This window comes from Saccopteryx bilineata, chromosome X (genome assembly GCF_036850765.1).
Source record: "Saccopteryx bilineata isolate mSacBil1 chromosome X, mSacBil1_pri_phased_curated, whole genome shotgun sequence".
Taxonomy (NCBI): domain Eukaryota; kingdom Metazoa; phylum Chordata; class Mammalia; order Chiroptera; family Emballonuridae; genus Saccopteryx; species Saccopteryx bilineata.
In genome coordinates this window covers 93602046-93674134 of record NC_089502.1, presented here as the reverse complement: position 1 = coordinate 93674134, position 72089 = coordinate 93602046, and positions in this window count along the sequence as shown.

Genomic DNA, 72089 nt, shown 5'->3' with positions numbered 1-72089 from the left:
GTGAGCTTTGCTCAAACCAGATGAGCCTGCGTTCAAGCTGTCAACCTTAAGGTCTCGAACCTGGGTCCTCCGCATCCTAGTCCGATGCTCTATCCACTGCGCCTCTGCCTGGTCTGGCGGGAAAAACTTAGTTTTGAGAAGATCTTTTTTTTTTTTAAATAAATTTTTATTTTAATGGGGTGACATCAATAAATCAGGGTACATACATTCAAAGAAAACATTTCCAGGTTATCTTGTCATTTAGTTCTGTTGCATACCCATCACCCGAAGAGAGATCGTCCTCCGCCACCCTCCATCCAGTTCTCTCTGTACCCCTCCCCCTCCCCCTCTCCCTCCTTCCCTCCCCCACCCCCCGTAACCACCACACTCCCATCCATGCCTCTTAGTCTCGCTTCTATGTCCCACCAATGTATGGAATCCTGCAGTTCCTGTTTTTTCTGATTCGCAGTTTTGAGAAGATCTTAATATTAGAATGATATTGAAAAGATCTTAGTATTAAAAGAGTGGGAAAGGATTAGTCTTAAAACTAAGCCTTAGGCCAGGGGTCGGGAACCTATGGCTCACGAGCCAGATGTGGCTTTTTTGATGGCTGCATCTGGCTTGCAGACAAATCTTTAATAAAAAAAAAAATACTAACGTTAAAAATATAAAATATTCTCATGTATTACAATCCATTCATTTCCTACCACTCCTGTTCATGTTTGCAGGTGGCTGGAGCCAATCACAATTGTCCAGGACAACACCCAATTTTTATTGGATAATGCATAACGTCCACGGGTCGTTGTATGGCTCTCATGGAATTACATTTTAAAATATGTGGCATTCATGGCTCTCTCAGCCAAAAAGGTTTCCAACCCCTGCCTTAGGCTATGAGGACCTTGCCAGATTACAGCCTGTCTCTCACACCCAATGCAAACTATAAGTGAGCAAACACATACATCATATTTACAAACTTATTGGACTAACAGGAAGAAAGTGGTTCTTGGTCATTTTTCTATTCCCAGTACCCAACACAGTACTTAGAACATAGCTAGTGGTTTTGACTAAATCAGTTTCTCTAAGCGGTGGATAATTTTATTTTTTTTAATTTTCTTTTGTTCATGTGTAGCCTGAAGCTATTTTTAATTGAAAGGAGAACATTAATGCTGATTTAAGATTACTGTAAAGAAGTGAGGAGGGATATGCCTCAGCTCAGAGTTTGCTTTGAAAGGCTCTGTTTTCTCAGGGCAGACTGCAGGGACAGAGCAATCAATTTCTTATACAGAGGGCTGTGACAGAGTGAAATATGCAATGCATTATCTTTCTAATGACATTTGGTAGCATGAGTTCCACCTCTGCCACTTAGTGATATGATTTTAGTTTTTAAGTTCTTTTAGCCTCAGGCTTCTCATTGTAAAATTATTCTTTCACTTAAGGTAAGGGCTATGAGAGATGAGGTTAGTAAAAGTTCTTGGAAAACTGGTCTATACACATTAAACACAATTATATTTAAGCTATTTAGATGGGATCATTGTCCTGGCTCATCAGTGGAGATCAGAAATTGGACCACCATGGGTTGGTTTATAAATAATTTCATTCAATAAAGAAAAGTCTGACCCTATGTGGTTGGCTAATTCCAACAGATTAATGTAGGTAAGCCACAAGGACTTATGTGACAAACATTGACACAAAGTGATTACTTGACCCAAAGATGCAGTGCTTTTGAAAACATTTCTTTACAGAAGACAAGCTAATTATCAAAAAACAACTTTGAGGTATTTTATTATAAAAAATGATAGTTATCACTGCAATCCAAAAACAAGATAAATTTTATATTAATCCTTTGGCATATAACAAAGTTCTATGAACTTAGCTACATAAAATAACAAATGTTTATTGTCTCAAAGTTTCTGTTAGTCAGGAGTCCAGGCACAGCTTAGCTGGGTTCTCTTCTTAGTGTCTCACAAAGCTGTAGTCAATGTGTCAATCAAGACTGGGTACTCATCAGAGGCCCAACTAGGAAAAGATCTGCTCCTGAGTTTCTTTAGGTTGTTGTCAGAATTTTTTTGTTTGAAGATATTGGATTTATGGCAATGTAGAGGAGAAAAAAATATTTCCTTTACTCTTAGGATACTTGGTTGAATCTGAAAATTAAACTGATAAAGGCAGTTTAACATGAGAAAAGCATACAAAATTATTTAATATAAATTCTTCATAACATGGGTACCTTCAGAAGAAAATGAAAACATAAACAAATGTTTAGACATGAATAGTATTATGCCAGGTTTGGTGTAGAGTGGAGCATCATAAAGAAATACAGTAGGTCACAGAGTATGAGGTAAATGTAGTCAACTGGCGACACTTAACAAGGCCTGTTTGTTAAGATTCTTCTCAGTGTTCTTTTGTCTTCAGAGATAAGGATGTTTCTCTCCTCTGTGTGTTACCAAACAATAACCAGTCCAGGTTCAGGTCGTCCGCCATCACAAAAGCCAAAAGCAGAGGCTGCGTAGGAAACAGGCAACTTTAATCAATCTCAATTGTGAAGGCTGATTATATACATTTTCATGTGAGGTTACTCCAGTGGGGGGAATGCAGTTAGTCATAAAGTAAGATAGCTTGTTCCTAGCATTGTAAGAATTTTTAAGCAGGATGGCTGGTTCCTGGGATCATAATTTCTTCTCCATGGCATTCTGATCTAATCATGGTATTTATTGCTTCTTGGGGTCATCCATCTCCTCAGGGGGATTGGAGTATATGGCTTTAGTAGTTCTCCTCATGGATGTGGGAGCATCTGGCTTCAGTAGTTCTCCTGCATTCCTAGGTGGAGATGCTCAAGAAACTCTAGGAAACAGGTTACATGTAGTGTACTAGCAATCATATATATATATATATATATATATATATATATATATTATATATATATATGTGTGTGTGTGTGTGTGTGTGTATGTGTGTGTGTAGTGTGTGTATGTGTGTGTGCATGCATGTGTGTACATACATATACATATACGTATACATATAGATATACATATACATATACATGTTATTGATTGTATACTATATTGATACCCTATCATTGCTAAAGGAAGTATACCTCTCTCACGAGGGTTTTATGACCTGTTTCAGGGAAAAATGGTGATGGAAGGTCAGAGTGACCTTCCTGCTTCTGCAGTTTTCTCAAATTTCTTCAGCTTAAAATATTCATCAATATGCCATATTTTAATTTTTCCACTGATTTGGTAGAGAGAGAAGAGAGAGACAGAAAGGGAAGGGAAAGAGAGAGAAAGAGAGAAGTAACTCACTGTTTTACGTAGTTGTGTATTCATTGATTGCTTCTTGTACATGCTCTGACTGGAGGTCATACCTGTGACCACTGGTGTGCCTGGTCAACACTCTATCCACTGAGCTGTTGCAGGAAGTGACCCAATGGAGGATAGATACTCAGATTACTTTATTGTAGGAAAAGAGAATTTATTAAAAGCCGGTGGAGCATGTAAGCTAGTGGCTCCAAAGACATGTGCTCTCCAAAGTTGATTTGGTTACAGGTTATATACCTTTTACAGAATACAGGTTTTCATGCAAGGGGCTCGTGATCCTTTTGCTTGGAGGTATACATCACTCTCATGACTCCAGGATGGGAGGGTGAGTTTAGGTGGGGTCAGAGAATAAATCTTGGAATTTTTAAATTGAAGTATGTAAACATGGTTTCTTAAAAGCTTTTAAGAAAAGAAAAGGGAAAGAGGATTTCAGACAAGTTCTATCTCCTTGCTCTGTGTAATAAGTGGCCCCAAGCACCCTTTGAATAAACTATAGGAAGTAGTTAATCCATAACTGGTTGACTCAGCTACTCCTGCAAGCTACCTTCCTTTGAATTTCTTTTGTTTCTTCCTCCTCAGGGAGGAGGGGTAGGGGGCCTGACTTCCCCTTCTTTAGAGCCACCCATTCATGGCTCCAAGGTACCATTTTTTAGAGTAGTATGTCCAGAAACCCTTTAGCAGCCTGATTCTTCAAAGCCAGTAATGGATAGAGAATTTGGAGAGCAGAAACTCTAGCAAAATGAGGACTATACATTTATGGAAAAATGTACACATGGTCCCTTATGCCCCTTTACTTATGCCACATTGGATTGGTTAAAAGCAAGCCACAGCTCTCTCCCACATTCAGTGGGAGACGATTACCCAAAGGTGTTTACAAAGGAGGAAAATAGTTTTTGATTTGTCTTTCTAAATTCTCTGCTGACACTTTTGTAACTGAAGACAAATTAACAAAAGAAAAACAAACAGAGGTTCATTAACATGTAAGCCTCCTGTGTACATTGGAGATATCCAGGGGAAAATGAATAACTCGGAGGTGGCTTAGAAATTAGGCTTAATATTATCTTCAACTAAAGACAAAAAAAAGAGAAGAGTCTGGAGGAGGTCAGTTTATAAGGAGGAGACCTGGAAAAGTAATATAAATAAGAGTAAAGTTTATTATGCAGATTTTATGCAGTGTCTTCTCTATTGATAAGATTCTTTTGTGATTTAAAGATATCTTTTTCTTTTTGGTACAGAGAGGGAAGCACCCTTACAAAATGATTTTCTTTGTAATTATAAATGTCCTTTATAAAGGAGTAATATCTACACTGTTTTCAGAGTTTCTCCAGTGTCTGCTGTTTTACAAAACAATCAGCTTGAAATAATCTTCATACCCAAAAGGCATACTTTGGGTATCATATTCTGCCACATTTCAGTGTAAAACAAAGAGGGAGAGTCATGGGAGCCACACTGAAGTCTGTTTACCACCTTGTACAACCTCTAAAGTATGTCACTTTTTTAATTTAACACCAGTATTTGTGTCTGTTTGTGTGTTTCAAGAGGAAAAGAGAATTAATTAAAAGCCATGTGAAAAGAGATTTTTGTTTCTTTTGTCTATGATTGTATTGTTAGCACCTAGAATAATACATGAGACATAGAAGATTCTCAACAATTTGTGGAAGAAATTAGTTAATGAACAGATGAATACCCATTATGTGTATAACGTTGAAAATTATTCTGGTCTTTGGCAATGCTTTATATATTTATTCTGCAGCATTTTGTACACCAAAATAGCATGATTATCCTCTTAGTGATAGTGAATTCTAGATTATTGGATATAAAGCATTTGACAAAAGTTATAGAATTATTTAAATTTATTGAAGAATATATCTATTAAATTTCTAAAGTCCAGTGATTTTTATGATGTAAGATTTATGACCAAGTCACCTTTCTAAAACTAATTATGAGAAAATCTTTCAAGTTGGAGAATTCTAACATAATTAAAGAGAAATAGTTGACCCTGCCTCTATTCCATCAAATCTCTTTTCTTTTTTGTGAGGGACAGATTTTCTTCTTAGCCTTTGAAGAGTTAGACTCTGCAGTAACTTGTAATGACTGCCATCTGTTAAGGAGAAATCCTTAACATGATAGAATATTAAAACTTTAGAGTTCCTTGATTCAGAATACAGTAAAATAACACCTCATGGCTTCAACAGATGTTTTGTTGTTTGTTTTTATTTACACTGAAATTTTAGTGTCAAAAGGCCAGTTCTTACTTCATCCTCACAAGTAGAAAACATTCCGCATTCCATAGTGAAGTATGAAGAAAAAAAAGAAAAACAACATTTTGGATGCTAAACTGTACATGAAATGTTTTGTATACCAGTACATGTGGGAAGATCAGTGACAGGATGCCTTCTCACAGCTGCTGGATCCCCTCTGATTAGAAGGCTTTATAGAAAAAAATAGGCAATCAACATTCTGCAAAGGATGACATTTTATATTAATCTGTGCCTACTTTTTATATAACACAGCTGCAACAGCTTTGTGTGGTTTTTCCTAATGATACCTCATCTTATAAGCATGCATAGTAGCAAAATAGTTTGTCAATGACTCCTTCTAAATTCACAATATTTTATTGAAATAACTTCCTACTTCACTGAAAAATCTTCACTCCCACCCTGGAGAGTCCAATTGCCTGTATTTATGGATGCCTGCAACAATACAGAACTTTAAAATGGGCCACTGAATATAAAGGACAGACTCTTGTCAGTGGCATTCCGGTAATATCTTCTTAATGTAGACAGTTTTTTCTTCAGAAAAGCTGGGATGTGGTTTGAACATTGAACATTTAGTACAGTGCCTTCTCTATCCATTCCATAAACACTTATTGAGTGAATGAATGAATGGTCAATTAACTTCTCTAGGTTTTTTTTTAATTAAAAAGAAAGGTAATTTTTTAGTTTTCATGTTTAGCAAGTTGCTATTAAGTGCAGTGATTGTAAATTAGTATGTCTTTTAAGTGCTCTCAGCTTTTGTTGATGCCCTTCCTGTACAATAAATTCTTACTGTTTTGTAGATGTATGTAATACCTTAAATTATACATATAGTTGATGAATTACATCATCTTTTGAAGAAATTGTTCATATTTTTCTTTCTTTTTTTTTTTTTTTCCAAAACTAGAAACGGGGAGACAATCAGACAGACTCCCGCATGCGCCCGACCGGGATCCACCCGGCACGTCCACCAGAGGGTGATGCTCTGTCCATCTTGGGGCCTCGCTCTGCCACAATCAGAGCCATTCTAGTGCCTGAGGCAGAGGCCACAGAGCCATCCTCAGTGCCCGGGCAAACTTTGCTCCAGTGGAGCCTCGGCTGCCGGAGGGGAAGAGAGAGGAAGGAGAGGGGGAGGGGTGGAGAAGCAGATGGGCGCTTCTCCTGTGTGCCCTGGCCGGGAATCAAACCTGGGACTCCTGCACGCCAGGCCGACGCTCTACCACTGAGCCAACTGGCCAGGGCCCAGATTTTTTTTGAATGAACACTTCTGGCTTTGGAATTTGATATCTCATATTAAAGTACTAGTTTTGAAAATTAAAGGTATACTTCAAACCTTCTACCTTTTATTGTGCTTTAATGTTTAAAAGATATTCTTTAATTATTTGGTTACATATTAGATAGATTTTTATTTTTTTTCCTCTTTTTTTTTTTTTGTATTTTTCTGAAGCTGGAAACAGGGAGAGACAGTCAGACAGACTCCCGCATGCCCCCGACCAGGATCCACCCCGCACGCTCAACAGGGGCGACGCTCTGCCCACCAGGGGGCGATGCTCTGCACCTCTGGGGCGTCGCTCTGCCGCAACCAGAGCCACTCTAGCGCCTGGGGCAGAGGCCAAGGAGCCATCCCCAGCGCCCAGGACATCTTTGCTCCAATGGAGCCTTGGCTGTGGGAGGGGAAGAGAGAGACAGAGAGGAAGGAACGGGGGAAGGGGGTGGAGAAGCAAATGGGAGCTTCTCCTATGTGCCCTGGCCGGAATCGAACCCGGGTCCCCCACACGCCAGGCTGACGCTCTACCGCTGAGCCAACCGGCCAGGGCCTAGATAGATTTTTAAAGCAATTTTATAAACTTAAGGCTCAGTTTTGCAAAATTTAAGTTAAAAGATAATATGTCTCTTGTAGTTTTCTGGTTTATATACTATTATTTTTCCCTGGTTTGTGCATTATTACTTGTGAAGCATTTTAATAACAAGGTAAAAACAAAAATATAACTTCTATAAAGTAATTTACAATTTAAAATATTTTAAAAAGTAGTAATACTTTGTCATTCACATTATGATAGCCTAAAAGTTTCTTTAGGAAACACTTCTTTACCTCTTTTTGATATTGGGGACCCCTGTTATATTCTCTCAACTCAACTTATATTTCTCTTCCATGGTACTGAGTTATCACAAATTTTGATTATTTATATGATTTACAGGTTAATTAAGAGGAATCTGCATTAGAACAAGGAACATATCTGTTTTGCTCATCTTTGAGTCCTAGCACCTAGCACAGATTTTGGCACAAATGGATCTTTAGTAAATATTTCTTAAATGAATTAACTAGTAGAGAATTGCTAGGAGAATTTAAGCTAATATATTTATTTTAATATTTGCATAGAGTTTAGTTGTATGGATAGGTATTTTATAATTTCTTGATCTCATCCTATAAGACACTTATTTTTGCCAACTTTTAACCATTTTAAATAATCTAATTGTTATTCATATTTTCCTATGAAATGTATCATAACATTTCAAACTAATATCAGAAGATTCTATAACGCATAATACAATAGAGCAAACACATGCTGGAAAACAGCAGAAAGAATGTTAGTTAATGTTAACTAATGTATTGGTCCCCAGGATATGTGACTGTATATATAAATTTCATAATTTAATATTTTGTTTTTCAAATAATTTGATACCAATGTCTCAAAATTAAAATATTCTTGATACTTTCATGCCTTTTTTACATTTTTATTTAAAATATTTAAATCAAGTCTGACCAGGCAGTGGTGCAGTAAATAGAGCCTCTGCCTGGGATGCTGAGAACCCAGGTTTGAAACCACAAGGTCCCTGGTTTGAGGCCAAGCTCATTTCGCTTGAGTTCAGGCTTACCAGCTTGAGCGCAAAGTCATTGTCTTGAATTTGAGACCATAAACATGACCTCATGGTTGCTAGCTTGAGCCCAAAGGCCATTGGTTTAAAACCCAAGGTTGCTGGCTTGAGCCCAAGGTTACTGGGTTCAACAAGGGGTCACTAGCTTGGCTGGAGCCCCCAACACATTCAGGCACATATGAGAAAGCAATCAATGAACAACTAAGGTACCACTACTATGAGTTGATGCTTCTCATCTCTCCCTTCTTGTCTGTCTGTCTCTATCTGTCTCTTTGTCTCTCTCACAAAAAATAATAAAATGTATAAATCAAGCATATAATTATTAAACATATAACTTCCACTACAATCATACAAATAAAAAAATAAAAATTTTTCTCTGCTTATTACAGTCTCACTTTTTTCTGGCTGCTGAGATATGCTAATATGGCAAACCCGACCTGAGAAGTAGCATTGTTTTTGGGTTCTGGTAAAAATAAAAATAATGCTACAGGTGCAATGTAATTTAGAGTCCAAATAGCATTGGCTTCCCTTTTAAAAATATTATATCACAAGCTAATTGGTGAGATTAAAATAATTTAACAACTGGCTCTCTGCCCTAATGACCATTTTAAATATAAAAAATAATATACTTAAAGATAGTTTATTATTTCATGCATTTAATACTTAAATAAGAATAAAAGAAGTACACAAAACTAGTTTGTTATAAAAAAGAGTTTTAAAATATTAACAAAAAATATTAAATAATTCCGACAAAAACAATAAATTTGCTATTTAAGGTATTTCCATATTGCTTCTTGATTGGCATCTTCACTTGCAATTCTTTTCACCTATAAACAGAATGAACATTACTACGAGTACTTAGAATATACTGTTTCATAGATGACCATTAAAAAAGAGTAAGGAATGTAAATTTGTAATTTCCACATTGGGCGGCTGCCCAGGTGCCCACCTTAGAAAAAAACCCTGATTACAAGTGTTATTTTAATAACTGATTCTCCAAACTCAACAAAAAATTATTTATCTCTTCTGCTGAACTGGTGTAAACCAACTGAATCCCACCACTACACAAGCTTGTGCGTAACTGACAAAATTACCCATTACTGTGTTGAGGAGTAAATTATACAGGATAAAACTAAACACAAAGTATATTAATATGTTCAAAATCAAATAGTATTTTACAAACAAGTAGTGTTTACTTCGGTTTTTGGTGCAGACTAGTCTTTTTTTAAATGGCAAAATACAATGACAGTGAAGAAAGAACTAGGGCAATTTATCATTAACCACAGGGTAAAATGGCAAATAAATGTCTAGTTATTTTCACAATATGCATCACAAATACACTAAAGCTTGTGCAACATGGAATAAAGTAGACTTGCATCATGAAGGATAAAGAAAGACCAGTATTGGTGATAAAGCACGTAGCCAGTATTGCCAACCTTGATTTAAACCTCGGAGAAGGCAACACTATAGGACTTTCCAGAGGTTGGTACACGCTATATTGGTGGGAAAGAGGGGGTATTAATAGATACAAAATAAAAAAATGGATGGAATCCAAAGGGGAAAGCAAAGAAAAGAAGGGTTTGCTGTGGTATAAACATGTAAAATTGAGTGTTACATGTTAAAAATAGGCATAATAAAACTTATTTTTGTTTTCTTCTGACTCAGTCACTGATCACATATACAAGTCACTGTTTCTGGTTACATACTGCCTCAATTCTGCTACCTTCGGTAGACCAGAAAATGGTGAAGACACTCATTGAGCAGTATTTTAAATTGAATTGGGATGGTAGTGATTTTAAGCAATCTCTTTTAGGGCCTCTTATAGTCCTATATCAAAGCTATAACCCTTTGATCAGTCTCTGAACAAGCATGACAGAGATTGCCCTGTATGATGAAAGGAGCAGATAAAAAACTTGTGAACAACTTACACAATAGTTTGCTATATTTAAAGTTCATAACAAACTCCTTATTTGTAATGAATCTGTCATAACATATATTCATAGAGATATTTTCTTTCTCCCTCTAACTCTTTTATTCTTTTTTCTGGGAGCTTTTTGTTTCCAGCTTCTATGGCTCTTTATGTCTTATTTGTGATATGTAAACACATTTTTCTTACTTTAGTTTAACAAACAATGAACATGAACATTAACATAGAAGTTAAAATGTGAAAATATTCAGTTACTAACACACACAGACTCATCTACATGCATTTGTACAAACTATAGAGAGAGGGTAAGTGTAGGTTCAGAATTGTTTGAGTTCACTTTATATGTTCTCATGAGCAGTGTAGAGTATTACATATGTTTCTATTTAAATAGCATATTTTATATAAACAATGATTGTAAAATGATCTTAAAAGCAAAAATAATGTGTTACTTCATTTGGTCTTAAAAATACAAACTTGTTCTTTTTAAATTGTTTTTTCTATTTAAAACTGAAGAATGAATAAAAAAGTAATAGTTATTTTTGATTATTATATGACTTTTACTGAAAGCAATTTTGTCATATGAGGAGCAGGAGCAGAAAAAACACACTGCAAATTTCAAATAAAGTAGGAATACCATTGATATAACGTTTTCCTAATTTGAAAAATGGGATAGCATTACTCTTCTCACAGGGCAGTATAGAAATCTAATGAGGTAAAACATACAAAAGCCTTATCTCAGTGCCTGGCACTGAGTAAAGTAGCAGTACTTATTTTGATGAAGATAATGATGTGGCACCTACTGAGAATAGAAAATGAGGTAAATAAATAAATATATGATATTTTAGATAGAAATATATACTGCAGAGAAAAAGTAAATTAGTGTGCAGTGTCAGGGTAGTGAGTTGAAATTTTAGAGAATGATTGTTGCATAAACTTCAAAAAGTCAGAGTTAATGAAAGAACTATATATGGGGGTTAGTATTGTGGGTGGTGGGAAGAAGAAAAGAGAAAGGAAAAAGGCCCTAATCAAGAAGTATGTTTGAAATATTTGAGGCATAATAAGGGATCAGAATGACTGGAACAGAGTAAGTGTAATAGAAAGCACTAGAACATATCTGGTAAAGTTCTACAAAAAAAGTAGTCTTTACATTTCTCAGAGGGACATGGGAAGCATGTGAAAGATTTTGATCAGGAAAATGATAGGAATTTACCACATTTTAAGTACTCTGGACCCTGAGTTTAAAATAGACTAAACAATTAGATTATGCTGGGAGAGTGGTTGAAAGGTATTTCTGTGAGCCAGGTAAAGTACAATGACAGGCTGCACCAGAAAAATGGCAGTAGTAGCAGTGAGAATTAGCTTCATTCTGGATACACATGTACTTCAAAGGTAGGAATACATAAATTAAAAATGTTATAGTTATCTTCTCCTCTGTTATTTTTCCTTAACATGTATTCTAGTTCTTTAAAATACCAGTTACATCGAAGAATTTGGATAAACAGTATGTTCAACTGGTGGTCTCAGAATCAATTAAATAACTTAATTGGTCTGTTTATTATGGGACAACAATTAACAATCAGTGACAATATTGTTCAAGTGACAAAATAACATTATGTGTCCTAGTGTCTTCATAATTCTATTTTTCTCCTACCTACACATTATGAGGTCTTTAAACTGGATAAAACTAACCTTCATTTTTCTCTTCATGAAAATATTTTTTCTTTCTTGTTTCTGTGACAAGTCTTATCTAATCTACACTATTCATTGATTTTTAATTTCTATTAACTTTTGATTTATCTGTATAAAGGGAAGATATTCATATTCATAATTTTATTATCTCTAAATTTTTTTAATTTTAATTTTTTAATGGGGTGACATCAATAAATCAGGGTATATATTCAAAGAAAAGATGTCCAGGTTATCTTGTCATTCAATTATGTTGCATACCCATAGAAAAGATTTTTTTTTAAAAAGTTAAAAATTTTAAAAAAAGAAAAAAAATTATTCCCCCCTTGTTTTTTTCTTGTCCTCTCCTCTCCCCTCTTTAGTGAGAAAATCTTGTGGTGAACTGTGAATTATATTATACTAAATAGAACAAACAATGCCTATAATGGAGGGCCTGAGTTGGGTATAAGGTAATAAAGAGGTAAAAGAAGGGGGTATGGACCCACAAAATGCAAATAAGGAAAAAATTTGGGTGAAGAATAAAGTGGTTTGCTTTTAGGTGTTGGTTGACTAAGAGATATTATGAGAGGAATAAGAAGGAAACAGAAAAATGAGAAGGAAAATTTAAAAATTACTATTGTATTTAGTGGAGCAAGAACTAGATAAAATGGAGAGCCAGTGTTGGGAGCACTGCTAGTGAGTTAAAAAAGTGAAGTAAACCCCCCCCCCAAAATGCCACAAGCATAAGTTTGAGTCCCAGATAAGAAAATTTGTTCATTATTGAGGATTGAATGAGAGGAGATGTAAAGGAGAAAGGAAAAAACTAATATAGAGGGAGAAAATAAAGAGAGAAAAAAAAGAAAAAAAAGAGTGGGAACCACTAAAAGAAGAAAAAAGAAAAAAAGGAGAGGAAGAGAGAGAGAGTTAAGGGTATTGTAGTGCAACCCTCATAGAGAGAAAGGAATGGGAAAGAAAAGATAATGGGTGATGCAACACTTATGGCTAGTGTAGTTCAAGGAGAGGAGAGAATAAGACCGGCAGAGAATTAAGTGACCAAATTGGAAGAGGAAAAAAAAATCAAAACATGAAGATAAGAGAAACAAATTAACAAATGTAATAAAATGGAACATGTTATAAAGTCTGTGGATTATTTTTGATTTTGAGAGGTTATCTTCTTGTCTTTTTATTCTGTTCTTGTTGTCTTTAGCTGTGCAAAAGCTTTTTAGTTTGATATAGTCCCATTTGTTTACCCTGTCTTTTATTTCACTTCCCCGTGGAGATAAATCAGCAAATATATTGCTCTGAGAGATGTCGGAGAGCTTACTTCCTATGTTTTCTTCTAAGATGCTTATGGTTTCACGGCCTACATTAAAGTCTTTTATCCATTTTGAGTTTATTTTTGTGAGTGGTGTAAGCTGGTGATCTAGTTTCATTTTTTTGCAGGTAGCTGTCCAATTTTCCCAACACCATTTGTTAAAGAGGCTGTCTTTACTCCATTGTATTTCCTTGCCTCCTTTGTCAAATATCAGTTGTCCATAGAACTGTGGCTTTATTTCTGGGTTCTCTGTTCTGTTCCATTGATCTATATGCCTGTTCTTATGCCAGTACCAGGCTGTTTTGAGTACAACGGCCTTGTAGTATAACTTGATATCAGGAAGTGTGATACCTCCCACTTTATTCTTCTTTTTTAAGATTGCTGAGGCTATTCGTGTCCTCTTTTGGTTCCATATAAATTTTTGGAATATGTGTTCTATATCTTTGAAGTATGTCATTGGTATTTTAATTGGTATTGCATTAAATTTATAGATTGCTTTGGGTAATATAGACATTTTAATGATGTTTATTCTTCCTAACCATGAGCACAGTATATGCTTCCACTTGTTTGTATCTTCCTTGATTTCTTTTATCAATGCTTTGTAATTTTCCGAGTACAAGTTTTAGTCTCCTTGGTTAAGTTTACTCCTAGGTACTTTATTTTTTTGGTCGTACTGCCTTTTGACCCAGCTATCCCACTTTTAGGAATATACCCCAAGGACACCATAGAACGGCTCGAAAAGGAGAAATGCACCCACATGTTTGTGGCAGCATTGTTCACAATAGCGAAGATCTGGAAACAGCCCAAGTGTCCGTCAGAGGACGAGTGGATTAAAAAGCTTTGGTACATATATACTATGGAATACTACTCAGCCATAAGAAATGATGACATCGGATCATTTACAATAACATGGATGGACCTTGACAACATTATACGGAGTGAAATAAGTAAATCAGAAAAAAAAAAACTAAGATGAATCCATACATAGAAGGGACATAAAAATGAGACTCAAAGACATGAACAAGAATGTGATGGCAACAGGGGCGGGAGGTTGGGGGAGGGGGGAGGGGGTGAAGAAGGAGAGAGGGGTTAGGGGAGGGGAGGGGCACAAAGAAAACCAGATAGAAGATGACAGAAGACAATTTATCTTTGGAGGAGGGGTATACAGCACAATCAAATGTCAAAATAATCTAGAGATATTTTCTCTCAACATATGTACCCTGATTTATCAATGTCACTGCATTAAATTTAATAAAAAAAACTGAAAAAAAAGAAGAAGCTGCTCAAAAAAAAAAAAAGTGAATACCAGATTCAAATATGTGTATGTGGAGTAGCAAGGAAAAAAAATCAAACTAAATATCATAGGAAATGATTGGTTTTCAATGGCTTTATGGTTTTGGTGGTTATTTTGCCTGTTTTCTTTGAAGTGATATTGATTATTTAAGCAATGTGAAAAGTAAATATTAAAACCCCATGAAACAAATGCTTGGACTTTGGCATATCATGGTCCCTAAGCACAATCCAGTTCAGTAGTAGGAACATTCTTATCTATAATAGCTGTGAATCATCATGGTTAGGAATTAATTTATCTGCTAGTTCCCGATTTGTCTCTGCTGTTTCTTATATAATCACACAATATATAAATCTTCACTAATCATGTGAAAACTTTATTCTATTATTAAATCTAAAATAATTCATTTAGAGTCTGCCATGCCAGAACTCAGCATATGTACTTGTTAATGTATCACCTATTTATACATTATTGAAGTGTTTTATGGTTACTTTCATAGGTGTTCTTTATTTATTTTTATATTAACATGTTTATAAATATTTTAAAGAAATGTTTCCTTTTTCAGCAGTATAAAAGCAACAACACTCACCCTTTCTCACTCACTAATGCAAGATATTACATCTAAGGAAATAATTTAAGTTGAACCTAAGAAGTGTGATCTCACAAATTAGAATATTTTCTAAATAATTTTTATTAAATTTTGAATAATTAAATTTTATTTTATTATTTATTTATTTATTTATTTATTTATTTATTTTTAGTGAGAAATAGATAAGAAGGGAGAGACATGAGAAGCATCAATATGTAGTTGCGACATTTTAGTTGTTCATTGATTGCTTCTCATGTGTGCCTTGGCCAGGGGTTTCCAGCTGACCAGTGACCCCTTGCTCAAACCAGCGACAATGAGATCATGTCGATAATCCCATGACAAACTGGCAACCTCAGGGTTTCAAACCCAAGACTTTAGCATTCCAGGTCAAGGCTCTATCCACTGTGACATCATGGGTCAGACTGGCATGATTAATTTTTAATTTTTGCCAATAATAGCCTATATATGTTTTCTATTAATTATATTTGGGGAATACATTTAAGTTTCCCATGGTTTATGCTTATTGGTTTACTATAGCTGATTTTAGTTTGTGATTTGATGTTCATACAATTAGCATGCATAATAAAGTATTTCTTAGGAGCAAGGGTGTTTTTGTTTAATTAGAGGAGGAATTAAATAACTAAATGCTAATGTAAGTCTAGCCCTCTGTCCCTCTTTTCCTTTATCCTACCAAACACCAACTCTGAAGACAGGAGAAGACTAAAGGATTCCTCTGTGGAGAAAACACTCAACCTGATATGATAGGCAGTTTGTTTTAATGGTAGATCTCTTCTTCAGGCATGCCATCGATAGATCATTTGCTTTTTCCCTTTCATCTCATTGTTTTCCTTTCTGTTTTATTCCTGCTGGGAGAAAGTCAGCATTGAGAATTGTAATTCTCTAAAAGAAATTAAGCATATTAACTGAATTTTTCAAGAAGGAATGGATTAGTTCTGATGGCAATTTTTATTAAACAAAAATGGACAATGTTGTTTTTTTAAGGAGAACAAAAATTTAATAGAGATTTTTAAATAAAGCTCTTAAACTCTAGCTTTAAAAAATACCGTATGACGTGTCAGAATATTCTAGCTGAAGCAGAAATGGCAAACATTATAAATAAATGAAAATGTCACATCCTCTATGAGAGCCAGCTTTCTCTTCTATATTATGGAGATAGGAGCTGCCTCCCAGGATTGGTATGAAGCAGTCTGTGTGAGTCAGTTACTTAATATAATTACAATTCAGTTTTCTTATTTTAAAAATGCAGATAGATATATAGTAAATATATAAACAGATAGATATATCTTACTAAATTTTAGTAGGTATCCATTGAATTTTAATTCCATTAAATAGACTTATACCACAATATGCAAGTAAAGAAAATCTTACTATTTTGTTAGTGAGTTATTAAATTGACTGTCAAATTCTCTTCTGACTAGAATTACATGTATGCTGTTATTGTACAGAGGGTCCTCAAATTATGACACAGTTTCTTTATGACAATAGTGATGTAACCTGAATTTTGGTGTAAGTGGAAACACACTCTAGGCCTAGTAACTTACCTACTCTAACACAATTATAAATTCATAATCTCTAACATAAAAACACAAATAAGCCACATTAAAAGGAATAAGGCATAAATATACTGTACTGTACACTGTATTGTAGTAACAGAAAAAAATGAGTATAAAAAATGTGTTACCTTTATTCTTGTGGTGAGCTTGCAAATTGAAAGAGGCATTTCAAGGTAGGAGAGTGACCTATTGGGAAGAGGAAGCTGGAGAGGCAGGAGAATTTGCAGAAGGTGCTGTGGATACTGCACCAGGTGAATCAGGATTGCTTAAGGAATATGCAGGAGATGATTCTACTTATATTACAGGTGTTTTGTCTTGAGAAGCAACTGATGTAGAGGCTACAGGATCTACTGAAAGCCTCTCCATCTTCTTAAAGAATGGTTCCAGGATAGTCTGTAAGATTGATGACTTCTTTGCTTCCAAAATCTGCCTATAGCATTGCAAGAAATCCATAACAGGCAAAATACATCTCAATTTATTTATTTCTGTTTTAGTTGGAGTGAGTGTAATAAACTCAAAATGTTGTATGTTGAGGCTGTCATAATTTGAGGACTTCCTGTATATATAACTAGTAAAAAGCTTATAAGTTGTAAACAAAAACTTAAATATGGAACCTACCAGGGAAAATTAAGAAATGAGTAGCAGCAGTACATGGGACTCAAAAGGAGATGAAAGCAATGTACTTTTTTATTTACTTATTTTTTTTTTACAGAGACAGAGAATGAGTCAGAGAGAGGGATAGACAGGGACAGACAGGAACGGAGAGAGATGAGAAGCATCAATTATTAGTTTTTCATTGTGTGTTGCAACACCTTAGTTGTTCATTGATTGCTTTCTTATATGTGCCTTAACCGCGGGCCTTCAGCAGACCGAGTAACCCCTTGCTGGAGCCAATGAACTTGGGTTCAAGTTGGTGAGCTTTTGCTCAAACCAGATGAGCCTGCACTCAAGCTGGTGACCTCGGGGTCTCGAACCTGGGTCCTCTGCATCCCAGTCCGACGCTCTATCCACTGAGACACTGCCTGGTCAGGCAGCAATGTACTTTTAATCTCGTAAATCAATTTAGAGTATAAAATTCCTTAAAAAATTTTTAAGAATTTACCTTGGATCTTAATGTTGTAACTTAATGTTATTTAATACAAAATAAGCCTCTTTTCTGAGGATCAAATCAATGAGTTAGAGGACAAAATAAATGAAAACATGGAAGCAGAGAAGCAAAAAGAAAAGAGGCTCAAAAAGTCTAAGGAAAATTTAAGAGAGCACTGTGACAACATGAAGAGAAATAACATCTGCATCATAAGGGTTCCTGAAGGAGAAGAGAAAGAATAAGGAATAAAGAATCTGATTTAAAAATTTCCTAAATTGATGAAGGAAAATGTCATACAAGTTCAAGAAGTACAGACAGTTTTAGTAAAGATGAACACAAAAAGGCCAACACCAAGACACATCCTAATTAAAATTCAAAAGTTAAGAGATAAAGAAAGAATACTAAAAGCTGTAAGAGAAAAGCAGTCTATTATCTACAGAGGAGCCCCCATAAGGATGATCTGTGACTTCTCAATAGAAACATTAAAAGCCAGAAGAGAATGACAAGAAATATTAAAAGTAATGCAAAACAAGAGCCTAAAATCAAGACATCTTTATCCAGCAAGGCTATCATTTAAAATTGAAGGAGAAATAAAAAGCTTCCAAGATAAAAAAAACAAAGAACAAACAAACAAAAACCCCCCAAGAAATTTATTACAACAAAACCAATGCTACAAGAAATGTTAAATGGCCTGCTGTAAGCAGAACAAAGAGGGGGGGAATCTACTAAAAGTGGAATGTAGAGTTAAAGAATAAAATGGCAATATACAATTACAAATGATTAGTAACCTTAAATGTAAATGGATTAAAAGCTCCAATCAAAACACATATGGTAGCTGTTTGAATAAAAAAAAAAACAGAACCCATACATATGCTGTCTACAAGGGACACACCTTAAAACAAATATGGAAATAGACTGAAGGTAAAAGGATGGAAAAATGTATTTCATGCAAATGGAAATGAAAAAAAAGCTGGGGTAGCAATACTTATATAAGACAAAATGGACTTTAAAACAAAGGTTATAGTAGGAGATAGAAAAGGTTATCTCCTACTTATACAACAAAGATACATAATAATAAAGGAAGCGATCCAACAAAGGATATAACCATTATAAATATCTATGCACCTAATATAGGAGCACCTAAATATATAAAAAAAGACTTTGATGGATATAAACAGTAAGATCAATAGCAATATTATAATAGTAGGAGACTTCAATACCCCACTAACATGAATAGATAGATCCTCAAGAAAAAAGATTAAAAAAAGAAAGAGCAGACTTAAAGGACACACTAGATCAAATTGATTTAATAGATATCTTCAGAACTCTATTTTTCACTCTAAAGCAGCAGAATATATATTCTTTTAGAGTGCTCATGGTACATTCTCTAGGATAGACCATATGTTAGGGCACAAAAGCACTCTCAACAAATTTAAGAAGATTAAAATCATATCAAGCATTTTCTCTGATCACAAAGGCATGAAACTAGAAATCAACCACAACAGAAAAAATGGAAAATAATCAAGCACATGGAAACTAAACAGCATGTTATTAAATCACCAATGGGTTAACAATGAAATCAAAGAAGAAATAAAAAAATTCCTAAAATGAATGATAATGAGCATACAATAACTCAAAATTTATGGGACACAGCAGTACTGCAGGGGAAGTTCATAGCATTACAAGAATACTTTAAGAAGCTAGAAACAGCTCAAATAAACAACTTAACCCTGCATCTAAAAGAACTAAAAAAAGAACAGCAAGTAAAGCCCAGAGGTAGAAGGAAGGAAATAATAAAGAATAGAGTGGAAATAAATGACATAGAGGCTAAAGAAAGAACAAAGAGGATCAAAGAAACCAGGAGCTGGTTCTTTGAAAAGGTAAACAAAATCAATTAACCTTAAACTAGACTCACCAAGAAAACAAGAGAGAGGATTCAAATAAATAAAATTAGAAATGAGAGTGGACAAATAACAACTGACACAACAGAGATACAGAATATTGTAAGAAAATATTATGAAGAACTGTATGCCAAAAACTAGACAACTTAGATGAAATGGACAAATTTCTTGAAACATACAGTCTTCCAAAAATTAATCTGGAAGAATCAGAAAACCTAAACAGACTGATTACAACAAATGAGATTAAAACAGTTATCAAAAAACTTCTAACAAACAAAAGCCCGGGGCCCAATGGCTTCACAAGTGAATTCTACCAAATATTCAAAGAAGAACTAACTCCTATCCTTCTCAAGCTATTTCAAAAAATTCAAGAGGAAGGAAGACTTCCAAGCTCCTTTTATAAGGCAAGAATAATCTGATTCCAAAACCAGGCAAAGACAACACAGAAAAAAAGAAAATTATAGACCAATATCTGTGATGAATATAGATGCTAAAATCTTCAACAAAATATTAGCCACCCAGATCCAGCAATATATGATAAAAATCATACACCATGATCAAGTGGGATTTATTATGGGAAGGCAAGGCTGGTACATGAAATTATATATACATAATACAGCATAGAAAACAGTAGAGCAAATCCTGGAGGGAAGAGGGGAAGGCATTGGTGAGAAGGGGGCATGGTAGGAGACTGAGGGGAAATAATGGGGTGTAGGGAAATATATTTGGTGAAACACTTGAATTTATGTAAACACAAATTAAAATCACAAAAAGAAAAAGATGATTTGACCATATATTTGGATTTTATTTCTTGGCTCTCTATTCAGTTTCATTGGTCTGTGTATCTAATTTTTTGCCAGTACCATGCTGTTTTGATTATTGTTGCTCTGTAAAATAGTTTGAAGTCAGATATTGTATGCCTCCAGTTTATTTTTTCCCCCTTAGGATTACTTTGGGTATTCGAGGTTTTTTATGGTTTCTTATAAACCTAATGATGTTTTTTTTTTTTCATTTAAAAAAAAATGACATTGGGATTTTGATGGGAATTGCATTAACTTTGTATATTGCTTTGGGTAATATGGCCATTTTAAATATATTTATTCTTCATATCTATGAACAAGGAATATTTTACCATTTCATTGTGGGTTATTTTTCAATTTCTTTTAATAATGTTTTGTAGTTCTCATTATATAGGTCCTTTACGTTCCTTGTTATATTTCTTCCTAGGTATTTTTGTTGTTGTTGTTGCAACTGTAAAAGGGAATATTTTTTGAGGTTTTACTGTTGGAATATAAGAAAATAATAGACTTCTGTATATTAATTTTGTATCCTGCAACCTTCCTGCATTAGTTTCTTGTTTCTAATAGCCTTTCTGTGGAGTGTTTGGGATTTTCTATATACAAGATCATATCATCTGCAAAAAGTGAAACCTTTACTTCTTCTTTCCCAATAAAAATGCCTTTTTTTCCCTACTGTCTGATTGCTCCAGGAAGATCTTCCAGCAGTATGTTGAATAGGAATGAAGAGAGTAGGTAACCTTTCTTGTTCCTGATGTTAGAGAAAAAGTTTTCAGTTTTTTACCATTTAGTAGATGTTAGCTGATGGTGTACTGTAAAAGGCCTTTATTATATTGAAGTATTTTCTTTCTATACCCATTTTGTTGAGTGTTTTAAACATAAAAGGATATAGTGTTTTATCGAATGACTTTTCTGCATTTATTGATAGGATTATATGGTTTTTATTCTATGTTTTGTTGATATGGTGTATTACGTTAATCATTTTACCTATGTTGCATTATCCTTGTGTTTCTGTGATGAATCCCACTTGATCATGATGAATTTTTTTTGATGTGTTGTATTTGATTTGCTACTATTTTGTTTAGGATTTTTGCTTCTGTATTCATGAGAGATATTGGTCTGTAGTTTGCTTTTTTTGTGTTATCCTTACAAGGTTTAGGTATGAGTGTTATGTTGGCCTCATAAAATGTGTTTGGAAGTTTTGCTTCTTCTTCAATTTTTTGGAAGACTTTGAAAAGGATAGGAACTAAATCTTTGAATGTTTGATAGAATTCACTAGTATAGGTATCTGACTATGGACTTTTATTTTTGGAAAGGGTTTTGATAGTAGTTTCTATTTCTTCCCTGCTTATGGGTCTATTTAGGCTTTCTACATCTTTATCATTCAGTCTAGGATGATTATATTCTAGTAGTTTATCAATTTTTTCTAGATGGTTGAATTTATTGGCATATAATTTTTCATAGTATTCTACAATAATCGTTTGTATATCTATGATATCTGTGGTCATTTCTATTCTTTTATTTTGGATTTTGTTTATATGAGTTGTCTCATTTTTCTTAGTGAATCTCTCCAGGAGTTGGTCCATTTTATTTATTTTTTCTAAGAATCAGCTCTTTGTTGTATTAATTTTTTCTATGGCTATTTTGTTCTCTATTTCATTTATTTCTACTTTATTTTTTTTCTTCTACTGATTTTGGGTTGCCTTTGTTTTGTTTTGTTTTTTTCTATTTTCTTAAGATGTGATGTTAGGTTCTTTACTTGGGCTCTCTCTTGTTTTTTTTTTTTTATATAAGCACATAATGATAGGAACTTCCCTCTTATTACTGCTTTCGCTATATCCCAGAGATTCTAATATATCATGTTGTCATTTTCAATTGTCTATATATTTTTTATCTCTTCTTTTATTTCTTCTTTGACCCATTTATTTTTTAGAAGTATGTTTTTTAATTTCCATATTTTTGTGGGTTTGTTTCCTTTTTGGGGCAGTTGAATTTTAGTTTTAAAGCCTTACATTCAGAAAATATGCTTGGTATAATTTCAATCTTTCTGAATTTGTTGTTGTCGGTTTTGTGGCTCACTATATGATCCATTCTTGATAATGTTCATGTATACTGAAGAAAAATATTACTTTGACATGTTCGGATGAAATTTTTTTTAGATGTGTATTGTGTCCATTTATTCTAGTGTTTCATTTAAGGCCAATATTTATTTATTGATTTTCTCTTTGGATGAACAATGTAAAGCCATCAATGGTGTATTGAAGTCTCCAAGTACAATTATATACTTTTTTGCTTGTACTTTTAGATCAGTTAGTAGATGTCTTATATATTTTGGTGCTCCCAAGTTTTGTGCATATGTATTAAAAAGTGTTATGTTTCCTTGATACAATGTCCCCTTTATTATTATTATAAAATGTCCATCTTTTTTTCTGGTTACCTTTTTTGTTTTGTAGTCTGCATTGTCAGATATGAGTATAGCTACCCCTGCTTTTCTTTGAATATTATTTGCTTGAAGAATCGTTTTCCAACCTTTCACTTTGAATCTATTTTTATTCTTGTAGCTTAGATGTGTCTCTTGAAGGCAGCATACTTCTGGGTTTTGCTTCTTGAGCCAATCTGCTACTCTTTTTCTCTTTATTGGTGAGTTCAATTTATTTACATTTAATGTAAGTAATGACACTTGGGGATTTTCTGTTGTCATTTTATATACTGCATTCTGGTAGCTTTCTGTCTTGTTTGGTGCTTCCTTTTTGTTTTTCTGTCATTTGTTTTTGTTTGGTGTTATTCCATACTTCTATCTTCTGTTTCTTTTATTTTTAAGCTATATTTCAGTAGTGACATTTTCAGGGTTGGTTACCATTAGGTTATTAGAAGAAAAATTGTCATATTTATTAGAGTCCATTATCTCATGTGTGTTCCTGCACTCCATCCTCCTTTGCTACCACTCTTCTTTATCTTCTCCCCTTTTATGCTATTGTTGTCACAGATTATCCTTGTTTTTATTTTAATTTTTAAAAATATTTTACTTTTTATTTTGTTTTGTTTTTAGTATCTTGTTAGATAACCCCCTTTAATATTTCATATAGTGAGGGTTTTCTGGTGGTAAATTCCCTCAGCTTCTGTATGTCTGTAAATATTTTTATTTCTCCTTCATATTTGAAGGATAGCTTTGATGGATATTGTATTCTTGGCTGGTATTTCCTCTTTTTCAGTACTTTAAATGTTAGGGCCCACTCTCTTCTGGCTCGTAGAGTTTCTACTGAGAAATCTGATGATAGCCTAATGGGCCTTTCTTTATATGTTATATTCTTCTCCCTAGTTGCCTTGAGGGTTTTTTCTTTGTCATTAATTTATGATTATTACGATGTGCCTTGGAGTAGGTCTGTTTGGGTTGAGGTAACTTGGTGTTCTGTTTTGTTTTTTATTTTGATGCTCTAACTACACAGGTTTTGTAATTTCTCATCAATTATTTGTTTCAATATGTACTCCATTACCTTTTCCTCTCTTCTTCTTCTTCTCATATAGCAATTATTTTTTTTTCTGAAGTCAGAAGTGGGGAGGCAGAGACTGACTCCCACATGCACCTGACCAGGATCTACTTGGCATGCCCACTAGGGTGCAATGTTCTGCTCACCTCAGGCATTGTTCTGTTGTGAGCAGAGCCATTCTAGCATCTGATGCAGAGGCCATGGAGCCATTCTCAGCAATCGAGCCAACTTTGCTCCTGTGGAGCCTTGGCTGTGGGAGGGGAAGAAAGAGATAGAGAGGAGAGAGAGAAAAGGGTGGATAAGGAGATGGGTGCTTGTCCTGTATGCCTTTGCTGGGAATTAAACCCGGGACTTCCACATGCTGGGTCGTCGCTCTATCACTAAGCCAAATGGCCAGAGCCCCCATTATTCTTATTTGCTCTTCCTGATGGAGTCAGACAATTCTTGTAGGGCTTTCTCATTTTTTAAAAAAAATTTGTGAGTCTCTCTCTTCTTCTCTGTGTAGTATCTCTACTTGCTTCCCTTCAATGTCACTGATTCTCTCCTGTATCAGACCTGTTCTATTGGCTAAGCTTGTTACCTCATTTTTCAGTTCATTTATTGATTTTTTTATTTCTCTTTTGTTCTTTTTTAGTTTTAATTTTCTTGGTAAAGTACTCTTTTTGTTCAGTAAGTTGCTTTTTGATCTCACTAAATTGCCTTTTTATGTTTTCTTGTATTTTATTGAGTAATTTTAGAATTTCAATTTTGAATTTTCTGTCATTAAGCTCTAAGGTTTCCATGTAACCTTAGAAAATCGAGATTTCTTTCTGGAGATTTTTCATCATCTATCTGAGCTACGTCTCTGTCATGTTTATAGATATTTGATTTATTTTTCTTTATGGGATTTGTGAGTGGTATTTTTAATAACCAGAATGAGATAATTATTCCTTTTTCTGGTAGAAGGCATGTCCTACAAGATTTGTCTCTGCAAAATTCTTGGGTGGAGTTCTGCTGAGACATCACTGTTGCTTTCATAATGATGCAGGCAGAGCCATCACTTTGGTAGAAGAGACTGTTTGTTAGAACTTTGCAATTTTATGGCTCTAGCAATGGCTGATCAAGGGTTTTCTGGGACCCACCCCCACATCTCAACAGAGTAGGGGAGATCAAGTGCCTGGGCACCTCTAACTCTAACAGAATAGTGTGGCATGGATACCCAGTTGAGGGGGATCCTCCACCACTATTAGAACATCAAAGGGAGCATTGCAGGACAGGGAGGCTGGGATGAAACAGTCCAGTTCTTCCTCTGATACTACTCTAAGCACTAAAAGTGAAGCCCTGAGAAAAGCTGGGACTGTGCACTATAACCCAGTTTCTGAGCTTCAGGAGCCATTGCAGCAGAGACATCAGATCAGGGGTGTCCTGCCCATACATGTTAAACTCCGCCTGGCAAGCCAGTGCCTGAGCTTTGGAGCAGGTGGGAAACAGATCCCAGATCAAGCACATTTGACATCACAATGCTAAACTCTGCTGACAGATAAAGCATGCCCCAGTGCCCCATGGGCTGATCTCAACAAGCTATTTGAAAACAGCTTTTGGGAGCATGCCATGGACATTGTGTGCACCTAGAGCCTGTAGTTTCTCAGTGCCTGGAATCATGGGTGTGGCAGACACCTGAAAAAAACCCTACTTTCCATTCTTGATTGATTCTCTTATTTCAGCTCCTTCCCACCAGACTCTCCTCTTCTCCCAGCCTCAGCTCTGAGACAAAGCTTGCACCAACAGTGTCTCCCTCCCTCAGGTTCTTGAGGAAAGAGAAGACTCAGTCCTCTGACATTTTTTTTCTTCTTTGAGCAGATTCTATGTTCCACCTTTTTGTGCAATCATACTTTTGTCTATCTGATGTGTGTATAATTTAGGTTAATCTGGGTTTTTTCTCTACACATAGTTGTAGAATTTGTTGAAATTTCAAGGGGAGAGGTTGTAAGTATCTCTCATGCCACTATTGCTATGACAGGGGAACTTACATGTGTTATGCTACTTTAAAAAATGACACTATGATTTTAATGAATATGGCATTAAAATTGTATGTTGCTTTGTGTAATATGTGTTTATTCTTCCAATCTATAAATATTGAATGTTTTTATTCATTGTGTCATTTTCAATTTCTTTTAATAATGATTTATAGTCTTCAGTATATAGATCTTTTACATTCTTTGTTAAGTTTATTCCTAGGTATTTTATTTTTTTTGTTCTTGTTGCAACTTTGAACAGAATTGTTTATTTGAGTTCATTTTCTGAAGTTTTATTGTTGGCATACAGGAAAGCAGTAGACTTTTGCATATTGATTTTATTTCATGATTTTATTGTATTTTTTATATTTTCTAATAGTTTTTCATCGGAGTTTTGGGGGTTTTTTATATGCAGGATTATGTCATCTACAAAAAGTGGTATCTTTATTTTTCTTTCCCAATATAGATGTCTTTTTCTTTTTTCTCATGCCTGATTGCTCTGCCTAGGACTTCCAGTACTATTATGAACAAGAGAGTGGGTAGCCTTGTCTTGTTGCTAATTTCAGAGGAAAAACCTTCAGTTCTTTATCATTTACTATGATATTAACTGACGGTTTGTAATGTATGGCCTTTATTACATAGAGGTACTTTTCTTCTCTACTCATTTTATTGAGTCTTTTAAAAATAAATAATTTTTATACCTTATAAAAAGCCTTTTATTCATCTATTGATAGAATTATATGACATTTGTCCTTTTTTTGTTGATCAACTTGCATATCTTGAATGATACTTATGCTAGGTATAAATCTGACTTTATCATGATGAATTTTTTTTGTTATGTATTGTTGTATTTAATTTAATAATACTTTTTAAAAGCTTTTTGCATCTGTGTTCATTAGAAATATTGATCTTGGCCCTGGCCGGTTGGCTCAGTGGTAGAGTGTCGGCCTGGTGTGCAGAAGTCCCAGGTTCGATTCCCAGCCAGGGCACATAGGAGAACCATCCATCTGCTTCTCCACAGCTCCCCCTCTCCTTTCTCTCTGTCTCTCTTTTCCCCTCCTGCAGCCAAGGCTCTACTGGAGCAAAAGATGGCCCGGGCCCTGGGGATGGCTCCTTGGCCTCTGCCCCAGGCGCTAGAGTGGCTCTGGATGTGACAGAGCAACGCCTCGGATGGGCAGAGCATTGCCCCCGGTGGGCGTGCTGGGTGGATCTCGGTCGGGCACATGCGGGAGTCTGTCTGACTGCCTCCCCGTTTCCAGCTTCAGAAAAATACAAAAAAAAAAAAAAAAAGAAATATTGATCTCTAATTTCATTTCTTTATTTATTTTTTTGTCAGGTTTTGCTATCAGGGTTATGTTGACCTCATAAATGGTATTAGACAGTATTGCTTCTTTTATTTTATTTTTTAAGAAGACTTTGAGAATGAGAGGTACCAAATCTTTGAATGTTTTGTAGAATTCACTAGTAAATTAATCTGGTCCTGGGCTTTTATTTTTGGGGAGGTTTTTGACACTTATTTCTATTTTCTCCTTGCTTATAGGTCTATTTAAGTTTTCCACTTCTTTATGACACAGCATGGAAAGATTAAGTAGTTCTATGAACTTATCTATTTCTTATAGATTGTTCAATTTGGTAGTATATAAGCTTTTATACTATACTAGTATGATCATTTTGTATATCTATAATGTCTATGGTAATATCTATTCTTTCATTTTAAATTTTGCTTATATGATTCTTTTTTATTATTTTAATGCAGTGACATTGATAAATCAAGGTACATATGTTCAGAGAAAACATCTCAAGATCATTTTTTTTAGAGAGGAGAGAGAGACAGAGAGGAGAGAGAGACAGAGAGAGAGAGAATGTGGGAGGAGCTTGAAGCATCAACTCCCATATGTGCTTGACCAGGCAAGCCCAGGGTTTCGAACCGGTGACCTCAGCATTTCCAGGTCAACGCTTTATCCACTGCGCCACCACAGGTCAGGCGTCAAGATCATTTTGACATTTGATTATGTTGCATACCCCTCACCCAAAGTCAAGTTGTCTATCACCTTCTATGTTTTTCTTTGTGCCCTTCCCCTCCCCCACATCCTTTCTCTCCCTCCTTGCCCCCTTCCCACCCCCCACCTCCCCCCATTACCATCACATTCTTGTCCATGTCTCGAAGTCTCATTTTTATGTCCCATCTATGTATGGATTCATATAGTTCTTAGGTTTTTTCTGATTTACTTATTTTACTCCGTATAATGTTATCAAGGTCCATCTATGTTATTGTAAATGATCTAATGTCATAATTTCTTATGGCTGAGTAGTATTTCATAGTATATATGTACCAAAGCTTTTTAATCCACTCATCCACTGACGGACACTTGGTCTGTTTCTAGATCTTTGCTATTGTGAACAATGCTGCCATAAACAGAGAACCCAGAAATAAACCCACAGCACTATGGACAAGTGATATTTGACAAAGGAGGTAAGTGCATACAATGGAGTAAAAACAGCCTTTTTAATAAATGGTGTTGGGAAAATTGGACAGCTACCTGCAAAAAAATAAAACTAGACAACTAAATTACAGCATTCACAAAAATAAACTCAAAATCGATAAAAGACTTAAATGTAAACCGTGAAACCATAAGCATCTTAGAAAAAAATATAGGCAGTAACCTCTCCGACATCTCTTGCAGCAATATATTTGTTCATTTATCTCCATGGGCAAGTGAAATATAAGACAGGATAAACAAATGGGACTATATCAAACTAAAAAGCTTTTGCACAGCTGAAGACAATAAGAACAAAATAAAAAGACATACTACACAGTGGAAGAACATATTTGGCAATACGTCTGATAAGGGGTAAATAACCAAAATTTATAAATAACTTGTAAATCTCAACACCAGGAAGACAAACAATCCAATCAAAAAATGGGCAAAAGAAATTAATAGACACTTCTCCAAAAGGGACATACAGATGGCCAGTAGGCATATGAAATAATGCTCAATATCACTAATCATTAAAGAAATGCAAATTAAAACCACAATGAGATATCACCTCACACCAGTCAGAATGGCGCTCATTAACAAAACAACACAAATTAAGTACTGGCAAGGATGTGGAGAAAAGGGAATTCTTCTGCACTGCTGGTTGGAATGCAGACTTGTGCAGCCACTGTGGAAAACAGTATGGAGATTCCTCAAAAAATTAAAAATCAAACTGCCTTTTGATCCAGCTATCCTACTTTTAGGAATATACTGTAAGAACACCATAGAACTGTTCCAAAAGGAGAAATGCACCCCCATGTTTGGTTCTATATAAATTTTTGCAATATGTGGTCTATATTTTTTAAAGTATGTCATTGGTATTTTAATTGCTATTGCATTGAATTTATAAGTTGCTTTGGGTAATATAGACATTTTAATGATGTTTATTTTTCCTAACCATGAGCACGGTATATGCTTCCACTTGTTTGTATCTTCCTTGATTTCTTTTATCAATGTTTTATAATTTTCCGAGTACAAGTCTTTAGTCTCCTTGATTAAATGTACTCCTAGGTACTTTATTTTTTTGGTTGTAATAGTGAAGGGGATTGTTTCCTTAATTTCTCTTTCTGACTGTTCATTGTTTGTGTATAAAAATGCTTCTGATTTCTGAATATTAATTTTATATCCTGCCTCTTTGCTGAATTCATTTATCAGGTCCACTAGTTTTTTGACTGAGACTTTAGGGTTTTCTATATACAATATCATATCATCTGCAAATAATGATAGTTTTACTTCTTCTTTTCCAACTTAAATACCTTTCTTCTTCTTGTCTGATTCCTCTTTCTTATTGTGTCTAGCCTGAGGCATGTCATTTTTATTAATTTTTTCAAAGAACTAGTTCTTTGTTGTGTTAAATTTTTGTATAGTTTTTTGGTTCTTTCTTTTTTGCAGTTCTGCTCTAATTTTCACTATTTTATTTCTTCTGTTGAATTTGGATTGTCTTTATTTATGTCTTTCAAGTTTTTAAAAAAATATTTATTGAGTTTAGAGAGAGGGGAGAGAGAGGAAGAGAGAGAGAGAGAAAGGCATAGGGGTAGGGAGAAGAGGGAAGCATCAACTCATTGTTGCTTCTGATAAGTGCCTTGACCTGGCAAGCCCAGGGTTTTGAACCAGTGACCTCAGCACTCCAGGTCAATGCTTTATCCACTGCACCAGCACAGGTCAGGCCTTTCCCAAGTTCTTTAAGATGTGATATTAAGTTGTTCACTTGGGATTTCACTTTCTTTTTGATATAAGCTTTTAATGATATAAATTTTACTCTTATTAATGCTTTTGCTGCATCCCAGAAGTTTTGATATCTTGGCACTTAATATCTATCTCATTTGTCTGTATTTATATTTTGATCTTTGCTTTTATTTGTTCTTTGACCCAGTCTTTTTCGAAGTATGTTGTTTAACTTCCACATTTTTGTGGGTTTATTTACTTTCTTTTTATTGTTGAATTCTAATTTCAAAGCCATAAGCCTTTGACCATAAGGTTAGAGAATATGCTTTGTATAATTTCCGTATTCTGGAATTTATTGAGGTTAGTTTTGTGGCCCAATATATCATATTTTCTTGAGACTTTTTTATGTGCACTGAAAATGAATATATATATAATCTGATGTTCAAGAATGAAATGTTTTGTAAATGTATATTATGTCCATTTGGTATAGTGTGTCATTTAAGGCATATATTTCTTTATTGATTTTCTGTCTGGATGATCTTTTCAAAGTTGTCAATAGTTTATTGACATTGCCAAATATACTTGTGTTTTGTTTATTTTGTTGTTGTTGTTGTTCTGTCAGTAGATTTCTTGTATATTTTGGTGCTTCCTGATTCAGTGCATATATATTAAGTGTGATGTGTTCCTGATATAGTGTCCCCTTTACCATTATAAAATGACTATCTTTTTCTCATGTTACGTTTATTATCTTAAAGTCAGAATTCTCATAATAAGTATGGCTTCACCTGCTTTTCTTTGAGTATTATTTATTTGGGGAATAGTTCTCCAACTTTTCACTTTATCTATTTTTATCTCTGAAGCTCAAATCTGTCTGTTAAAAGCAGTATATGATTGGATTTTGCTTTTTGATCCAATCTGCTACTCTGTGCCTCTTTATTGGGTAATTATTGACACATGAACATTTCTTATAGGCATTTTGTGTTTTGTTTTCTGGTGGCTCTGTGTCTTTTTTAGTTCTTCTCTTTTTTGTTTCTGTCAGTTGTTCTTGTTTGGTGATATTCCATGCTTTTCTCTTCTATTTCTTCTTTTAATAAGCTATGTATTTCAGTTTTGGTTTTTTCCTGGGTTGTTATCATTAGGTTATTGATAAAAAGTTTCATATATTCAAGAGTCCTTTGTCTTATATTTGCTTTTGCACTCCACCCTCCTATGCTACTTCAGATCTTTATCCTCTTCCTTTCTATTCTTTTTTATTTCAGATAATCCATGTTTATATTGTAATCTTACTGAAGCTTGTACTCATAGTTTTGTGTGTGTGTTTGTGTTTTGTTTTTGTCATTCTTTGTATCTGTTGAGATAATACCTTTAAGTATTTCCTGCAGTAATGGTTTTCTTTTGATACTTTCCCTCAGTTTTTGCATGTCTTGGAAATCTTTATTTGCCTTTTATATTTGAAAGAAAACTTTGATGCATATAGTATTCTTGGCTGGCAATTTCTTTCTTTCAGTACTTTGAATATTTGGATCTATTCTCTTCTGGCTTGTAGAGTTTCTGCTGAGAAGCCTGATGATAACCTGATGGACCTTCCTTTATATATGATGCTTTTTTTCACCCTAGCTGCCTTAAGGATTCTTTTTTTTTTATTGATTTTTTTTTATTGTTTTATTACAATGTACCTTGGTCATGGTCTGTTTGGGTAAAGGTAACTAAGTGTTCTGTTTGCTTCCTGGAATTGAGAATTTAACTCTTTTCAGAAGCTTGGGAAGTTATAATTTATTTGTTTCTATAGGCTCTCCATTTTCTCCTCCCTTTCTTCTTTTTCTGAAATATTTGTTATTTTTATTTTGTTCTTTCTGATAGAATTATACAGTTCTCATAGAGCTCTCTCATTTTTTAAAAAAGAATTCCTGAGTCTTTTCTCTGTGATTAAATAATCTCTAGTTTTCTTTCTTTAATGTCACTGGTTGTTGTTTTTATCTGGCCTTTTCTATTAGCTAAACTTGCTAGTTCATTTGTCAATTTATGTATTGAGTTTTTCATCTTTGTTTTTAAAGTTTTAATTTCCTTGGTGACATACTGGTCTCATTTTATGAGCTCATTAAGTTGCTTATTGGTGTTTTCTCACATCTCATTGAGTCTTTTCACAAGTTTAATTTTTAATTCTTTGTCATTAAACTCCAAGGTTTCCGTGTAGTTGAAACTACTTTCTGGGTATTTTTTATTTTCTCTCTGAACTCTGTCTGTTTCATGGATAGCCATGGTGTTCATTATTTTCTTTCTTGAGGGCATTTGAGAGTGGTATTTTTAAGAAATAAATTAAAACACAATAATTTATAAAATAAATTAAAAGATAAAACTGAAAATAAAATACATACAAATAAATGAGAAAAAAAACCACAAACAAAGAACAAAAACAATCTAAAACAAACAAACAAAAACAACAAATAAAAACTAGGAAAAAAGAAAAAAGTAAAGAGAAATTTTATTCAAACTCCTAAGCAAAAAGTGTGTTGTTTTGTTTTTTCCAGTAGGTGGCACTGGACCAGAAATTCTAGCTATGTGAAATTTCTAGGCTCACCTCCACTGTCCTGAAGATAGAGGCAGAACTGTAATTACAAAAATGGGCAGGGTATTTTTGAAGTCTAAGGCTTTAGCAATGGCAATCCCAGTTCTCAGAGCACTGCTCATGTTCCAACAGGCCAGGGAATCAGACACAGAACACTTTTCTTGTTCAGGGAAAAGAGTGGCTCTGTACATCTAGTTGTAAGATATGTCTCTGGCACTTTCCCTATCTACAAAGGGTGTGAGGCCAGATTTGGGTGGCAAGGGGATGGGCCATACCCTACAGCCTTGTACCTCAGTAGGACTGTGGCCTGATAGACCATGCGAACAACAGCAGCAAACCCTCACTCTACTGCTGCTTTGTTTCAGTATACCCCCAAATTCTCAACAATTTATCTGTTTCTCCAAGCAGAAGAAGACCTAGTCACTCCAGATTTTTTCCCCCTCTGGAGCCCTGGCTGACAAAAAACAAGACAGTCAGGGTCTCATTCCTCCCCAGAGGCAATGGAGAATGGTCCCACCCTCCCTCCCCTTTCTTAACCCCTCCCACCTTTAATCCATCTGCTGCAGGGATCTGCCAAGCATGCTTGCATGTCCAATCAGGATTCCTCTGATGAGCCAGGGCTGTTCATCTTGTTGAAATTTCAAGGGAAAAAATCACAAGTATCTCTCAACTGCCATTACTCCAAGGTCATCCTGGAACATCCACTTCCAAATTTACTCACATGGCTGTTGGCAGGAGGCTTCAGCTCCTCGCTATATTGGCCACTCCTTAAAACATGGCAGCTGGCATGCCTCAGAGTGAGTGATTCCGTGTGAGTGGTCAGTATATGGTAGTTCATTATACCGTTATTTTACCTTTTGTGTAGAAAGCTAAAAATCCATATAAATTTTTTCATATGTATATATTTTTTTGTATTTTTCTGAAGCTGGAAACGGGGAGAGACACTCAGACAGACTCCCGCATACGCCCGACCGGGATCCACCCGGCACACCCACCAGGGGCAATGCTCTGCCCCTCTGGGGTGTCGCTCTGCCGCGACCAGAGCCACTCTAGCGCCTGGGGCAGAGGCCAAGGAGCCATCCCCAGTGCCCGGGCCATCTTTGCTCCAATGGAGCCTTGGCTGCAGGAGGGGAAGAGAGAGACAGAGAGGAAGGGGGGGTGGAGAAGCAAATGGGCACTTCTCCTATGTGCCCTGGCCGGGAATCAAACCCGGGTCCCCCGCACGCCAGGCCGACGCTCTACCGCTGAGCCAACCAGCCAGGGCCCATATGTACATTTTTTAATTAAATAAAGCACTTAATTATTTATGTCCTTGGGATTTTGAAGTAATTTATTCATACATTTGTGTCAGCAAACATCTAGCCATTCTAATGATGACATCAGTTTACACTACTGGCAAGCAGGCACTCTTCTATAAGCAAATTTAATCTCCGACAACCACCAGTTATTTTACAGAAATGGATATACCTAAAGCTTAGTTATTGATTATCATTATCGACAGTCATTTTTAATTTCAAGGAAACATAAAACAACTGTATCAGTATGAAAATAGGTGAAGTCAGGTTATTTTTAACTAACTTTAGAAATTAAATTCTAAAATAATAAGGAATAAAATTTCAAGGTAATATAAAATAATGTTGATTGGTGCTCTTTAAAAAACAAAAAAAACTTCTTTCTAAATAATTTATTTTATTTTATTTTTGGAGATAAATATTGGCATACTTATTTTATTCCTATGTGGCACAAGAATCATTGTTGAAATAAGTGTAGTTTTTCCATGTCTTTAGTGAAAAATTAAAGAGGAAAAAATAAAATCTAAATAATTTAAGCAAAAAGAAATCTATAGCTTACTTTTTAGTGAAATGCTTGACTGCATTTCTGTGATTTGTTTTGGTTGCATACATTTCCCCATGAATCATTTTGAAAATTGCCTCAAGTTTATGCTTGGAATGGCCAGTGGACATTTTAAATCTCAAATGAAAAATAAAAGCAACTGAAAAAACCAGCTCTTTCAAAATCCCGGGGCTATCATTTTCAGTTCTAGGCTTATGAATCCTTCGTAACCAACTAGGTAATTGTACTTCTAGATACTCTTCTTTATTTCATTTTGATAAGGTAGAAACAAAGTATTTCTGCTCTGAATTGCATAATAACTTTCACCTAAATCACTTGTACTAAATTCCTGGGGGTGAGGTAAGAACTGTGGTATTCTTATTCAGACATTGAAGTGAATATAATAGGCTACCTGGCACTTAGTCATCATGGTGACAGGCTCTTCTTTATAAGTAGGACATTCTGGTAATTTATATAAAATACTGAAGAGAAATGTGACATTATTAATAATTGTGGAGAATTTCTGGGACTTGAGGTTTTATGTAAAATCTTTGAGAAAATATCAGTAATACAATTTTTAAACATTCTTGTTTATGTTTGCTTTATGCAAGTACTTAATAGATTATTCTATATAACATTTCTTTAAATTAGTTTAATATTGTTACTTTAATAGTGTTGACCAAAATTTGAATTATAGGCTGAATAGTTAATTAACTCATTAGAATTCTGTGCAGTTTTAAAATGAGAATTCCTTGTTCTGAAATTAGCATTCCTTGAATTTATATTATGTGTCTTATTCTGCTAGGGATGTTATAACAAAATTTCATATATTGGTGGCTTAAACAACAAATATTTGTTTTTATAGTTTCATAGGCTAAGACATACAAAATCAAGATGCTGGAAAGTTCAGTTTCTGGGGAGGGCCTTCTTCTTTTGTTGTAGTAAGCTGCTTTCTTTTTGTGTTCTTGTGTAGCATTTCTTCAGTGCATTTGAAAAGAGAAAGATATATGTTTTTCTTTCTCTTTTTATAAGGACACTAAGCCCATAATGTTGATATCATTGTCATAACTTAATCTAAACCTAAATGACTTCCAAGCTTCTTCCTATCTCAAAATACCATCACATTGTGGGGTAAGACTTCAACGTATTTGGGAGAAAAACATTCATTCCATAACAGTGGATATAGATTCTGGTTTTGAGTAAAATATTTTCTACAGTTCTATGATTTTCATGAAGGGATGTGAAGGTCTAGAGCTGAGATTATAATTTTTCTGAGAAAAATAGGCTAGGAAAGGAGCTCTTTTGTGTGTGTGTGTATGTATAAGTATGGATTGTAAACTACAGTGTGACAGAGAATTATTACCTTTCACAGTGCTGATAAAACAACAGGTACCAGTATTTCTATTCAGGAATATTTATTCTTGCTTGCACGATAACACTTAATCTTAGCTATATATATAAATTTATCCAAATTAAGCAAATGGCCTATGTGAATAAGTAATTTTATTCTATATATATATATAGAATATATATATATATATCTATATATATATATAATCACTGAATTTTGGAAAGTGATTTTAAAGAAATTTTTCTCAATATTATAAAAAAGGTGATTAACAGCATGTTAAATAATTGAATTTTGTTTAAAATCTCACTATGGTGCAGTGAATAGAGCATTGGAATGGGACATTATGGACAAAGTTCAAAATCCTGAGGTTGCTGGCTTGAGCATGGGCTGATCTGACTTGATGACAGGCTCACCAGCTTGAGCATGGGGTCACTGGCTTTAGCGAGGGATCATAGACATGACCCCATGGTCACTGGCTTGAGCCCTAAGGTCACTAGTTTAAGTCCAATGTCACTGGCTTGAACAAGGGGTCACTTGCTCTGCTGTAGCTCCCAGTCAAAGGCACATATGAAAAAGCAATCAATGAACAACTAAGGAGACTAAGGAGCCATAAGGAAGAATTAATGCTTCTCATCTTTGTACTTTCCTGCCTGCCTGTCCTATCTATCCCTCTTTCTATCTCTTTCTCTGCCACAAAACATACACACACACAATCACACACACACAATAATAATAATAATAATAATAATAATAATAATAATAAAAGAACCCAATAAAAATGAGCAAGTAGAGGGAATTTTCAGGGTGATATAAATGTTCCATATGATACTCTAGTAGTTGATATATATTTTGTCAACTCCATAGAAATGCACAAAACAAAGAGTGAACTCTATGATATGAGTATATAAAAATAACAGCCAGGCTGTGTTCTGACTGGTTACTGTGAAGCTAAAACAAAAGGAACTGTATATATAAACTGTACTCTAGCTGGTAAATGGGTTTTACAAAGAAGTATGCTATTTTGAAGTTATGTTGCATATATACTAAGATTAAACAAATAAGTAAATTAATTGTAGATAAAGTTAGCTAGTTCTCTCAAAGTCAAAGAAAATCAAATACCCAAAGAAAGGCCAGAATGAACACTGGGTTCTATATTAGAGGTGAAGATATTGATATAAGCTCATATTTTATATTATCATATATATTTAAATAAATAAATAAATATATAATTATATATAAATGGATCAGCATGCATATCTGTATTTTCTAGCTCTGTCTACTATATAGAAATAATAGCAATGACACCCCAGTTAATAATGAGCATAATCAGTGTCCAAATCTTTATTTCTATAAACATTCTCAAAACAATAACAACAAAACATCTTGAAGATATTGGTGATACTAAGATTGGGCCAAGAAAAAGACAAGATAAGCTTGGAACTTATTTTGTGTCAGAAATTAAAGGATAACTCACAAAACAAACAACTAAAAAACTAAAGCATGTCAAAGAGATACAAGATCCAATCTGAAAGATTCCCTAAATGGCTAAATTTGTAATGAAACATTGGTATAGGTTGAAAGCATAGGTTTTGGAATCAGAAACTAATTTTATGACTCCATACAATTTTTTATGTCTCTAATCAACAAATTCCTTTAATAAAAATGAAAATGATAACACTGGGGAACAATTTTTTATCATTTTCTCATGCATGAGGTTTTAGAACTGTTTCCATATATTTCTGCATCGCTGGTTCCAAATCTGAAATTTGTTTTTTGGTGCATGCTCTAGTTTTTATGCAATTTTAATTTCTCTTTGTTAGTTAATGGCATGTATTGGTTTTTAAATTAACGTTAAAAGGCAATGACTTTGGATTGAACATAACCACAAGGCAATTAATGTTTTACAAACATCACTTTTACATAATTGTAGTTGTTTTTATTTTTTTTTATTTTTTTTATTTTATTTATTCATTTTTAGAGAGGAGAGAGACAGAGGACAGAGAGAGAGAAGGGGGGAGGAGCTGGAAGCATCAACTCCCATATGTGCCTTGACCAGGCAAGCCCAGGGTTTCGAACCGGCGACCTCAGCATTTCCAGGTCGACACATTATCCACTGCACCACCACAGGTCAGGCCTGTAGTTGTTTTTAAATGTAAAAAAATATTATATGATAAAAATACCCTCTTATTTTGTTTTAAGACTGAATCATGGCTTCTTTGACTAGGCGTAAATGTAAGAATAGTCCTGACACCTTCTGTTATATATGTGGCTGTTACACACTTCAACATGAAAGGTGCAATATTTCATCATTTGTGACACGTGCATATATTGCCTATTTTAAAGTTCCCCTTGGAGATCAAGACAAGAATAGGGCTCCTAATATTGTGTGTCATAATTGTGAGGAAATGCTTAATGACTGGACAAAAGGAAAATGCAAAGGAATTCCTTTGGGTATTTTCATGGTTTGGAGTGAACCTAAGGACCACAGCAGTGTCTGTTATTTCTGTCTGATCCATACAAAGGACATCAGCAAGAAAAAACGGCATATGATTGCATATCCTAATATTCCTTCAGCAATATGATCTATCCCACACTCTGAGACACTCCTGGTTCCAGTTTTTAGTGGTTTTATTTCTTCTAAGGATGAAGAAAGTGAACATGGTGATCAAGTGTATTTTGATAAGATGCATAAGGAAACAGTTGTAGAATCTGAAGGGTCTTCTTCTGATACCAAGCAGTCATTAACCCCTCAGCAGTTTAGCCAACCCAAATTAAATGACTCTGTAAGAGTGACATAAAAACTGTCCTCGACTTTCTGAAGTATGCGGAGCATAACTAGATCATTTGTGTGAATCTTAAAATGGTAAATTTCCTGCTCAAACAACAGAGAGGTTTCACGAAGTATCCTTGCTTTCTGTGTTTGTGGCACAGCTGAGCTCAGGAGAAACACTGGACACAGAAGGAGTGGCTGAAACATGAAGCTTTGAAGTAGGGATGCAAAATATTGTGAATTAACCTGTAGTTAATCGAGACAGGATCATTTTTCCCCCACTCACATCAAACTTGGCTTAATGAAGGAGTTTGTTCAGGCTTTGAATAGAGAAAGTAAAAGCTTTCAACATATTTTTCTGCTTTTCCTGCCTTGTCTTTAAGAAGATAAAAGCAGGTGTAGTCGATGGAACTCCAATTTGAACCCTCTTATGTGACAAAGAATTTGCCAGGAAGATAAATAAGGAGAAGAAAGCAGAATGGCAGTCTTTTGTGGCAGTTGCAAAGAACTTCCTTGGCAACAAAAAAAGCAGAAAACTATAAACTTCTGTTTCAAAGGATGCTTTTGGCTTTTCGTGACATTGGATGTAACATGAGCATTAAGATTCACTTCCTGAACAGTAACGTTGATAAGTTTCCCAAAAATCTTGGACCTGTTAGTGATGAGCATACTACTGCTGCAGCATCAAACGAGATTGTCCTCAACAAGTACACAAGTGCAAGAGCTACAAACGCAATTTTTTCCTGAATAGAATTTAAATAACTTTTGTGCAAATTTTATGATTAAGTGTTTTAATATATTCTATTTCAAAATTGTAGACAAAGTCTGATGCAATCATATTATTTAGTGTATTAGTGTATTTACTGCAGTATATAAATTATTATATTTTCAGAGATGATGCCCAAGAAGATATTCTACTTCATTATGTTAAACTAAATGTTTAAAATTTTACAATAGATAAAAACTTAAAATCTTGAATTTCAAAAAGCTGTAGCTTACAGAGAAAAACTAATGTCAGATTTGACATCAACACATTTGAATTAGGTAAGAACAAGTGCTTTTGTGGATGCAACAAAAATTTTGATTCTGAAGGATCATTATATTAATTAAATGAGTAAAGTGATTAGCACAATAATTCTTGGCATGTGATAAGCCAATAAAATAACTGATTGGTGGTTTGTTTTCATCTTTGTCAGCTTGGTTTCATTTCTCCATTGATGAATTGGTGGAGAAAATAAATAATGGTGATCTTAAAATAGTTAGCATTTCTTTCAGATGACAATAAATTTACCTCAAGAGTTAGTTGGTTTCTTATTTTGAAACACACTACATTGTAAGGAGAAACAGAGGTAAAAGGGACCTGGTTGAGGGTTCAGAGTTGAATCCATATATGACATAGAAAAAAAAAGTGCAAGTGCTGAACCCTGGCCAATTGGTTCCATAGATAGAGTATTGGCCCACTATGTGGACATTCTGGGTTTGATCCAGCAACCATCTGCTTCTCTTTTCCTCCCTATCCTTCTTTCTCTCACTTCCCCTCTCCTACACAGTGGCTTGATAGGTCTGAACATCAGCCTCAGGCCTGAGGATAGCTAGGTTGATTTGAGCATGGGCCCCAAACTATGATTGCCAAGTGGATACCATTGAGGGTGCATGAGGAAGTCTTTCTCTCTATCTGCTCAACTATCATTAAAAAGAAAGACAAGTGCTTAGGTACAATCCACTAAATAAAATTAGTTATTTGCCTTATTGCCATGATTCTACACAATTTTAAATGCATTTAAATATTTTGTATTTTGTATATTTAATTTTGTTATTCATTTTAAGGATTCTTCTTTTAGTTATAAAGATTTTATGTTTTTTTGTAATGGCAAAATTGTCCCATAACCAATTAGTTATGAGGTAAAAATGTTTGTAGCAAAAGGTGTCTACTGCAAAGATGCTACAGCAAGAAATTGGATACAGTAATAAACAACTATTTGATGATAAATATATAATTTTATGTCATATGGAAAACGCTGAACATTATAAAATACTACAATCAGCATCTTGTCAAAAGGTGGGTTTGTTTTGTAGAAGCATTGTGGTGGTATCAATGTCTGTTTTGTTAATAATTATTTGGACACAAGTATTCCCTCTTTCAGAGTTTATATTAATCCACTTTGCTTTTGTGAAAGAACTACATTGAACAGTATATGTTTTTGCTAACCAAAAGAAATCTGAAGAGATTTTTGCTTTTTTTAAAAAAAAGGTTATTGTATTAATGCAGATGTTTCATAGAAATGAAGTGGCATAACATAAATTTTTACAAAGCAGGAGTCACTCTTCACTTTATGTCATTTTGGCTTAAAAAATTTAACAGAAACTCAACTTTCTGATAGTGGGTGAAATCTGATATATATAAAAATATGGTCCTTATATTTATTATCCTCTTCCACTAGGTGGGTGGCTCATCACACATTTAAGAGTCAATTATTTTTTACCAGTCATTTGTTTATCTCTAAATATCTATTGAGGCAGAAAGAGAGAATGTTGTATTTGATGTACAGTACTCTTAGTCAGGGTCAGGCCCTATGCATATATATGTCTCAGAAAATAAAGGGATATGAATTAAAAAACACAATTAGACAACATTTCTTTTTTTTAGTTTTTTTTGTATTTTTCTGAAGCTGGAAACGGGGAGAGACAGTCAGACAGACTCCTGCATGCACCCGACTGGGATCCACGCGGCACGCCCTCCAGGGGTGACGCTCTGCTCACCAGGGGGCGATGCTCTGCCCCTCTGGGGCGTTGCTCTGCCGTGACCAGAGCCACTCTAGTGCCTGGGGCAGAGGCCAAGGAGCCATCCCCAGTGCCCGGGCCATCTTTGCTCCAATGGAGCCTTGGCTGTGGGAGGGGAAAAGAGAGACAGAGAGGAAGGAGGGGGTGGAGAAGCAAATGGGCGCTTCTCCTATGTGTCCTGGCCAGGAATCGAGCCCGGGTCCCCCACATGCCAGGCTGACGCTCTACCGCTGAGCCAACCGGCCAGGGCTAATTAGACAACATTTCTAATGTGTGCTTGTAAGACCACAATGAGACCAGTAATGGAACCTTTACTTAATTGACAAGATTTTCATATCCTGTACACTGAGGTTTTCCTTCAGCATTAGCAAGAAAACTTAATCATAATGACATATTACATATTCTGCATTCATGTTCTTTGAATTTTTAGTAGCTTCTCTGATGATTAGAATAAGACATAGTCAAATTTTCCAACAGAAATGAAAAGACTAAGACCAAGGATCAATGGTTGGGCAATGGAAGTGGAGAAAAAATTGTTTCAAGTAAATGGCAGAAATAAGCTGTATATTTTTAACATTCGGCACAAAAGTTTGATTTTTAGAATTGAGATGAACATTGTATTTTTAAAAAAAATATGAAAGGGACAATTGAAAACTCGAGGCAGACAACACCAAGCCTAGACTCAACCAGCTCTACAAAATAACACCCAAATAGATACAATGAGAAGACAGAGAAGTGCAATCCAAATGAAACCACAAGACAAACATCCAGGAAATGAACTGAGTGATATGGAAATAACCAAACTGCCGGATGCAGTGTTCAAAATAATGATTGTAAGGATGCTTAGGGATCTTAGAACAACAATGGATGGTCATTATGAACACCTAAATAAAGAAATAGCAAGAATAAAAAAGGATATTGAAATATTAAAGAATCAGTCGGAGATGACAAATACAATATCAGAAATGAAGAACACAATGGAAGGAATTAAAAACAGGATGGAGAGAGCTGAAGATGGAATCAGCGAGTTGGAGGACAACTAGAATGAAGGCATGAAAGCAGAGAAGAAAAAAGAAAAGAGACTCAAAAAGTCTGAGGAAACTCTTAGAGAGCTCTGTGACAACAGAAAGAGAAATAACATCCACATTATAGGGGTTCCTGAAGAAGAAGAGAAAGAATAAGGGACAGAAATTTTGTTCAATCATATCATAGCTGAAAACTTCCCTAAATTAATGCAAGAGAAACTCTCACAAGTTCAAGAAGCACAGAGAACTCCATTAAAGAGAAACCCAAAGAAACCTACACCAAGACATATCATAATTAATATACCAAAGCTAAGTGATGAAGAGGAAATATTAAAAGCTGCTAGAGAAAAAAAGGCTATCACCTACAAAGCAGCCCCCAAAAGGATGACATCAGACTTCCTAACAGTAACACTTGAGGCCAGAAGGGAATGGCAAGAAATATTCAAAGTAATGCAGAACAAGAACCTACAACCAAGACTACTTTATTCAGCAAGGCTATCATTTAAAGTTGAAGGAGAAATAAAGTTTCCCAGACAAAAAAAGCACAAACAAACAAACAAACAAACAACCTCAAGAAATTCATTACAACCAAACTAATGATGCAGGAAATGTTAAGAAGCATGGTGTATATATATCAAAGTGGGAAAACAATATAGCAAAAGAGGAATACAGCTTCAAAGAATAAAATAGCAATAAACAACTACGTATCAATAATAACCTTAAATGTAAATGGATTAAATGATCCAATCAAAAGACATAAGGTAGCTGCATGGATAAGTAAACAGGACCCATACACATGCTGTCTACAAGAGATACACCTTAAAACAAAAGATGCGCCTGACCTGTGGTGGCGCAGTGGATAAAGTGTCAACCTCGAATGCTGAGGTCACCGGTTCAAAACCCTGGGATTACCTGGTTAAGGCACATATGGGAGTTGATGCTTCCTGCTCCTCCCATCCCCTCTCACACTCTCTCTCTCTCCTCCTTCTCTCCTCTCTAAAATGAATAAATAAAGTCTTAAAAATTTTTAAAAACAAAAGAACATAGTAACAGATAAAGAAGGCCACTACATAATGATAAAGGGATCAATCCAACAGGAAAATATAACTATTATAAATATCTATGCACCTAATATAGAAGCACATAAATATATAAAGCAGACTTTGATGGATATAAAGAGCAAGATCAACAGCAATACTATAATAGTAGGGGATTTGAATACCCCACTAACATCACTAGATAGGTCCCCAAGAAAGAAAATTAACAAAGAAACAACAGACTTAAAGGACACACTGAATTTAATAGATATCTTCAGAATCTTTCACCCTAAAGCAGCAGAATATACATTATTTTCAAGTGCTCATGGTACATTCCCTAGGATAGACCACATGTTAAGGCACAAAAGTGGTCTCAACAAATTTAAGAAGATTGAAATCATATCAAACACTTTCTCAGATCACAATGGTATGAAACTAGAAATGAACCACAACAGAAAACCTGAAAAATTCTCAAACACATGGAAACTAAATAGCAGGTTGTTAAATAATGAATGGATTAAGAATGAGGTTATAAAAGAAATAAAAAAATTCCTAGAAACTAATGACAATGAGCATACAACAACTCAAAATTTATGGCACATAGTGAAAGCAGTATTGAGAAGGAAGTTCATAGCAATACAGGCACATTTTAAGAATGTTGGAAAAAGCTCAAATAAACAACTTAACTCTGCATCTAAAAGAACTAGAAAAAGAGCAGCAAGTAAAGCACAAATGTAGTAGAAGGAAGGAACTAATAAAGATCAGAGCAGAAATAAATGACACAGAGACTAAAACAATAAAGAGGATCAATGAAACTAGAAGCTGGTTCTTTGAAAAGGTAAACAGGATTGATGAACCTTTAACTAGACTCACCAGGAAAAAGAGAGTGAGGGCTCAAATAAATAAAATTAGAAATGAGAGGGAAGAAATAACAACTGACACAACAGAAATACAAAATATTGTAATAAAATATTATGAAGAACTGTATGTCAAAAATCTAGACAACCTAGATAAAATGGACAAATTTCTTGAAACATACAATCTTCCAAATATCAATCTGGAAGAATCAGAAAACCTAAACAGACCGATTACACCAAACAAAATCAAAACAGTTATCAAAAACTCCCAACAAAGAAAAGTCCTGGGCCAGATGGCTTCACAAGTGAATTCTACCAAATATTCAAAGAACTAACTTCTACCTTTTCAAGCTATTTCAAAAAATTCAAGAAAAAGAAAGACTTCCAAGCTACTTTTATGAGGCAAGCATAATTCTAATTCCAAAACCAAGCAAAGACAGCACAAAGAAAGAAAATTATAGGCCAATATCCCTTATGAATATAGATGCTAATATCCTCAACAAAATATTAGCAAACCGGATCCAACAATATATGGAAAAAATCATACACCATGATCAAGTGGGATTTATTCTTAGGAGGCAAGGCTGGTACAATATTCGCAAATCAATCAATGTGATTCATCACATAAAGAAAAAGAAGGATAAAAACCACATTATAATTTCAATAGATGCAGAAAAAGCATTAGATAAAATCCAGCACCCGTTCATGATCAAAATTCTCAACAAAGTGGGAATACAGGAAAAATACCTCAACATGATAAAAGCCATCTATGAGAAACCCACAGCCAACATCATACTCAATGGGAAAAAATTAAAAGCAATCTCCTTAAGGTAAGGAACAAGGCAGGGATACCCCTTTTCACCACTCTTATTCAACATAGTCCTGGAAGTCTTAACCACAGCAATCAGACAAAAGAAGAAATAAAAGACATTCAAGTTGGAAAAGAAGAAATAAAGCTATCATTATTTGTAGATGCTATGATATTGTATATAGAATACCCTAAAGTCTCAGTCAAAAAACTACTGGACCTGATAAATAAATTCAACAAAGTGGCAGGATATAAAATTAATACTCAAAAATCAGAGACATTTTTATACACCAACAATGAACAATCAGAAAGAGAAATTAAGGAAACAATTCCCTTCACTATTACAACCAAAAAAATAAAGTACCTAGGAGTACATTTAACCAAGGAGACTAAAACTTGTACTCGAAAAATTATAAAACATTGATAAAAGAAATCAAAGAAGATACAAACAAGTGGAAGCATATACCGTGCTCATGGTTAGGAAGAATAAACATCATTAAAATGTCTATATGACCCAAAGCAATTTATAAATTCAATGCAATACCAATTAAAATACCAATAACATACTTTAAAGATATAGATTACATATTCCAACAATATATATGGAACCAAAAGAGAACATGAATAGCCTCAGCAGTCTTAAAAAAGAAAAATAAAGGGGGAGGTATCACACTTCCTGATATCAAGCTATACTACAAGGCCATTGTACTCAAAACAACGTGGTACTGTGCATAAGAATAGGCACATAGATCAATGGAATAGATCAGAAAACCCAGAAATAAACCCAAAGCTCTAAAAAAACCCCAAAAAACAAAACAAAACAAAACAAAACAAAACCCACAGCTCTATGGACAACTGATATTTGACAAAGGAGGTAAGGGCATACAATGGAGTAAAGACAGCCTCTTCAACAAATGGTGTTGGAAAAATTGGACAGCAATCTGCAAAAAAATGAAACAAGACCACTAACTTACACCATTCACAAAAATAAACTCAAAATGGATAAAAGACTTAAATGTAATCTGTGAAACCATAAGTATCTTAGAAGAAAACATAGGCAGTAAGCTCTCCAACATCTCTTGCAGTGATATATTTGCTGATTTATCTCCACGGGCAAGGGAAAGACAGGATAAACAAATGGAATTATATCAAACTAAAAAGCTTTTGCACAGCCAAAGACAATAAGAACAGAATAAAAGGACAAACTACACAATGGGAGAACATATTTGACAGTATGTCTGATAAGGGATTAATAACCAAAATTTATAAAGAACTTGTAAATCTCAACACCAAAAAGACAAACAGTCCAATCATAAAATGGGCAAAACAAATTAATAGACACTTCTTCAAAGAGGACATACAGATGGTCAGTAGGCATATAGAAAATTGCTCATCACTAATCATTAGAAAAATGCAAATTAAAACCACAATGAGATATTATGTCACACTGGTCAGAATGACGCTCATCAACAAAACAACACAGAAGAAGTGCTGGCAAGGATGTGCAGAAAACGGAATCCTCCTACATTGCTGGTGGGAATGCAGACTGATTCAGCCTCTGTGGAAAACAGTATGGAGATTTCTCAAAAAATTGAAAATCGAACTTCCTTTTGACCCAGCCATCCCACTTTTAGGAATATACCCCAAGGACACCATAGAATGGTTCCCGAAGGAGAAATGCACCCCATGTTTATAGCAACATTGTTCACAATAGCGAAGATCTAGAAACAGCCCAAGTGTTCATTAGAGGATGAGTGGATTAAAAAGCTTTGGTAGATATATTCTATGGAATACTACTCAGCCGTAAGAAATGATGACATCGGATCATTTACAATAACATGGATGGAACTTCATAACATTATGCAGAGTAAAATAAGTAAATCAGAAAAACTAAGAACTATATGAACCCATACATAGATGGGACATAAAAATGAGACTCAGAGACATGGACAAGAATGTGATGGTAACAGAGGGTGGGGTGGAGGTTTGAGGAGGGGGTGAGGAAGGAGAGGGAGGGTGTAGGGGAAGGGGAGTGGCACAAAGAAAACCAAATAGAAGGTGACAGAAGACAATTTGACTTTGGGTGAGGGGTATGCAGCATAATCAAATATCAACATATACTCTGAAGATATTTTCTCGGAACATATGTACCCCGATTTATCAGTGTTACTGCATTAAAATTAATAAAAATAAGAAAAAAATGGGCAAAAGAACTGAATAGACACTTTTCCAAAGATGACATACAGATGGCCAATAGACAAATGAAAAAATGTTCAACGTTACTAATCATCAGAGAAATGGAAATTAAAACCTCAGTGAGATACCACCTCACACCTGTCAGAATGGCGCTCATTAACAAAACAAGACACAATAAGTGCTGGCGAGAGTGTCCTGCACTGCTGGTGGGAATGCAGACTTGTACAGCCACTGTGGAGAAATGTATGGGTTTTCCTCAAAAAATTAAAAATGGAACTGCCTTTTGACCCAGCTATTCCACTTTTAGCAATATATCCTAAGAATACCAAACCATTGATTCAAAAGAAGATATGCACCCTCATGTTTATTGCAGCATTGTTTACAATAGCCAAGATCTAGAAACAGCCCAAATGTCTGTCAGTGGATGAGTGGATTAAAAAGCAGTGGTGCAAATACATAATGGAATACCACACAGCCATGAAATAGAAGGAAATCTTATCTTCTGTGACAGCATAGATGAATCTGGAGAATATTATGGTAAGTGAAATAAGCCAAGCAGAGAAAGAAATATATCACGTGATCTCAGGTATATGTGAAATCAAATGAACAAAGTGAACTGAGGAACAGAATATAGGCAGAGGCAGGGTCACAGGGACCAGAGGGACAGCAGTCAGAGGGAAGGGGAATGAGGGGAAGAAATCAGAGAAGATAAAGGGATTAGTGAAACTATATATACATAACGCAGAGATATAGATAACAGGACAGCAAATCCTAGAAGGAAGGTGAGAGGAATTTAAGGGGAGGAAGTTAGGGGGAAGGGGGCAAAGGGGGTATAAAAGGGACACAAGGCCTGACCAGGCTGTGGCGCAGTAGATAGAGCGTCGAAATGGGATGCTGAGGACCCAGGTTCGAGACCCCAAGGTGCCAGCTTGAACATGGGCTCATCTGGTTTGAGAAAAGCTCACCAACTTGGACCCAAGGTTGCTGGCTTGAGCAAGGGGTTACTCGATCTGCTGAAGGCCCACGGTCAAGGCATATATGAGAAAGCAATCAATGAACAACTATGTGTCACAATGAGCAACAAAAAACTAATGATTGATGCCTCTCATCTCTCTATTCTTGTCTGTCTGTTTCTGTCTATCCCTCTTTCTGACTCTCTCTCTGTCTCTGTTAAAGAAAATTTAAAAAAGGGACACGGGTGGGGTGATGGAGTTATATTCAATGGGACACTTGAATCCATGTAATCACAATAAATTAAAAATTAATAAAATTTTTAAAAATGAATGTCACTCAGTAAATGCAAACATTTCCATCAGATAGGAAACAAAGACTAAAGAGTACACATCTCAGTACACCAGGGATTTCTGTTTTGGAGCTAGCATGAACATACCTTATTGGCAGAGTATTTCTCCTACAAATACCAGAGAACTAGATATACCAGAGTCATCATTTCTTGATTTCTTGAGAAAGATACCACCCTTCCTTTAGGTAGCTAGGAAAAAAAAAAAAAAAAAAAAAAAAAGAAAGAAGAACCTTTGACATTTTGGTTTACATCTAAATAACTTAAAATCCTTTAAAATATTATCTGATGAAAATGTAAGTGCAAATCTGAGCTTGAGTTTTGAAAATATGTACTATGCAATTATTTTTAAGGTAATTTAACAAAGGTAAAATTTTCTTTCACAGAACTTTTTAGAGTGTGGGACTGGGGAGCAGATATGCATGCCAGACTTTAGAATTTGCTCATGCCTTAGTGAAGCAGCAGGTATCCTTTTGATTAAGATTCTAATGAGCCACAGGAAAAGAAACTGCAGGAAACCTTCCACTGATGGTCTTATCCTTCAACTTCGTGTTTAAAGCTCAAAATAAGCGATAATAGTGAGGGTCCTGAGGAAGGCAATTGACACTTTAAAGTAAGGAACAATGGATATACCCAAGTGTCATGTCTGGGTACTGGCAAGGGTTACCAGCTCTGGATGAAGTATCAGATGGCATCTCCAAACCTCATACTTTGCCTTGAGAGAGCTATGCGTTTACACAAGGGTGAACTGTGTATAAATTGGGAAAGTAAATTCTTAATTAGAAGAGCTGTAAAAATGGTGGTAGAAAACACTTCCAAATGAAAACAGTCAATGTGTGTAATTTGTGTGTATGTGTGTGTGGTAGTGGGCACAGAGCAGCAAAAACTCAGTGCCACTGAGCCTATATTGGTAGTGAATATGATGACAAGCCTTAGTACAAAATATTATAATTAAAGCTCCACAAAACCAGAGAGATGTGACACCAACAGTTGTGATAGTAAAACTGTAACAGCCAAAAAAAGACATAAGCCTATAATGATTCATCTGGGGGGAAAAAAGGAGACTTGCAGTGAGACTAATTTACTGTTCAAGTAATTCTTCTTGCGGAATTCTTCAGTCCAGTAAGTATTCTCATTATCATTGGTACTCTAATGTACGTAAGTGTTAGTCTTCCCCAAATTCATGTGCTGTGACCTGGAGAAACAAAGGTTACCCAAGCAAAGCATTACCACAATGTCTGAGGATTAGTGATAGAGAACCAAGCCTGGCAAATGTATATGAAAAGCTGTAATGCATATTATATTCTCAGTGTGAATAAGCACAGATTTTAATTTTTAAAAAATCAGAAAAAATTAAAAGCATAAAGGTCATCAATTGAATGAGCAATAATTGAGCACTTATATTAGGTACTATGCAAGATTGAATGATATCAGTACAAGTAAAGAATATCCTTGTCAAATGTAATAACTATCGTACTGTGTATGCATAACTAGAGCTATAACAGAGAAGAAAATGAAATGCTTTAGATGAAAGAGCAAGAAATTTAAGTAGTTATATTGTAGCAGCAGGGTGGCATATGTATAAGAAGAGTGGATTTGGGTTTAGCAATTATTAGTTTGGGGTATTAGTCCTGATTATAGCTTTCCAAAATTAGAAAATCATATTAAAAGAAGTGATTTACTCAAACCACAAGGTTATAATATTGTTAGAATAGCAATTAGCTCTATTATTCCTAGACTAAGCTCCTTCGATTCCACCTTATTTTAGGACAATGTATGATGGGGACACTTTTACAGAAATACTTCACAAAGAAAAAAAGAGACTAACAGCTATGTGTTATTTGGTCTCTGGAATTATAGGTCCTGTGTTTAGAGAGAATGACAACACATCTTTAAAAGCTACAGTCTACCTATTATTAAATATTAAAGATCTTTAACAGACTTGTGGTTCTTAACACAGTAAGATTTTTCAGCTAAGGTGATTTCAATGGAGGATGGAATTGCACAAACACTTTATGGTAAAATTCAAACTAAAATTACCATTGTTATAAAGAACAAAATCATCTTCTAATGAATACACTCTAGGTTACTAACAGCAGTACACTATGGTCATTTGGAATCAATCAAGTAGTTAGTAACCAATCACTTCTCTCTTTCCCTCCACCTCTCCCTCACCCATTACACTGCGGTAATTGGTCTGCTTTCAGAGTGTGAAAATGTATCCTTAGGAATATTGTATCAGGCAAGTGAAAACAGTAAACTTATCTTGGGAATCTGTTCTACTTCTGAAGGGAAAGAAAAGAGAACACTAAGTCACACTATGGAATGTGATTTTTCTAAGATTCATTCCTTTACCCTCCCACTCTTCTCATCTAATAGGAAATTTATAATAGATAAAAATCAGGGGAGTAAGGTTCATCTCACTTATACTGAAGACTTCTACCATGATACTCAAGATCAACCATACTTATTATGATGCTCTGATATACATACAGGCCAGTAGGACAAAATCCCTCCACTCATTAAAATGTAACAAACATCTATCAGCATTTATTTAATTCTCTTTATTTTGCTAAGGTTTTTATGAATTTTATTTTCTTTTTTAATACTCACAGAAGTAACATTAGTGTTCCTACAGTTTTTCAGATGAGGTAATGAGTCTAGTGAAGCCAAAAAGCTTGTCCATGGTTATACAACCTGTACAAGGGTAAAGGGGTAAAGCTGAACCATAAACCACATATCTGACACATATTTTTTAAATGTTTTCTCAGTTATGGAAATGTCTTGTAGCTCTTTCCTCTTAGTTTGAGATCCTTAAGTTTAACCTATAAAAATTCTGATGCTGTTATTGAAATACTAAAATTTAAGAATAGAAGCATCTCTTTTCACCTTATGGAAAGTTCAGAATTTACATTCAACTTAAAAAAATGTGTTTAATTGTTTTCCAAATGCTGAACAAGCCAACAACATATTAGTAAAATTAATCAGTTAATCAATGAATAAAATATTATCTGCTTGCAATTTTTAGACATCCTTTTTCTTCATCTTTTCTTCAACTTCTTTATTCAACTTCTCAAATTCTTTGTTCCAATATATTAAAGTGAAATTAAAACTTTCTTTTAAATTCTTAATAAATTTTTACTTTTTTATATTGAAAGTTATTTGCCAACTTCTTCACTTATCCTGAAAAAGCATTTCTTTATTAAATATAAAACCAACTAGGCAATGTAAATACTGCTGATAACATGTCAACCTGAAAATAATCCTTTAAAAAAATTTTTTAAAACAAATTTAGTGATTCAGATCTTGGTTTCTATTATTATTCTCCAATAATAGAAATCAAGGCTCCTTGGAAAAATGAAAAATGCTAGAACTGGTGTAGATAATACTTAAAATAAACCTGGAATATCTTATGGTGCGAGAAAGTAAGGAAGTGTTAAAACAAACAAAACACAACACAGTGATTGTGTATGTCAAAGGAACACAGGAATCTGTGAAAAGAGTTCCCAATGGCTAAGGCTGGAATGATTTAAACAACAAAATAAAGAAGTGTTTTAACTCAAAGTTTAAAATAAATGCCTATGAGTCCTCACTAGTACCTATAAACCGATGGCCATTGGTATCAACTCAATGCCAATAGAAATGTCAAATTTGGGGTGTGGTAAAGAAGGAAACTTTATTTGGTGTAAACAGTTCAATTATGATATAGCATGACTGTGAAAACAGCATAATTGTGGAACAGCTCAAAATTGTTAAACCTCAATTATGAAGAACTGCAGCTATGGAACAACACTGAATAATGGCGGCCCTGACTAGAGGACTTTTCCAGCTAGACAGTTCTGCTCTGTTCTCAGCATACAGTTTCTGCTCTGCTCCATTCTGCACTGGTCTGGTCTTCTCTGCCTGTGAACAATTCTGTCATGTTCTGTTATTTGGTGTTTCAGCTCCAGTCCCAGTCATGAAAATATGGTTCACTGTTTGATGGGAAAAAAAAACAAGTGTGCTCCTAGAGTCAGAGGAAAGCTGACTTATAGATATAGAACTCCCTGTCCTTGGTTCCTGACTTGTTTGTACTCATGCAAATGAGAACTAGAAATCATCACAGTTTGATTGCTCCAAAAGATACTCATGTGATTGGTCATAATGGAGCTTCTCTGATTGGTTGATGAAGATACTGATAGAGAATATAACTGTACAGCTCCAATTGGACAGAAAAAAATCTCAGTTCTATTGGTTGAAATAGAATTTCTAGAAACTGTCTGTAAGAACTAGCTCAAATGGCAGAAATACTGTAGAGGAAAGGAGTCAAGTAAAGGACTCAGGCAGCTTAGTACAGCCTTCTCCTTGAATTATGTTTTGTGTGAAAAACCACAGTGTAAAAATGGCTTCAAGACTTTTTAAAAAATATTGGATCTGCCTAGAAGCCCTTCTTAGTAGGTATCTTTCTTCTCAGAGTCCACATGTATATGATTGAATGAATGAATAAACAAACAAATAAAGAAATAAAATAGACAAGTCTCTTCTGTAGAAGAGTTCTAAATAATTTATGTGGCTATTTCACCTCAAGGACATGAAGCATAACACTTAACTTTTTATGTACAGATTATTATATCTAATGATTTGATTCCAAAAAGTACAGAATGTAAGGGGGATGGAAAAAGGAACTTTATTAGTGAAGACACCAAACTTCAGCCAAATGACTAAGGTGAACATCTTCAGTTATCAGTCATGTTGATAGTTGTATACTTGATATGATGTGATAAATATGAAAATTTTACTTCTGTGATCTTCCTCTAAAAAACATGTAAACTCAATCCAATCAACAAATCTCAAATGAAGGACATTCTACAAAATACCTGGCCAGTATTCCTCACAACTGTCAAGGTCATTAAAAAAAAAAAAGAAAGTCTGAGAAACTTTCTTCTTGGTAACAGCCAAGAAGAGTATAAGAAAACATTTTGATTCCATGTCATGTGGAATCTAGAATGGAAACTTTTGACAAACTCTTCTAGAGAGAAAGAATGACAACTATATTGGCAATGTGAACACTAGTTCTTTCCACAGCATTTTGTGTGATAAGTAATCCATTGTTACCTACAACCATGAAGTGGAGGAGACTAATGAAGAAGGAGACAGTGGAGGGAGTATCAGAAGGATCACGTGCCTCCAGAACCAATGAATCCAGTGTCCAGCTTCAGACAAATGGTGAACATGGCAAGCATCAGACCCTGCTGAGGCAAATTCAACTTCTTGTGGTAGCACCTGTACAGCAACTTGTACACTTTGGTCAGGATCAATTCCCACAGTCAGCCAACCTGAGAGTTTACTCCACACATGAATGGGCCAATAATAATCAAGATTCAATTACAACAGGAGGACCTACATAACTTACAAAAGGACAATTCCTAGAGCACCCAGATCAGGTGATCAAGGAGAATGTATTACTGGGTCCCACAGGACACCTAACATATAAAGTTACCTGACTAAGACTGGAAGTCATAGAAGAACTATCTAATATATAGAAACAAACACAAAAAAAGATAAACAAACGGGGAGATAAAAAACATACAGAAAAAAAGGCAAAATCTAAAAAACAAAACTTGTTAAATGAAATGGAGGAAAACAATTTGCTAGATTAGAGTTCAAAAAAAGGATTATAAGAATACTCAAGGGCCTGACAAGGTGGTGGCGCAGTGGATAGAGCATCGGACTGGGATGCGGAGGACTCAGGTTCGAGACCCTGAGGTCGCCAGCTTGAGTGCGGGCTCATCTGGTTTGAGCAAAGCTCACCAGCTTGGACGCAAGGCCCCTGGCTTAAGCAAGGGGTCACTCAGTCTGCTGTAGCCCCACAGTCAAGGCACATATGAGAAAGTAATCAATGAACAACTAAAGTGCCACAATGAAAAACTGATGATTGATGCTTCTCATCTCTCTCCATTCCTGTTTGTCTGTCCCTAGCTATCCCTCTCTCTCTGACTCTCTGTCTCTGTAAAAAAAAAAAAAAAAGAATACTCAAGGACCTTACTGGGTAGCATGTTTTGTTAGAGGATCATCCCAATACACTAAGGTTGCAAGTTTGATACAAGCAAGCTCAGGATACATACAAATATCAACAAATGAATGAATAAATAAGTGAAACAATAAATCAATGTTTCTCCCTCTTTCTCTCTCTCTCTCTCTCCCTTCCTGTCTCTAAAATCAATCAATTAAAAAATTTTTAAAAGTTAATATCCAAGGAACTTAGTAAGAACAACAGAGATAGCAACTATAAAATAGGATGTAGAAACCAATTAAAAAGAACAGTCAGAAATTAAGTATAAAATATATAAAGTGAAGAATATACTACAATAAATAAACTTTATATTAAATAAAATAGAGAATCAAATCAGTGATTTGGTAAACAAAGTAAAAGAAAAGAGCATCAGAGCAGAAAAATAAAAATAGAAAAAGAATTAAAAAATAAAGATAGTTTAAAGAATCTTTGGGACAACATGAAGCATAAAATCTTCATCATAGAGTCATAGGGGTACCAGAAGGAGAAGCAAGAGAGCAAGACATCAGAATCAATGTTAAGAAATAATGACTGAACATTTCCTTAACTTGGTGAAGGAAAAAAATACAAACGTCCAGAAAGCACAGAGAATTCCACACAATTTGAACCCAAAACTTCCCACACCAAGATACATACTAATAAAAGTGGCAAAAGTTAAAGACAGAGAGAATCTTAAAAGCAGCAAGAGAAAGACAATTAGTTACCTACAAGGGATCTTCTATAAGACTGTCAGCTGATATTTTAATGAAAATATCTCATAACAGAAGGACTTGACATGAAATATTCACAGTGATGAAAAACAAGGACCTACAGCCAAGAGTACTTTACACAGCAAAACTATAATTTAAAATTTAAAAAGAAATAAAGATGTTCCCAGATGAGGAAGCTAACGGAGTTTACTACCATCAAAACACTATTACAAGAGCCTGATCAGATGATGGCACAGTGGATTGAGTATCGAGCTAGGACACAGAAGACTCAGGTTAGAAACCCTTAGGTCACCAGATTGAGCCTGAGCACATCCAGCTTGAGTGCAGGGTCACTGGCTTGAGCATGGGATCATAGACATGACCTGAAGGTCGCTGGCTTAAGGCCAAAGGTTGCTGGCTTGAAGCTCAAGGTTGCTAGCTTGAACACAAGTTTGCTGGCTTGAGCAAAGGGTTACTTGCTTTGCTGTAGCCCTCTGGTCATGGAACATACGAGATAACAATTGATGAACCACTGAGGTGCCACAACAAAGAATCAATGCTTTTTATCTCTCTCCCTTCCTGTCTGTATGTCCCTATATGTCCCTTTCTCTGTCTCTCTGTCTCTGTCACACACACAAAAAACAGTATTAAAAGAAATGTTCTGAAGTCTTTTAATAAAACACAAAAACAGAAACTGAGATACATAGTTAAAATAGAAAAGAAAATAAATGCATAACTATCAATAATAACTTTAAATGTAATGATTTATATGTTCCAATCAAAAGACAGAGATTAAATGAATGGATGAGGATGTATCACCCACATATGTGCCATCTACAAAAGGCAAATATTAGAACATAAGCTATACACAAACTAAAAGTAAAGGGATGGAAAAAGACATTTCATGCAAATAGAATAATATACAAAAGCTGAGATAGTAATACTTATAAATGATGAAGTATGCTTTAAAAAAACAAAGGTTATCTTATAAGACAAAGAAGAACACTATAGAATGATAAAGAAAACACTTCAACAAAGAATATAATGAATATAATTTGTACAAAATTATGAGCCCAGTATAGGAACAACTTAATATATAAAGTAAACCTGATAGACATAAAGGGAGAAATTGACATTAAGAGTCATAGTAGAGGATTTGAACACCTCTACTATTTGAACATCAATGGATTGATCTGTTGGACAGAAAATCAAGGAAATAGCAGTCTTAAATTACACACTAAGTCAGGTAAATTTTATTGATATCTTCAGAGCATTTTATTCCAAAGCAGCAGAGTATACATTCTTTTCAAATGTACATGGTACTTTCTCTAGGATAGACCACATGTTAGGACACAAAACAAGTCTCAATTAATTTAGAGATCAAAAGCAAATCATGCCTGACCAGGCGGTGGCACAAAGGACCCAGGTTCAAAACCTCAAGGTTGCCAGCTTGAGCGTGAGCTCAGCTGGTTTGAAAAAAACTCACCAGCTTGAACCCAAGGTAGCTGGTTGAGCAAGGGGTCACTTGGTCTGCTGTAGCCCTCTGGTCAAGGCAAATATGAGAAAGCAATGAATGAACAACCAAGTTGCCTCAATAAAGAATTGATGCTTCTCATCTCTCTCCCTTTCTGTCTGTCTGTACCTGTATGTCCCTCTCTCTGACTCTCTCTGTCTCTGTCACAAAAAAGCATCTCCCCTGACCATGATGATATAAAAATATAAATCTATCAAGAAAAAAAATACATAAAGACACGGAAGCCAAATAACATGTTACAAAATGATAAATAGTTTAATAATGAGATAAAAATCAAGGAAACAAGGAAGAAATAAAAAAATTGAAACAAACAAAACTGAGAAAATAATAATACAAAATTGATGGGACACAGTAAAAGCAGTCATTAGAGTGAAATCCATAACATTAGGGGCTTTTCTCAAGAACCAAAAAAAAAAAAAATTCAAATAAAAAACATCTAACTTTACAGTTTAAAAAAAGGAGAAAAAGAACAACAAACAAAGCTTAAGTGAATAGAAAATAATAATAAAGATTAGAACAGAAATAAATAAAATAGAGTCTAAAAAATTAATACAAATGATCAATGAAATTAACTACCGGTTCTTCGAAGAAATAAATAAAATTTACAAACCTTTAACAAAACTCATCAAGATAAATGGAGAGAGGACCCAAATAAGTAAAATCCAATATGAAATAGGAGAAGTAACAAAAGACACCAAAGAAATACAAAGCATTGTATTATGAACAACATATCAGACATTGTGGATGGAATGGATAACTTCTTACAAACATAGAACCTTAAAAAAACTGAATCAGGGAGAACCAAGGAATTTGAATAGACAGATTACAGCCAGTGAAATTGAAACAGTAATAAAAACATTCCCCCAAACAAAAGTCCTGGACTGGATGGCCTCACTAATACATTTTACCAAACATTTAAAAAAGATCAAACACTTCCCCTTCTCAAACTGTTATAAAAAAATCAAGAGAAAGAAAGAATCCCATGCTAATTTTCTGAATACAGCATCATCCTAATTTAAAAATCAGATAAAGACACTACAAATAAAAAAATTACATGCCAATATTTCTATTAAATACAGATGCCAAAACCTCAACAAAATATTAGCAAACTGAATTCAACAATATATTGAAAAGATCATACAGCATGATCAAGAGGAATTAACTCTGGGATATACGGATGGCACAATATCCACAAATTCATAAAATAATACATCATGTAAACAAAATGAAGGATAAAAATCACATGACCATATTAGTAAATGCAAAAATATTTTTGATAAACTTGAGCAGCGATTTGTAATAAAACTCAGTGATGTAGAAATAGAGAGAACATACTTAAAATAATGAAGACCATACATGACAAATACACAACCAATATTATACTCAATGGGCAAAACTACAATCATTTTCAATAAGATCAGAAACAAGTCAGTGATGTCTACTTTTACCTATTTTATTCAGCATAAAACTAGAACTACTAGCCGCAGTAAACATAAGTAGTAATAAAATGTATTCAAACAAGAAGTAAAATTGTCATTATTTAGAAAGGACATAATACTGTACATACAGAACCCTATAAATATTTCATTAAAATTTACCAAAACTGATCAATAAATTCAGTAAAGTATCAAGGTACAAAATCAATATCTATACATTAGCTTCATTTTATACCACAGTTATGAAGTATTAGAAAGGGAAACTAAGAAAACAACTCTATTTACAAACATTAAAAAAAACCAAAACTAGAGGTCCTGGCTGGTTGGCTCAGTGGTAGAGCACTGGTCTGGCGTGTGAAAGTACCAGGTTCCATTCCTGGCCAGGGAACACCGGAGAAGTGCCCATCTGCTTCTCCACCCTTCCCCCTCTCCTTTCTCTCTATCTCTTTCTTCCCCTCCAGCAGCCAAGGCTCCATTGGAGCAAAGTAGACCCCCTGGCAGGCGTTGAGGATGCCTCTACCACCTCCATTTAGGTGCTGGAATGGCTCCAATTGTAGCAGAGCAATGCCCCAGAGGGGCCAAGGATCGCCCCCTGGTGGGCATGCCAGATGGATCCTGGTCAAGCGCATGAAGGAGTCTGCCTGCCTCCTTCTCCCCTCCCCCGCTTCTCACTTCGGAAAAATACAAAAAAAAATCAAACTAGAAATAAATTTAACAAAGCATTTAAAACACTTATACTCAGAAAATTATGAGACAGTGAAGAAAGAAATTAAGGAAGACACAAATAAATGGAAGAATATTATGTATTTGGATAAGAGGAATTATCACCATTAAAATGCCCATATTGCTTAAAGCATTCTATAAATTCAATGCAATTCCTATCAAAATACCAATGGCATACTTCACAGAACTAGGATAAATAACACCAAAATTTGATATTGAACTATAAAAAAACCTCAGAATAGCCACAGCAATCTTAAGAAATAAAAACAAAGTTGTAGAAAGCATGCTACCTGATATCAAACTATTCTATAAAGCCATAGTAATCAAAACAACATGATACTGACATAAAAAACAGACATATACTGTATATATTAATGGAACAGAATAGAGAGCCCAGAAAAAAAAACCTATGCTTTTATGGTCAATTAATATTAAACAAAGGTGGTTAGAGTATACACTGGTGTGAAGATAACCTACTCAATAAATGGTGTTGGGAAAAATAGACAGATACATGCAAAGAAAACAAAACTAGACCAGCATCTTACACCATATACACAAATAAATTCTATATAGATCAAATACTTAAATATAAGATGCATTTAAGTCTTACAAAGACTTAAGGAAGAAAATCTAGGCAAAAACTCTTGGACATTTATTGTAGCAATGCTTTTTTGATATATCTCCTTGGGCAAAGGAAAGAAAAGTGAAAATAAACAAATGTGATTGCATCAACTAATTTTTTTTAAAGCAAAAGAAAGCATCAACAAAATGAAAAGAAATCCACTAAATGGGAGACATAGTTTCCATCCAATACATCTGATAAAATGATGGTATCCAAAATTTATTTAGAACTTATTTAACTCAACACCAAGGAAACAAACAATCTAATTAAAAATGGTCAAATGAACCTGACCAGGCAGTGGCACAGTGGAGATAGAACATTGGACTGGGATGGAAGGACTCAGGTTCAAAACCCCAAGGTTTCCAGCTTGAGCGTGGGCTCATCCAGTTTGAACAAGGCTCATCAGCTTAACCCAGGCAGGGGTCACTCGGTCTGCTGTAGCCCCACGGTCAAGGCACATATGAGAAAGCAATCAATGAGAAACTAAGGTGCCGCAACAAAGAATTGATGCTTCTTATCTCTCTCCCTTCCTGTCCATCTTCTCCTCTCTCTCTCTCTCTCTCTCTCTCTCTCTCTCTCTCTCTCTCTCTCTGTCTCTGTCTGTCTCTGTCACAAACAAAAAAGATAGTCAAATGACCTGAATAGATACTTTGTCAAGAAGGACATACAGATATATGAAAAGATGTTCAGTGTCACTAATCATCAAAGAAATAAAGGTTAAAACTACAATGATATATCACCTAACACCTTACAGAATGGCTACCATCAATTAACAACAAACAAGTGTTGACAAGGATGGGAGAGAAAGGATCTTGGGTGCACTGTTGGTGGGAATGTAGATTGATGCAGCCACTGTGGAAACAGTACAGTTTCCTCAACAAATTAAAAATAGAATTGCCTTATGATCCAGCATTCTACTTCTGAATATATATATATATTCAAAGAGACTCAACACACTGATTTGGAAGAATATATGCACCCTATGTTCATTGCAGCACTATTTATAATAGCCAAGATTTGGAATCAGCCCATGATTTCATCAGTAGAAGACTGAATAAAAAACCTGTTGTACCTTTACACAATAAAATAGTACTCAGTCATAAAAAGTAAAAGGAAATCTTACCTTTTTCAACAGCATGGATGGACCTGGAGAGTATTATATTAAGTAAAATATGTCAGTCAGATAAAGACAAATACCATATGATTTCACTTATGTGTGAAACCTAATGAATAAAAAAAAAACACAAGTGGAAATAGATCCATAGATATAGAAAACAGAGTGACAGCTGTTAGATGTGGGTGGTGGGGGCTTGGAGGCTTGGTAAAAAAGGTGAAGGGATTAGTCAGAAAAAAGTATCTGGCATAGAAACAGACAAAAGGCCTGACCTGTGGTGGCACAGTGGATAAAGCTTCGACCTGGAAATGCTGAGGTCGCTGGTTCGAAACCCTGGGCTTGCCTGGTTAAGGCACAAATGGGAGTTGATGCTTCCAGCTCCTCCCCCTTCTCTCTTTCTGTCTCTCTCTCTTCCCTCTTCCTTTCTGTCTCTCTCCCTCTCTCTCTCCTCTCTAAAAATGAATAAATAAAATTAAAAAAAAGAAACAGACAAAAGTATGATTATTACCAGATGGAAGGTGGGTAGGGGCGGTAGAAGAGGGTAATAGGAGGATAAATGATGACATAAGGAAATTTGACTTTGTGTGGTGAACACGCAATACAATATACTGCTGATGTATTATAGAATTGTTCACCTGAGCTCTCTATAATTTTATTAGATGTCACCCCAAGAAATTCAATAAAAACTAAAATAAAAAAATATTGCTTGCTGAAGAGTAACAGTGACACATGGCTAAGCATTCTCTCCTTACATTCTGAGAAAGGAGATGTCTGAGGTACATCCAACATCTGGTAATTACTCACCTCTGTGCTAGTTAATGATTGTTGTAATGAGATGGAGCAGGGCCAAACTTCTTCTTGTTGTCAACTTATTAGTGAGATATAGAATCAACTTGTCATGTTTTTATTTTTATAAAATCTGTAACTTAGGTGAAGAAGGGATAGCTTTGATAAAATTGAAATCATGGGGCAAAGAAGTAGAATGTGTGGAACAGATTGCTGCTAGAAAAGAAGCCTAGAAAAAAAATTTTTGACAGAGACAGAGTTAGGGAGAGGAACAGACAAACCGGAAGGGAGAGAGATGAGAAGCATCAATTCTTCACTGCAGCTCCTTAGTCGTTCAGTGATTGTTTTCTCATATGTGCCTTGACTGGGAGGCTACTGTGGAGCAAGTGACACTTTGCTCAATCCAGCAACCTTGGGCTTCAAGCTAGCGACCTTTGGGTTCAAGCCAATGACCATGAGGTCATGTCTATGATCCCACGCTCAAGCCAGCGACCCCTCACTCAAGCTTGTGTGCCTCCGCTCAAGCTGGATGAGCTTGCACTCAAGCCAGTGAACTAGGATTTTCAAACCTGGGTCCTCCATGTCCCAGTACAACACCCTATCCACTGTGCCACTGCCTGGTCAGGTAAGCCTAGAAAATTTAGTAGTCATCTATCTCCATTTTTAAAAATAATATTGCTGTTCAACAACCAACCTCATAATTAAAAACTAAAAATTATAATGATTTCTTTCCACATCTTAACTAGACCTGGAACATCCAGGATCTGCCTTATCATCCGATACCCTAACATCTTTTTAATTTTCTTCTGGCTTCAAAAAGGAAACATCACAAGAGGAAAATCCTCAATATATAAGGCTTATCAATAACCAATGAGTTTAGCCTGACCAGGTGGTAACGCAGGGGATGGAGCATCAGACTGGGAAGCGGAGGACCCAGGTACTAGACCCCGAGGTTGCCAGCTTGAGGATGGGCTCATTTGGTTTGAATAAAGCTTACCAGCTTGAGTCCAATGTTGCTGGCTCGAGCAAGGGGTCACTCAGTCTGCTGTAGCCCCCTGGTAAAGGCACATATGGAAAGCAATCAATAAACAACTAAGGTACTGCAATGAAGAATTGGTACTTCTCATCTCTCTCCCATTATGTCTGTGTCCCTGTCTGTCCCTCTCTCTGTCTTTGTCACAAAAAACCACAACAGTGAGTTCAGAAATAGCACCACACCTGCCCTCTTATTCTAGTTTTGTCTCCAATGTTGTCAACTTGAGTGATTTGCTTTCAATTCTGTGGACCTCAGATTTTTCTTTGAAGTCAATAAGTTGGTTAAATGATTTCTAAATTTGTTTTCAGTTTATTTACAAAAGATATGTTATTCTTGTCTGTTTCTCAGGAACCTTGACAGGAAAAGGAAAGCACAGAAGAAAATGACATGTTGATTTTTAATACTTCACCAACCCACTCTCATCTCTTATTGTCCCCTTTTACTAATTCAGGAGATCTATTTCTGTATTCTACCAAACTTTTCTTTTACTTTCTCAGCTCTGCTATTTCATTGATGACTATTATGGAATGTCAGTTTATTATGCAGATTTCTCAAATTCAAGTCTAGTATATTCTTTTTTATTGAATTTGTTGGGGAGTAATATTGGCCCACAAAACTATACAAGTTTCAAATGCACAATTCAACAAAATATCATCTGCACACTGCATTATGTGCTCATTGCCCAAAGCAGAATCAATATTCATTCCCTTTTATCTTCTCTTTGCTTATCTCCAACTACTACATGCCCCCTTTTTCTCTGGCTATAACCATACTCTCACACCCTAGTCTGTGTCTAAATTAAATCTCTCTCAAAGGGAACCCTCCTGCACTGCTGGTGGGAATGCAGACTGGTGCAGTCACTGTGGAAAACAGTATGGAGATTCCTCAAAAAACTGAAAATCGAACTGCCTTTTGACCCAGCTATCCCACTTTTAGGAATATACCCCAAGGACACCATAGAATGACTCAAAAAGGAGAAATGCACCCGCATGTTTGTGGCAGCATTGTTCATAATAGCGAAGATCTGGAAACAGCCCAAGTGTCCGTCAGAGGACGAGTGGATTAAAAAGCTTTGGTACATATATACTATGGAATACTACTCAGCCATAAGAAATGATGACATCGGATCATTTACAATAACATGGATGGACCTTGACAACACTATACGGAGTGAAATAAGTAAATCAGAAAAAAAACTAAGATGAATCCATACATAGAAGGGACATAAAAATGAGACTCAGAGACATGAACAAGAATGTGATAGCAACAGGGGTGGGGGGTTGGGCGAGGGGGGATGGGGTGAAGAAGGAGAGAGGGGTTAGGGGAGGGGAGAGGCACAAAGAAAACCAGATAAAATGTGACAGAAGACAATTTAACTTTGGGGGAGGGGTATACAGCACAATCAAATGTCAAAATAATCTAGAGATATTTTCTCTCAACATATGTACCCTGATTTATCAATGTCACTGCATTAAATTTAATTAAAAATTAATTAATAAATTAAATCTCTCTCTACCTATTATCTATCTATCTATCATCTATCTATCTATCTTCATCATCATCATCATCATCTATCTGTCATCTATCATATATCTATATCTATCTATCTATTTATCTATCTATCTATCTATCTATCTATCTAGTTTATTTCATTTAGCATAATAATCTCCAGGTTCATCCATGCTGTCACAAAAAGTAAGATTTCTTTCTTTTTAATGGCTGAGTAGTATTCCACTGTGTAAATGTACCACATATTTTCTCAAGCATTCATTACTGATGAGCACATGGGCTGCTTCCATATCTTGACTATTATAAATAATTTTGCAATGAACATAAAGGTGCATATATTTTTTTGAAACAGCATTTTGGGTTTCTTTGAATATGTTTTCAGAAGAGGTATTACTTGGTCAAAAGACAGTTCCATTTTTAATTTTTTTGAAGAAACTCCACAATGTTATCCACAGTGGCTGCTCCAGTACATTCTCACCAACAACAGTGCACAAGCTTTTTTGTTGGTTTGTTTGTTTCCTCCACATCCTTGCCAACATTTGTCTTATTGATTGATTAAATTTATTGGGCTGACATTGGTTAACATAATAATACATATTTTAGGTGCCTAATTCTACAACACATCTCTGTGCACTGTATTGTGTGTTCATCCAACCAAGTAAAGTCTCCATCCATCACCAGTTTGCTTTATTAATTATAGTCATTCTGACAGGCATGAGGTGAAATCTCATTGTAGTTTCAATTGCATTTCTCTGAGGAATAGTGATGTTGAACATTTTTTCACACATCTATTGGTAATCTGCATGTTCTCTTTTACTTTAAGATTTTATTTACTAATTCTTTTTATTTTTAGGAAGGAGAGAAGAAAGAAAGAGGGTGGAGGCAGGAAGCATAAACTCATAGTCATTGTTTCTCTTATGTGCCTTGACAGGACAAACCCAGGATTTCCAACTGGTGACTTCAGCATTCCAGGATAATGCTCTATCCACTACATCACTACAGGTCAGGCTGCATGCCCTCTCTGAAGAAGTGTTTATTAAAATCCTTTGCCTTTTTTGTGTGTGTGTGTGGTAGAGACAGAGAGAGATAGAGAGAGGGACAGATAGAGACAAACAGACAGAAAGGGAGAGAGATGATAAACATCAATTCTTCATTGCGGCTCCTTAGTTGTTCATTAATTGATTTCTCATATGTGCCTTGACCGCGGAAGCTAGAGCAGACCGAGTGACCCCTTGCTCGAGCCAGTGACTTTGGACTCAAGCTGGTGAGCCTTGCTCAAACCAGAAGAGCCCACACTCAAGCTGGTGACTTCGGGGTCTTGAACCTGGCTCCTCCACATCCCAGTCTGATGCTCTATCCACTGCACCACCACCTGGTCAGGCTCTTTCACCTATTTTTTAATTGGGTTGTTGTTTTCTTTGCATTGAGTTGTATATGTTCTTTATATATTTTGGAAATTAACCCCTTATCATAATTATTATTGGCAAATATGTTCCTCATTTAATGGGTTCCTTTTTATTTTGTTAACGGTTTCTTTTGCTGGGTTCGATTCCTGGTCAGGGCACACAGGAGAATTGCCCATTGTCTTCTCCACCCCTCTCCCTCTTGCTTTTCTTTCTCTCTCTCTCTCTTTCCCCCTCCTGCAGCCATCGCTCGATTGGAGAAAGTTGGCCCTAGGCACTGAGTATGGCTCCATGGCCTCTGCATCAGGAGTTAAGAAGAGTTCAGTTGCTGAGAAACAGAGCAATGCCCCAGATGGGCAAAGCATCTCTCCTAGTGTGCTTTCTGGGTGGTTCCCAGTTTGGGCACAAGCGGTAGTCTGTTTCTGTTTCCCATCCTCTCACTGAATAAAAGTAAATAAATAAATAAATAAATAAATAAATAAATAAATAATAGTTTTATTGTGTGGCCTAACATGTAGTCTGTCTTTTGGGTGTTCATGTGGACTTTAGAAGAATATATATTCTGGTACTTTGACATAAAATATTCTGTAAATACTAATTAAATCCATCTGCTTCAATGTGTTGTTTAATGTAATTGCCTTGTTCATTTTCTTTCTGGAAGAATTATCCACTGATGTCAATGGTGTATTAAATACCCTGCTATGCCTCTATAACTGTTGATATCTTCCTTAATGTCCACCACAATTTTCTCTCTATGTTAAGGTGTTTCTATGATGAGTGCATATATATTTTATAAAAATTATATCCTTTGCCTTGATCCCTTTAGTATTATGCAGTGATCTTGTCTCCTATTATAACCCTCATTTTGAAGTCTATTCTTTCTGATTTATTGATACCCCAGATTTATTTATATGTTTCTATTTTATGGAATATTTTTTCTATCCCTTCATTTTCAATTTATGTGTATCTTTTGTTCTGAGGTGAATCTCAGACATATGGCACATATATGTAGGTTATATTTCCTTATTTATTCAGCTCTTCTTGGTATTTTGATTGGAGCATTTAATCTATTTACATTTAACATTATTATTGATATGTGATCATTTCCATTTTATTCTTTATAACTCTGTTTTCTCTCTTTTAATTTCTTATTTTTTTGTGATAGAGACAGAGAGAGAGAGAGAGAGAGAGACAGAGAGAGGGATAGATAGGGAAAGACAGGAAAGGAGAAAGATGAAAAGCATCAACTCTTTGTTGTAGCACCTTAGTTGTTCATTCATTGCTTTCTCATGTGTCTTGACTGGCATACTATAGCAGACCAAGTGACCCATTGCTAAAGCTAGCAACCTTGGGTTCAAACTGATGAGCTGTGCTCAAACCAGATAAGCCATGCTCAAATCAGATGAGCCCATGCTCTAGCCTGTGAATTTGGGGTTCTTAATCTGTGTCCTTTGTGTTTCAGTCCCACCCTCTATTCACTGTGCCACTGCCTGGTCAGGCTATTATTCCTTTTAAAGCAGGCTATTTTTGAAACACTGGTTTGGTGGTAATAAACTCTTTATTATTATTTTGTCTCAACAACTCTTTTTTTCTCATTCAATTTTAAATAACATTGTTGGATAGAATAGTCATAGTTATAGATCCTTGCTGTTTAACACTTCAAATGTTTCATGCCAATTATTTCTTGTTTGACATGTTCTTGTTAAGAAATCAACTGACTACCATATGGGAGCTTCTTAATATAGCTGTCTCACTCCTGAGCATGCCTCTCTAACTTGTCCATCTTCAAATTTCAACCCCGGAAAGCCTCTTAATCCTTTAAATCCTTACTCACAGAATAATAACTGCATATAGTTTGCTTCTGTTAGTCCAAAAAGAATTTAATTCCTTTTTTTAAATCACTCACATCATACACTTTATATTATCATATTAAAGAGACAAGTTCACAAGTTTTATCAAAAGCCAAGTTGCAAAAATTGATTTTTATGGAGGATTGTTGAAAGGTCATTCAGGCCACTTATCCTGTTATATAGCTTAAAACTATTTTCTGGTTGAAATTAGGCCTTTAAAGTTACACAATTGTACTAAACTGTCTTGTTTTCCACTATAAAGCTGTTTATGCTGAGTTATGTATTGGTGTTATGTTCTCTGATTTTAATGAATGATGTTAGAAAAGTCTATACTTCAATGCAAGAGACATCTTCTTGTCAACATCTTTCAGTGTCTCTTATATCAAAACTGTATTTTACAGTAAATTTTTCACATCCCCTGGGGTATTGTTGGATTTATTATTTATTTTTGAAAAATAGAAAATTTAAAACCAACTCAATTGTTTTGTTGTTTCTATTCTGTTTCTGAATGTTTATTTGGGTCACCAGGATGCTTAAAACAACAGCTCCGATGGAATTGCAATTGTTGTTGTTTTTATTCATTGTAAGTAGGCAAATATGTTTGTTTCTTCTAAATTAGCCACTTATTTTATTTTTTATTTTTAATTGATTTTAAGTTATTGTGTTTACATAGATTCTAGTGTTGCCCTGAATACATCCCCCCTCCCCTGTATTCCCTTCAATATCTCCCTTGCCCTTCTCCCCCCGTAGTGCCCTCTCCCTTCCCTTTAGCTTTATCCCATCCTATCATCCCTTTTCTCTCTGTTCTCTTTTCCTCTGGTCCGTTTGATTTCTCCTCTGTCTCAATTCCATTCCTCAGTACACATTGCTCATTGGATTCCTCAAATGAGTGAGGTCACATGATACTTTTCTTTTTCTGCCTGGCTTATTTCACTTAACATAATAGTTTCCAGGTCCATCCATGTTGTTGCAAAAGGTAAGATTTTCTTCTTTTTCATGGCCCCATAGTATTCCATTGTATATATGTACCACAGCCTTTTAATTCAACTTATTTATTTTAAAGGCTTTTTTTCTTCTTTTACTTTTTTAATTTCACTTTTTTCTACATACACACTTTTTGTAAGCTGTTTTAAGATTTAACTTTTTTCATGATGTCACTTTATATAAAGTATACTTCATTAGTAATTTATTTTGCAATGTCTGAGGAATTGTGGTGTGAGAAATACCCTTGTTCTCTCCCTTTGAAATTTCAAGAATTTGAACAACTATAATTAAACAATAAATTCTTTGTTCAATGCAAAACACATCTGAGAAATCTAATGGTACAAAATCCATAGCCTTTCTATATGCCAACAATGAAATATTAGAAAACAAACTCAAGAAAATAATCCCCTACACAATTGCAACAAAAAAAATAAAATACCTAAGAATAAACAAAACAAAGAATGTAAAGGACCTATATAATGAAAACTACAAAGCATTGTTAAGGGAAATCAAAAAAGATACAATGAGATGGAAAAATATTCTTTGTTCGTGGATAGGAAGAATAAATATAATCAAAATGGCCATATTACCCAAAGCAATTTATAAATTTAATGCAATTCCCATCAAAACTCCTATGACATTCTTTAAAGAAATGGAACAAAAAATCATCAGATTTATATGGAACTATAAAAAACCCCAAATAACCAAAGCAATCCTAAAGAAAAAAAATGAAGCTGGGGGCATTACAATACCTGACTTCAAACTATATTATAGGGCCACAACAATCAAGACAGTATGGTATTGGCAGAAAAATAGACACTCAGACCAATGGAACAGAATAGAAAGTCCAGAAATAAAACCACATATATATAGTCAAATAATTTTTGTTAAAGTGGCCAACAACACACAATGGAGAAAAGAAAGCCTCTTCAACAAATGGTGCTGGGAAAACTGGAAAGCCACATGCAAAAGAATGAAACTGGACTACAGTTTGTCCCCCTGTACTAAAATTAATTCAAAATGGATCAATGACCTAAATATAAGACCTGAAACAATAAAGTACATAGAAGAAGACATAGGTACTAAACTCATGGACCTGGGTTTTAAAGAGCATTTTATGAATTTGACTCCAAAGGCAAGTGAAGTGAAGACAAAGATAAATGAATGGGACTACATCAGACTAAAAAGTTTTTGCTCAGCAAGAGAAACTGACAACAAAATAAACAGACAGCCAACTACATGGGAAATAATATTTTCAAACAACAGCTCAGATAAGGGCCTAATATCCAAAATATACAAAGAACTCATAAAACTCAACAACAAACAAACAAACATTCCAATAAAAAAATGGGAAGAGGACATGAACAGACACTTCTTCCAGGAAGAATTACAAATGGCCAACAGATATATGCAAAGATGCTCATCTTCATTAGTTATTAGAGAAATGCAAATCAAAACTGCAATGAGATACCACCTCATACCTGTTAGATTAGCTATTATTAACAAGACAGGTAATAGCAAATGTTGGAGAGGCTGTGGAGAAAAAGGAACCCTCATTCACTGTTGGTGGGAATGTAAAGTAGTGCAACCACTATGGAAGAAAGTATGGTGGTTCCTCAAAAAACTGAAAATAGAATTACCTTATAACCCAGCAATCCCTCTACTGGGTATATACCCCCAAAACTCAGAAACATTGATACGTAAAGACACATGCAGCCCCATGTTCATTGCAGCATTGTTCATAGTGGCCAGGACATGGAAACAACCAAAAAGCCTGTCAATAGATGACTGGATAAAGAAAATGTGGCACATGTACACTATGAAATAGTACTCAGCCATAAGAAATGATGACATCGGATCATTTACAGCAAAATGGTGGGGTCTTGGTAGCATTATATGAAATGAAATAAGTAAATCAGATAAAACCAGGAACTGCATTATTCCATACATAGATGGGATATAAAAGCAAGACTAAGAGACATTGATAAGAGTGTGGTGATTACGGGGGGTGGGGGGAGAGGGAGAGGGAAAGGGGGAGGGGGAGGGGCACAAAGAATTGTAAGCTGACAGCAAGCATCAACAGGCACAAAGAAATCTGAGTAAGGAAGCCTTCCAGATCACTCCAACTCCATTTACAATCTGACTGTTAGAAATAGCCTAAGTGAGAGCTACCTAGCTGAGCTTAGTCAATCCCCAGAACTGTGAAAGATAATAATGATGATGATGATGACAGTTATAATAATTATAATAATAGCTGATATAATATTATAACAATTGCTATATAATAGATAATTATAATAATAGCTTTAAAAATAAACCTAAGTTGAGTATAATTTAGTATGTAGCTATGGATAACCTAAAACAAAAGGTAATACCATGGAAAAACCATTCTCTTCTCCTCAAATTTGTCCATGAATCACAGGCACTTTAAGCTATAGCATTTAAAAGAGTAGAATACATGGAGCCTGGGAGACAGAGGGCACAGTGATTCAGACTGACTGGGCCTTGAAGCTCAGCTCTACAATGAGCAGCACTACCAAGGAGTCAGGGAAAGCTTCTTTCTACTGTAATCTCCAAAAAAGACAAAGAAAAGAAAATTGTATGTAAAAAGAACATACATTTTACAAAATGGATGTTCCCTAGGTCTTATGCCAAATATTAACTAAAAACATCTTTGGAAAACTCTGATAATTTTATTCCTCTCTAATAAACAACTTATTATTTTTTTGAGAGAGAGAAAGAGGGAGAGAGAGAGAGAGAGAGAGAGAGAGAGAGAGAGAGAGAGAGACAGGAACATCGAGCTGCTCTTGTATGTGCTCTGACCAGATAGTTGAACGAGCAATCATGCTCTGGAATGATGCTCCACCAACTGAGCTGTCTGGACAGGGCTTAGTTTTTATTGATTTTTAGAGAGACAGAGATAGGAAGGGATAAAGGAGGGTGAAATAAGGAAAACATTTACTGTTCCACTCAATTATACATTTTTCTGGTTGCTTCTCCTGTTCTCCCTGACTGAGAATCAAACATGCAAGCTTGTTGTTTCAGGACAATGATCTTAACTGACTGAGCAACCTAGCCAAGGCCATAAGCAAAGTAATTAAGAATATGTACAAACAATGTAAATGCAAGTTCAAAATAGGTTATAACAATTCTTAATTCACTTCAAAACTAGATGGCTGGCTTGAGCAATTTCTTTTCTCTGAATCTTTTTTCATCATTGGCAAAATATTTGATAACTTACCTACTTTACATGATTCTCTCTTTTTTTCTGTATTTTTCTGAAGTGAGAAACAGAAAGGCAGATAGACAGACTCTCGCATGCGCCCCACTCCCACATGTGCCCGATTGGGATCCACCTGGCAAGCCCAACTAGGGGATGATGCTCTGCCTATCTGGGGTGTTGCTCTGTTGTAACCAGAACCATCCCAGTACCTGAAGTAGAGGCCATGGAGCCATCCTCAGCGCCCAGGCTAACTTTGCTTTAATGGAGCTTTGGCTGTGGGAAGGGAAGAGAGAGATAGAGAGAAAGGAGAGAGGGAAGGGTGGAGAAGCAGATGGGTGCTTCTCCT